Source organism: Phyllostomus discolor, chromosome 9, assembly GCF_004126475.2.
Source record: "Phyllostomus discolor isolate MPI-MPIP mPhyDis1 chromosome 9, mPhyDis1.pri.v3, whole genome shotgun sequence".
NCBI classification, from domain to species: Eukaryota; Metazoa; Chordata; class Mammalia; order Chiroptera; family Phyllostomidae; genus Phyllostomus; species Phyllostomus discolor.
Genome location: NC_040911.2, coordinates 68,889,984 through 68,962,072, shown reverse-complemented (window position 1 = coordinate 68,962,072; position 72,089 = coordinate 68,889,984). Strand labels below are relative to the sequence as shown.

The 72,089-nt window shown below is 38.9% G+C and overlaps 2 protein-coding genes and 1 pseudogene across 3 annotated transcripts; 2 read left to right on the top strand and 1 right to left on the bottom strand.

Moving 5' to 3' along the window:
• Window positions 1-45,709: 45,709 nt before the first annotated feature.
• Window positions 45,710-55,624, top strand: SNRPB2 (small nuclear ribonucleoprotein polypeptide B2). 2 transcript variants are annotated; one of them, XM_028524729.2, is made up of 7 exons: window positions 45,710-45,799; window positions 47,383-47,472; window positions 47,868-48,040; window positions 52,083-52,223; window positions 53,223-53,273; window positions 54,652-54,740; window positions 55,244-55,624. In XM_028524729.2, exons 2-7 carry the CDS (start codon window positions 47,409-47,411, stop codon window positions 55,401-55,403), a joined length of 678 nt encoding a protein of 225 aa, XP_028380530.1. In that variant the 5' UTR covers window positions 45,710-45,799; window positions 47,383-47,408; the 3' UTR covers window positions 55,404-55,624. The 2 variants fall into 2 exon arrangements, with proteins under 2 accessions (XP_028380530.1, XP_028380531.1); XM_028524730.2 differs by lacking the exon at window positions 45,710-45,799 and adding an exon at window positions 45,817-45,890.
• Window positions 55,625-58,073: 2,449 nt separating this feature from the next.
• Window positions 58,074-60,409, bottom strand: LOC114506064 (annotated as a pseudogene).
• A 3,980-nt stretch (window positions 60,410-64,389) lies between these two features.
• Window positions 64,390-67,953, top strand: OTOR (otoraplin). Its single transcript, XM_028525081.2, has 4 exons — window positions 64,390-64,557; window positions 64,946-65,085; window positions 66,000-66,110; window positions 66,910-67,953. Exons 1-4 carry the CDS (start codon window positions 64,443-64,445, stop codon window positions 66,931-66,933), a joined length of 390 nt encoding a protein of 129 aa, XP_028380882.1. The 5' UTR covers window positions 64,390-64,442; the 3' UTR covers window positions 66,934-67,953.
• The last annotated feature ends 4,136 nt before the right edge of the window (window positions 67,954-72,089 follow it).

The window sequence follows — 72,089 nt, the reverse complement described above, 5'->3', positions numbered from 1 at the left end:
GTGTGTAGACCATCATGCTAGGTGGTGGTAGTGGTGGTGGTAGTAGTAGTGGTGGAGATGGACGCAGAGAACAAGGACAGAAGATTAATGGAATAACAGCAACAATACCCCCCACATACAGAATCTTTTACTTATATGCTGAGCATGATTCTAAGAGTTTTATATAGTATTTTAAAAACTTCTTACTGTAAAATAATATATAGATATAGAAAATCAAACAAAGCAAATAAGGCAAGTACCCTTATAAACACCACCTAGATCACTTAACATAACCTCACTGGGGACCCTAGAACCTCCCATGTGTCCTCCTAATCAGAACCTACTTCTTCTTTTCCTGACAAAACAAAACCATTGTTTTAATAATATTTTATTGTGGTAAAATACATAACCACTATTCATACCAAGAACATTTTTATCTTTCCCAGTTGAAACTTTGTACTCATTAAATACCACCTGTCTGCCATACCCCAGCCCTGGCAACATGTTTCTATGAATTTGACTACTCTAGGTACTTTATATAAGTAGAATCATACCATATTTTCCTTTTGTGGCTGGCTTATTTCACTTAGCATAATGTCTTTTAGGTTCGTTCATGTTTTAGCATTTAGAATTTCCTGCATCTATAAGGCTGAATAATATTCCATTCTGTGTATATACCATATTCTGTTTATCCATTCATCAACCCAAGTTGATGAACACTTGGGTTGTATCCACTTTTTGGCTCTTGTGAACAATGCTGCTATGAACATAAGTACACAAATAGATATGCTGATTTTTACAGTAAACAGTTTATCAATAGTTTTATCATCCAATTGTACATTTCTAAACACTTCACTTGGTTTTGAGTATTCCTTATAATTTGATATACTTTTAAAAGTTCTCTTTTACTATACACTTTTAAAATGCTGTTTATTGTCCTGACAAACCCTATGCAATAGGTGTTATTACTATGTCCATTGTGCAGATGTGGACACTGAGGTTTTTCAAGGCCAAACAGCTAGAAGGTGGTGAAATCAGAATTAAAATACAAATATATTAATTCCTACAAGTGTTTTTTTTCCACTGCACTGGCCATTCTTTATAATTTGGGGTTCATTACCTTAACACAGCCATTTGAGACCCTGGATACACATTAGAGTCACCTGGGCAGCTTTAAAAACAGAGTCATTAAAGGGTCCCACCCTAAACCAATTGCATTTCTTGCATCCAGGGTTCTAATTTGTTTGAAAAGCATTCCAAGGGATTCTAATAAGCAGCCAGGGTTGAGAAATACTGTAGGAGCACTTCCTTTAACTGCCTGAGAAAGTCATGTAAATTTCCACTTAGGACCTCCAATTTTAAAAAAATCAGGAAGTACCACTTGCCTATCGTTGGTTAGAATTAAAAATCACCACCAAAGCTTTCCCCTACATTTCATATATGCCTCTGTATATTTGACGGACCAAAGAGCCAGCCTTGGGTTGTCATAGCAACAGGTTAGATGGGAAAAGAATGACCTAATGCACTGTCCTGGAAACCTTCACTCCCCTCTTCTGGCCTGCGGTGAGCCAACCTTTTTTTTACCCATTCAAGCAAGCTATTGAAAACTGAGCCCTGTTAAGGCAGATCCATGGAGACTGCAATCTCACATATTGCTTGCTGTGGTTGTCATGACCCCCAATTTAAAGAGGGCCAGTCAGGGCCACATGGGCAGCACTGGGTTACAGGTGTTCCTAGAGTAGTTACAGTTCCAACTTTCTTCCCATGAAGCAGTAGATTGAAGTGAACTTAGTGAGGCTGAGGTCATGTTTTATGGGACTTTGTGCAAAAACAGGAAACGAAGTTTGGCTTAGTAACCTAACTAACATTTTCTAGTTATCATCTCTTGAAACAGCCACATCTGAAAGAGATGCATTCCACTAACAAACAATTATTGTTGTAAAATGCGTGTAAAAATAGTGACAATAATTTCCTTCGTTGTATCTACATCCCTATGCAATGTGACTTCGTAACTTGTTTGACTATTACCAGGTGGCAGAACTGGCAGTACACTAATTCCAAGCCTGGGCATCAAGGGGCCTTGCACACTTCTTTTTGCTTTTTGGAGATTCTTTCCACCATGACCATAAGAACAAGCCTAGGTTAGTTTCCTGGAAAATGAGAGACAGGAAGCAGAGATGAGCAGTTAACGCACATCTGAACCAATGAACTCTGCAGATGCATAAGTAAGCCCAGCCAAGACCAGAAGAACCAAGCAGCAGAGTCCTGGCCCAGGAAGAACCCACAGAATTATGAACCAAATAAATAGTTACTGTTTTAAGCCACTAACTTTTCGGTGGTGCATTACACAGAAAAAAAAAACATGGTAATATACATTCACTAGTACAGTGTTTATTTTCTGTTAAGTTTATGTGATTTAAAATATTTGCTGAGAGGATGTTTACACTGTAATAAAGAAATAAAGTAAGATATAATCCCTGTCTTTCAGAAATGAATAGATTTTTAAAAATAGTGTGGCACCCAGAGCCTTTTGCCATCTGGACAAACCATTTCAGATTTGCTGTGGAGTTTTAAGAAAGATTCAAATAGGAAAAAAAAATATCTAGCTGTCAATGACCTGATGGTACTAGAGAGGTAAAGTTGGAATTCACCAGTAAAGAAGTGATGGACAAAGCTGTGGGAGTGAATGAGTACTCTGAGAGACAAAGTATAGAAAAAAGGCTATTTGCCATATTCATGCTGGGGGAGTGTCTACACTAGAGGACAGGAAAAGAAGAAAGAATGTTGGAGACTAAGAAGAGATGGACAGTAAGTAGTATATGAGGACCAGAACAGGGTGGCATCATGCACAATACATTGTGTACTTCTATTTTATTTATTTATTTATTTATAGATAGGAAGTAAGGAAGAAAGAGAGGGAGAGAAACACCAATGTGTGGTTGCCTCTCATGCACCCCCTACTGGGGACCTGGCACTGATTGGGAATCCAATAAGTGATCCTTTAGTTCACAGACTCACACTCAATCCACTGAGCCTCACCAGCCGGGGAAAATTGTGTACTTCTTAAGGTTCATCATTTATAGTTTATTTTGCTCATTAGATGCAGTGAGTTAAATTAACCATATTCTCAGTTCAAGGAACACGTGTTTGTGTGAGGCTCTCTTGTTTTATGTCTTTATTCCCTCATATTTCAGCCTCCCCCATTCGTTTCCCCATACTTGCTAGAATTATCTTTAAAAATAGCCAAAACTTTTGGAGGTAAGTCTAGTGACTAAGGTGGATAATTGTTCAAAGCAATGGGGTTTGTTCCAACAGCAGGTAAATTACCTCTTTCAAGAATGGTTGGTTGTCATCTGTAATAATTCTTTCACTCATTCCAACAAATATTTATAGAGCATCCACTTCATGTCATAAATCATTCTAGACACTGAAGTGTTGGCAGGGAGCAAGGAAGACACAATCCATGTTCCAATGGATCTTATGTGGTAATGAAGTTACATGATTAAATTATAAATTATAAATTGTCTACTGTGTATAAATTGGATAATGGTGTGGCAAGAGTGACCACTGGATACAGTTGAGAAACTGTTAGAACAGTGTTAGGGAACATAACAGAGGCTTGGAACAAGAGAAGAGGATGCGTTTAAGTATGGAAAATAGAAACTAGTAAGCGGTGGAGGCACTTGCAGTTTTCAGAACTCAGTGTTGTGAGCCTCTAAATTGAAAGTTGTCCTTAACATAAACTTGCTATAAATAGACAATGAAATAGATGCCTATTAAAGGTGAAATGTTTACCTCATTTTTTAAAATTAAGTGGTGAGAAATGGGAAGTTGATTTAGTTATTCCAACTCTTTAAGTCCTCTGGAGACTATAATGTTTCTGAAGATAATTGGTTATGTTTGATAGTGAAAAGTTTAAAAATTTTTCACTTATGTGACTATAGTGGGGAGTAATCTTCCAAGTAGACTGCTCTCCCCCTTCTTCAGAGAAACTAATGCTGCTCAGTGATGTTATATAAACCAATAAAGAGGTCAGTTGGATATGACCTTGATTAAGAGTTTGTTGCTTTCTATACTGAATATGCAAACAATTGAGAATACTGTCCATAGAGTGACCTTCCTTTTGAGTGTGTTCTCTCTCCAGGAATTGCTTAATGGCTAATTTGGTGTTATTTTGCATTGTACTCCTTGAACTCAAAAAATAGTATACATGACTCAATGAATATCATATAAAAATATTGTGATTAAAACCATTTCACTTGGAAACAACCTCACTTTTGCAGTATGACTGCCATTAATATTGAAAGACTCTCATCATGAGAAAACACCAGACAAACCAAAATCAGAGGGACAACCAACCTGTACTCTTCAAAATGTCAAGGCCATGAAGAACAAAGGCTTTGAAGAACTATTCCCGTTAAAGGAAGCTAAAGAGAAATGTCAACTATGTGCAATGTTTGATCTGAAACTGGATCCTGGATCAGAAAAAAAAAGTGTTATAAAGAACATTATTGAGAGAGCTTGTACAGTTTGAATATGGACTGTACATTAAATAATTATATTGACCCAATATTAAATATCCAGGATTTAATCATCATGTTGTAATTATATTTAAAAATGTCCTTGTTCTTAGGATTTGTGACTGAAGTAATTATACACAGAGGGTTTGATTCTGAAATTCTGAAGTAGTTCATCAAGAAACAAAGAGTAAAAATACTTTGAGACATATGGCAAAACAGATTTCGTAAATCTAGACAAAGGATAATAGGTATTCATTGTTTAATTTTTGAAACTTTTCTTTGAGTTGGAGATACAGTTTAAATAAAATGTTTAAATGTATTTTTGAAAGAAAATGCCATTTTAGTTTGTGAGTCACCTTTTAGACTGTAGCCCATACTTTGAGCAAAGGCCAAAATTAGGTATTTCTCATTGTGACCACTCACATAGGAAGTAACCACACCAGCACAAGGGAAAAACAAGTGCCCTGGAACCACAGCAGAGGGTTCTGGAACCATTTCATCCACAGCTTCTGAGTGATGATACTGAAGCCTCTTCTCTCACATGTCCAGCCCCAGTTCTCTTTTCTGGATCATTTCAGGATCTTGCCTTTCTCTGTCTGATTATAGCAAAGCAGCACCTGGTATTAGACCTCAGTTGAGCAACCTCAGTTGGGCAACCTCAGTACTTGAGTTCTGGTTAGGAAAAATTTCAAAGCCAAGACTCAAACTATAAGAGAAAGTTTATTTAGAAAATCACAGAGATAAAATAAGTGAGCCATAGGAGAAATAGAGTCAGGAAATGAGTTACAGAGGCAAAAGAAGGGCCCTTGGGATGCAGGGAAGGGGAGAGAGGGAGAGAGAGAGAGAGCAAGTGAGAGCGAGGAGAGGAGAGGAGAGGAGAGGAGAGGAGAGGAGAGGAGAGGAGAGGAGAAGAGAAGAGAAGAGAAGAGAAGAGAAGAGAAGAGAAGAGAAGAGAAGAGAAGAGAAAGAGAAGAGAAGAGAAGAGAAGAGAAGAGAAGAGAAGAGAAGAGAGGAGAAAAAGATGTTCCTTGACAGATGAAAGATGGAGGAAAGGCACAGGTGTACTCTGGGAAAAGGGAGAGAGAGCATGTGCAGGGTCCCTGTCTTAAGTTTTAAGGGCTTTTATCTGGAGGTCTCAGAGGAGGATCTTAATAGAATATCCATCAGCTTTCCAGGTGTGTCCCCCCAGGGTCATGGTCTCCACTGATTGGTCAGCACCCAGACAAAGGGTCATTAGTCAATGCAGTTGGTCCTGAGGTCAGCCATGGCATCACTCTGTATGGTTTTGCTGCTTTTCTGGACCTGGAGCTGAAACACAACTGAGACCTAGATGTCATCTGCAGAGGTTAATGCTTAAGGGAGTTCTCATGCAAGGGCATGTAGTTTTGCTTGTTGCTAGGGACCCAGGGATTTCTGCCCTGGTGGCCCTCGGCACCTGGCCTATTGTTGGTATTCTGCTCATGCCTATCTATGTAGCTACTACACATCTCTGATTGCTCTATAGTTTTATCCCCTTAACACCTCTTTTAATGACTGAGGTCCTGCTTTCTGTTCCTGGAATCATCTCTAATTTTAGCTCCTTATTCTGGAAAAGCTGACTGAATTGAGTCCTTACGGCTGTCTTCAAATAACATAACGTGGTGATTGAGGCACCAGTTTCTGAGGCACGGAAGGTACTCCCCAAGGATGGTGCTGCTGAAAATGATGTGGAAAAGAGCATAGAGGGAGAGCTGCTTAGAAGCTCCCGAAGCCTGGTCTTTGACAACACTTTCCACAGCACTGGTTGGAATCCAGAAGAACTGGGTTTCAAACTCTACTGTTTAGGATAGTGCTCTTTGACATTGGACTACTACATTCATTTCTCTGGGCTTCCTTTTCCTCACCTATAAATTGAATGCTGAGGTCCTTCCAGGTCTAAAATAATTATGATGCTTCAAATTTTTCAAGTCTCTCCTTGTGTCATCACAGGATGTTGTAACCTCAGGATTGCCCATGACATGTGAGATCATCAGTTAATTATTAAAATGTGTTGAGTAGGCTCTGTGTGTCCAAACCTGTTCATAAGGGTTAAAATTCAGAATCTTGAGTCAAGCAGATCTACTTTCATTATTCCTGTTCATTGTTTCTATTCTTACATGCTCTAGGAATTTGGACAAGTTATTTAACCTGCCTAAAATCTCAGTGAGCTCATCTGTTAAATGGGATCTATAACGATACTTATTCTAAAAGGTTATTGAGTAGATTAAATGAGATAATGCTTATAGTACTACATACTAAGTATTCATTAAAAATAGTATTTCTAAATACTAATAATAACATTTTACTATGAAACAGAATATAAAAAAAGTCCTTTTCATCCAGAATATTCTAATTGAGGTTACATGACTAAAGTTCATTTAACAACTGGACAACAATGCAGAAAGGCAAGGAATTTAGTGATAAAATACACGTGGCAGAGACAAAATTTTAGTAGATGAAAGAGAATGGCCAGTTTGGTCTGGGATTGCACTCATTCTTGGCTAAATACATAAAAAGACTTTTAAGTATAGAAAAACTTCAAAATGTGCATATATCTAATAGAGAGATATATGCAGATATATGTGTATATATTTATATATATATACACATATATATAGATATATATGTGTATATATTTATATAAACTCTATTTTTTAAATGCACTAAATGAAAAATCTATATATACATGGATACATCTAACATAAAAATAATTTCAAGTAATACAGATTTCATCAAAGTTTTCTTTATTGCCTAATGAAATCTTACTCTACACAATAATCACTATTATTAGCTGGGATGAATTTGTTAAAGTTTTTGTTTTTCTATTCATTTTTTGTCTAAATATTCTCAAGCTGCAAAATATTGTTATCAATATATAAGTAGAAGCCTGGCCACCGAGGGAATAGGACCTTGGTAATGCCAACTGCAGGTTTTCTTAAGTCAGTGGCATTTTCAGAATACCAAAGTGACATTTCCTTATTGTAAGCAAATGTCATAAAATAACAGTTTGTGACTGTTATGCAGGTTAGTTGTTCCTTTTATCAATATAAAATATCTCTTGCCCCTTTAATGTTTTCTGATTCTAATTTGCCTAGAAATATTGCTCAATAGCTCTCTTTTGGTAGAATTTACCTAGTATAGCTTTTATAGGTCCTTATTTTCAATCTTTTGACATTGTTATATTATAGATAAAACTATTGCTAATAACAAAGTGTTGGGCCTCTTCAATCTGAATGCTGTTTTGCTTTAGTTCTGTTATTTCTTTTTCTGTTTGTTTTGAGTCTTCTCCACTCACAATTCTCTCCTAAAATTCTTATTAGATAGATGTTGGCACTTCTGACTTTTCCCTCCAAAACCCTTAATAAACCTTAATTATTTTTCTATACCTTATATATTTTTTATCTTTTGCCCCAGATTCTGGCAGAATTTCTTACCATAGTCTTCTATGCCACTAATTTATTTTACATTAATATCTATTTTGCTGTTTAGCCTATTAGTTAGTTTTTAATTGCAACAATACATTTTAAACATTTTCCTACATCTTTCATTGAATTTTTGTGTCTACAAAATCCTCTTAGATTTGTCTGAGAATAGGGATTATAATCACTCTAAAATCTTCTTTTGCCCTGGCTAGTGTGGCTCCCTGGATTGAGTGCTGGTCCACTAACCAAAGGGTTGCTGGTTCAATTCCCAGTCTAGGGCACATACCTGGGTTTCAGGCCAGGTCCCCAGTACAGGGTGTGAGAGGCAACCACACATTGATGTTTTTCTCCCTCTTTCTACCTCCTTTCCCCTCTCTCTAAAAATAAATAAATAAAATTTTAAAAAAACTTTGGGTTTTATTTTTAAAAAATCTTCTCTTTGCCATATAACTTTGTTTCTTAATTGTTGAGTTTGGTGGCCATGGTGTTAACCCACTCAAGTGTTTGCTCTAATTTTCTATAGACCTGACTCTCAATACTATGTCTGTTGGCCATGGCCCTCCCATTAACAATTATACTGGATGAGGGGGATCTGCTTCTAGGTGGAGTGGACTGCAGTCACTCTATGTCTGAGAGTAGAAAGTAGGCACCAGATGAGTTGTTAGGCAGGGCATGCCACTTCTGGACATGAGTAACTTCCAATAATCCTTTTGGTAATGATCTTCTGAGTATTATCCTGTCTCTCCCATCTAGATGCCAGATTATTTCTTCTGTTTTGAGTAAGACAGTCCTCCTGAGTACTGTCCAGCCCTGCCAAAATGTGGAGGGGGAAGGAGAATCAGCTATTTGGCTGGTCTGTTGGCAGTATTCCAACCAGTGATTCAGAAACTGCCCCGCCCAGTTTCTCACCTCCAATTTTTGCTCCCTCTGGCCTGGGAACATTCCTGATGACCCCCACATTTTATAGAAATCCTTTTCTACATGGATTTTTACTTTTTATGGTAAAATCTCATTTTCTTCTGGTCTACCAAAAACATCTCTCCTTGTTTTCAAATCTGATTATGTATTTGTTTTTAAATATACATTTTCTATAGTTCTAAGATTGTGCAATGAGAAAGAAACGTTACAGAATATTGTTGGGAGCCTATCTCTTTCTGAATAGACTTTAAAACTCTTTTAAGTTTTTTCTCAAAGAGCACAGGAAATAGTGTTGCATTTATTTATTACAAAGAGTTATCTTTATATTCTATCAGGGATATATTTCAACTCCTTGAAAGCATATTGCATTATAGAGATGTTCTTGTTAAAAAAGAAATCTCTGAAGAATGCCAAGGGTTTATCCTGGCAGAAATTCACAGTAAACAGAGGCCTGGCTCAAAGAGATCACAGTATGCATTCTCTCAGACGCATGACCCTGTCAGAGAAGGCATGGTTCTGTGTCTGCCAGCACTAGGTGTGTGTGTGTTTAATAGAAAGGCTTCATTTGCAATTTCATGTTAATTAGTGACCGGTTATTGGTCAAGATTTGAAATTCAATTAGGAAATAAGTATAGTGAGAACTCAAATCTATCCCATGAAGAAGATTCTGTTAGGGAGAAAAGATAAAATATAACTTCAGGCATAACCCTCATAAAATGGCAAATTCAGTATTAAGATTCTGTTATTTTATATATACAATTTAGATTTCAAAAGAAACCTATAACAATTTACTCTGACTAGCAACAGTGTAGTCTTGCCTCTTGAACTTACTTCTTCTATGTTTATTAATTCTTATACTCATTGTATTAACTAATTTTTGTTTTACAATAAGCCACCCCAACTATTAGGGGCTTAAAACAGAAGACATTTATTTAGTTCAGCTCTTGACTGGTGTTCTTTTGTCTGGTCTGGGCTTGGCTGAACTTAGCTCGGCTCATTAATGTACCTGTAGCCAATTGGCCGAGAGCTGCCTGGACTTATTGGCTTAGGTGACAGGGGCTATGTCCCTCCTCACGCTTCACTTGGAAGCTGGGTTCCAACAACAGCAAGAAAGCAAGTACCAAAGCATGTGAACCCTTGAAGTCTCAGCTAGCTTCACTGTCGTTAGTGTCCTGTTGGTTAAAGCTCGTTACAAGATAAAGAATATATTCAAGGGTGAAAGAGTGAAAGAATTTGTGACCATTTTGCAATCTTAAATGTCCCATGTTAATTAAATCTGTTAATATAGTTCACCTGTATACTTAAAGACTTCTCCACAACTTGAAAGTATTAAGAAAAAACATCATGCAGAAGCTACACTGTAAAAATTATATTGTAATTTTTTATTTTAAAGTAACATGTGATTGGGTAGGAAAACTAAATTCCATATCCAGCCCACCATTTTTTAAATCAATGTGATTTTTGGCATTTTATTTAGGTTTGGAGTTAGGTTTTTTTAACATTTAAAATGAAGGAGTTGAATTGATTACCTGAGTTCCCTCTTCTCTCTCCATTATTGAAAAGAAATAAATTTGACATAAGATGTATAAAAGTAAACAGCTTTATTTTAAAGAATTCACACAAAAAAACAAAAACTCTTCAACGTCCAGCAGAAGTACCAGAATTTTTATTCCAAGAATATGAGGTCTTAATTATTCCCAGATTTGAACTTTAGATACTTAATCCCCAAAGAAAAACTTTTATTGTGTTTTCAACTTTCTTCTATCTATCCACTCAGTCTTTGACCAGATTTTCTATGAAGAGGTCAAATCAGCAGATTTGGGCTTCACCTTCTTGCCTGGCCATGCTGCTCTCCCACCCTAGATTAACTTTGACCCCTTTGAGGCAGACTGTGTCTTATATCTTCTTTTTGGTCCAGTAACTAGTAGAGTGTCAGAGACTGATCATCAATAAATATTAGTTGAATGAATAGAATAAAACTGACTTGATTTTCCACACTGAGTAGACAAAGATATTTCTTTGAGGAGTGTAACAGCAGACATTTTGGGAAACTGAAAAGTAGTGGAAGCTGCACCTCTAGCCCATGTTAAAGGTTTTCTAATTTCAATAGGAAAGTGATTTGATTTGCTATGGCTGTGACAGGGGAGGAAGCCTGTGCTCTCCAAGACACAAATCACAGATCCCAATCTGCTTGGAATAAAGAAGGCAGTAAGGAAATGAAAGTTCAGCCACCACCTCGGCATCACTGACCTGGAACAGCAAAGTCTTTTAAGCCACAGCTCTCTGAGGTTGAGTTTAGAATTCGGGCCATCCTTGCCAGCAGCAGGGAGCCCTGTTCATCTACATATGTATACTCCAGCCCATTTCCCATCAACAGGGAAAGCACAGGAGGGAGACAGGGAAGAAAACAGCTCCATCATGTTTACTCTAGAAAACCAGCATTTGGATAATCAGCAGGTGATCAGAGAATATTTTTTAAGTCATTGATTTTAAATCCATTATTCTGTCTTGGGTTTTGGCTAAGATTATCTCTAAAGATAAAAGGTAGAAATAATCAAACTCATATTGGACTGCAGGATTTCTGCCATTTAACTTAAATAAGCAACAACTATTAAAAAAACATTAAATAGCAAAGAAAAAATCCCCATCATTTTCATCAATTACAAATACTAAATTTAATGCAAGATAATTTATTGATTAACCCAGTGAAGCAGGTACTAGAAATCAGTCTAGCAGGGGAAAAAATATCTGATTTGGGAAAAATTATATTTGAGAGATTCATGTTCATTTTAAACCTTAAAATATGACTACTAATGAAAATTTGAGACATTAAACTTCTGATTAAAATTGATTTGGGGACTTATCCAAAGCTAAGGAAATGCAGTTGAAATCCTCATTATCTTTCATGCATGGTTGTTCTCTATTTAATTAATTAACCCTTAATTGGTCTGCACAATACTCCTGTGAGTGAGGAATATAGTGAAGTACTGCCTTCTTAATGAGAAGGAACACAAGACAATGGGATATAAAATGATCTCTTAAGTCACAGAAGGGATCCATATTAGAACTCAGCACAGAATGCATGTCTTCCAAGGTTTTTCTGTGCAGAGGGGCTTTTCCTGAATAAGCAGATGGTTGCTCTTCATTCTTCACCAAAGGCAGCCTTTTTAACTTAAGGCAGGGAGGAGTTAGCCTCTGCACCAAATAACTGCAGCCTTTCAAGACAAGCAGCTATGATGCCATGTAGTATAGCACCTAGATTTACAAATCTGGAATATTTACAAAGGGTTTGAAAAGAAGAGAGAAAAAATTATTGCATAGAAACATGCAATGATCTTTATCGTCTTATGACTACATTTGGACTATTTATTTCTCTGCCTTCTGAATGGACCTAGAAATTCAAAGTTGGGGAAACATTTAAGAGCATTGGGCAGGCAATGCATTTTGATTGCTCAGTCACATTCACATTCTTTTTTATATTTTAAAATGGCTATTCCAAACCATCTTGAGGGATTGATGTAAATGAATGTTTGGGGGATATAATATACTTCTGGGTCCAAAAGCTTTTTATTTCAAGATTAAGAAGACTAAGAGAAATTGTCAGAATAAGTCTGGAAAACTGGAAGGAGTAGGTGCTCTTAATAAGTTGGCAGAAAGTCTGTGAAATCCCATCCAAACAGCAGGAACAACTTGGCTTCACAGCATTACATTCATTCAAATTCATGGCAGAATAAATCACCAGTGTTTGATGCACGAAAGAGCGAGTATGTGCATGACAGGCACAGAAGAAATTACTGAAGGCCCTGATCCAGCTTCATGTGGCAGGGTACTGAAATTCACTTTATTTACTTTTGAACCATTCAGAGGGAGAAAACAAACAAACGAACCATAGTTTAAGCAGATGGTCCTTTTCCAGTGTTTTCAGCAAACACTCTGGACCTTTGGCCATAGTTGCTTCCCTTGGTCCACACAAGCTGTTATTGTATTGCAGTTGGCAGACTGTTGGATAACAAACAATGTGGGGAGATTGCTCCAAGGGCCTTCTGGGTTTAGACCTTTTTGTGAATCCTGATGTTGTCTAGGAAAAGTGGTTTTCCAGGCCCAGTTTAAGGCAAAATGAAGTTAAGTTCCTACAGTTTTCAGCTGTTACAGGCTGAATTGTGTCTACAACCATCCTTTCCATTCATGTGTTGAAACTCTAACCTCCAGTACCTTAAATGTGTACTGTATTTGAAAGTAAGTCCTTTAAAGAGGCAATCAAGTTAAAATGAGGCCCCTAGAGTGGGTCCTAATCCTGTCTGACTGGAATCCTTATAAGAGGAGGTTAGGACACAGAGACATCAGATACACCCGTAAAGAGAAAAGACCAGGTGAGGACATATCCATCTGCAAGCCAAGGAGAGAGACCTTGGGAGAAACCACATCTTCAAGGACTTCCAGCCTCCAGAACTGTGAGAAAATAAAATCCTGCTGTTGAAGGCATCCAGTGTGTGGAACTTTGTTATGGCAGCCTGAGCAGACTAAGGCATCAGGTCTTGATCTTGTCTATTGTTCAGCGTTTACCTGCAATTGAGCAGACTACCTACATCACGGCAAGCAGTAGAAGCTCAAAAATATTTCAGTGAATGAATGAATGAAAAATTAACATTCTTCCCCTTTGATTTCATTATTTCTCCAAAATAGGAATTGTTATAGTAATTCTATAACAGGGTTGTGATTGTAAATACCTGTCAAGTGCTTAGAACCTTGTGGCTGGTAGATGGCAAACCACACAAGTGTTTGTTTGCACTTGTGACATTTACCATTAAGCTTGGTATCAATTTTCATCTTTTGGTGGCTTTACAGACAATGATACTTAAAGTAGGCAGTGAGATACATTCTTGAGCAACATGAGGAATTTTACTTCATGCATTTCCAATAGACCTCAGGTTGTTTTACTCTATTACACCCAATTGCTTTGTGGACCAGAAAATCAAAGAAATTAGAACTGGATGGGCCAGGTCCCATTACATCTGGTTCATTTGTTAATGGTTGAATTAGATTACTTTGTAGCTATTTAGTGTTTTATATCAGGGATGGGAATGGACTGTTGAAAGAACAAACTGATATAAGTCTTTCCTTTTTCCCACTCTCAGGGCCCACCAAATGCCTTGGACCCAAAACAGGAATGGCTTGGGCCTGGACTGTGCATTGCAGGGTGCAGAGAAGAAAGGTCAAGTTCATATAACAATGCTTGAAGTATAATGAGTGATAAAAATTTCATAATTTTTAAGTCTCCCACTATGGATTAGATTTGACTTCTTTGCTGAAAAATTTCCTTAGCTTCATGTGATTACCCTTAGTTATTCCCTTTCTGAGCAATAGTCTCCCACAGTAAAAGCCCCCACATAGAGATAAAAGTTGGCTAACTTTTGTGTTTTTTTCTCTGTATCATGATTATGGAGCCAGGCTGTGGCATACTCCATTAATTGCTCAAACCAGCGTCAGACTTTAGCTGCACTGAAAGTGTTTCTAATTTCAACCTGCCTACCTTCTATGAGGCCTCTGGCCTTTTTTGTCCCTGTGCCATTTCAATTTCATTGCAGCATTAGTATTAATTTATGATTTCTCATTGATGATTACCTATACATTCTCCTACATCTTATAGCCCCTTTAGGTCAGGAGCTTGTGTAGAGTAAGCTGGTGTCATTTTGTTTTCTGTAACCTGTCTCCACATGTGAGCAGAGAGTGCCTAATAACTAAGTGATGGGATGGGAGATATTGATCACACAACCATTTCTACCTTTTCATCCTTCTACCCATGGGTAACACCTCTATTCTTTATTTTCTTCCCTCGCTTATTTCTTTCTGAGCAGTAAGTGTAGTGGAGTTCATTGAAACTGACAAGTGAGGTAAGGCAGAGAGGGAGCGTGTTTTAAATTTTTTATTTTAAAATGCTGTGTGCCTCCAGAAAAAGTAAACAGAACAAGTTCAGCTATTAGGTAGGTGGGGAACACACCACTCAAAGAATGGGTGAGCTCACAGCTGCAGCCATAATGAGAACTGAGATAGATGCCAATGAGGAAGGAGAAAAAGGGGCACGTCTCCCAGCCGACTCCCAGCCCTGAAAGTGAACGGTGCCAGCTGGGAAGCAGCTGACCAAATAAGAGAGAAAACAGGATGATGGAAGAGAAGACAAGGAAGAAATTAAGAAGCACAGCTACAGTGCAGCCTCCTGGCCTCTCACCTCTTCAGAAAAGGAATCTCTGCCCCACTACATACTGACTGTCCTCCAAGACTTGGGAGACAGGGATAGTCAGCTCAGGCACAGAAGGCTGGCCGGCCCCAGGATCTCTTCCCTGGCAAATGGAATTTGCTATTGTGACCTAAAGTCAAATTTTTTTTATCTAGTGTTTTTCCAATGAACTTTTAATGGAATTGTAGAACTACAGGATATTAGAACTACAAGCCAGTGTGGAGATTTTCTTATAAATCCTTAATTTTACAGCACCCAGTAGCACACTGGGGTATTGGAATGAGTGATTACATACTATAAGGCCAACCATAGCTTAACATTGCTGTATTTGTTTTCTAGTACACTTGTTATTGACATATATGTAAATACTCACATAGAAATGCACAAAAATAAGAGTACACCTCAGTTTGTCTTTCACAGACTGAATACCTCATACGCATATAACCAACACTCAGAGGAAGAAATACAACATGGCATCTCAGAAGCCGTCATTATGTCACTTCCTGAGGATAACCCTTCTCACCTCAGGTATCCTTTACCCTGATTTATTTTTTAATTAAATTTATTGAGTTGGTTTGGTTAATAAAGTTATATAGGTTTCAAGTGTACAATTCTATAATACATTATCTGTATGTTTTCATTGTGTGTTCACGATCCAAAGTCTAATCTCCTTCCATTGCCATATATATGACTCCTGTTACCCTTTTATACCTTTTCTCCACCCCTCTTTCCCTCTGGTAACCAACCATAGCTTGTCTGTGTTTAACAGGACAATTAGTTTGCCTGTTTTTGAAATTTATATAAATGAAACCAAACAGTAAGTCCTATTTTTGCATGGCTTCTTTCCCTCAACATTACATTTGTGAGATTTATCCATGTTTTTGCATATAGCAGTAGTTTGTCAATTTTTGTTGCCATATAATGTTCCATTGTGTGAATACATACCTTATTCAATCTATTTATCCATTATACTGAAGAAGAATTTATGGGTAGTTTTTGGCTTGGGCTATTATGAATAGTTCTCTGAATACTATTATGTGCTTATTGTTTTATATATATTTCTGTTGAGTATATAACTCAGAGTGAAATTACTGGGCCACAAAATATGCTTTTTTCAGCTTTAGTAAATATAGTTAAACATATTTTCAAATTGTTGCACAAATTTATATTCCAATCAACAATGCATGAATGGTTCCATTATTCCACAATTGGTACTGTGTGTCTTTTTCATTTTGGCTATTCTGGAATGTGTGTTACAGTTTTCTTTTGAGACTTAGATTTGGAGGGTTTTTTCCCCCATAGTGGGAACATTTAACAACCTATTTAGTACATGCTCCTCTGGGTTCTGATACCTGGTGCCAGAGCAATCTATAGGACTCTATCAACCTGGAAAGATGTAGTGTTTAAAACAAAATGATGCAAAAGAGCATGAGGCACTCAAAAAGCTCACGCTAAACTTGGGAAGATAAGAAATTTACATATGGCACTGGCAGGCTACAGTGAAGTAATGAAGCATTTGAGATCCTTGTTAAATGTTCTCTTGGTGTTTCTTGGGTTTGAATTGCTAATGACAAACAGTAGAATAAGGCCCTGAGCACAGATAGGGGAACCGATGAGAGAACACTGGTGCTGGGAAAAGGAGTGAAAGGGGACTGTAGCTGGGCCTCTAGGTGTAAGATGTTTGCAGGTGAAGAAAACTGTGTGGGTGTGTGTGCACATTTTTTCATATATAACATTGAGCTAATATATTTTTTATCCACAATTACCTAAATTGCTTACACCGTGAGGAGATTCATGATCATGTTGGAAACACAAGGTGCAGGAATCCACTCATTGAATGTTTCAGAGAAATAGTGAGATCCTTTACGTTTCAAATTGTCCTCTTATATCTTACATTAGCTCTGAGTTCAGACATTTAGACCCAGAGCAAATGTACTTTGAAATTAAGGGGAGGTTTAAAACATGATTTCTAGCCCTGGCTGGTATAGCTCAGTGGATTGAACGCGGGCTGGGAACTAAAGTGTCCCAGGTTCGATTCCCAGCCAGGGTACATTCATGGGTTGCAGGCCATAACCCCCAGCAACCACACATTGATGTCTGTCTGTCTATCTCTCTCTCTCTCTCTCTCTCTCTCTCTCTCTCTTGCTCGCTTGCTCGCTTTTCCTTCCCTCTCTAAACATAAATAAATAAAAATAAAATAAAAAAAAGAAAGGCTAAATCAGTTTTAAAAAAAACATGATTTCTATGCTGCCATCAATGTTTAGACTCAGGAATGAATTCTACAAAATCTAGTTCTCACCTCAGATTGCAAAATATTGAAGTAAGTCTCTCATTTCTTATAGCCATTTGAGAAGAAAAACTGTCACCACAATTATATATCACTAGAAATGTCTTTATGATGTGTTTAACTTAGTAAGTATTTTTAATATAATAAATTGGAAATTTGACAGAGAGGGCTTCTCACCTCCAAATACTAATTTTTGCTTTTTGCCTTTAGAAAACAAAAACTTGGGCAACCATATCCAGCTAAGAAATTACATTTCTCAGCCTTGTTTGTAATTTCATGAGTCCATAAAACTAAGTTCTGGCCAAACTGATATAAATAGAAGCACTGTGTGAGACTTCTAAGAAACCTACCTAAAAAAGCAGTAGGATAAACGTCCCTTCCTGCTACCTGGAATGTGGATATAATGGCTGTAACTCCAACATCCACTTTGTCATGAGGTGATCTTTTGAATGGGAACAGAAAATAAAGAAAGAAAATAGAGCATAAAAATTGAGGGAAACTTGATTCATGAATACTTTGTGCAACTGCCCTAACCTGCTGATTTTCAGTTGTCTTTTGTGTAATAAATCTTTGTGAGTTTTGTGAGTGTCTATCTCCACATATGTTTCCAGTTCTGAGCCATGATGCAAGCAGTCCTCTACCCTGAAGTCTCCAGTCCTATAACTGTCTGAGTCTTGAGCCCAGCTCAGATATTAGGAGTGAGGAAGTCTTCAGATAATTATAACCACAGCCACTGTCTGACATAAGATACCTTGAGCAAGAGCTGCCTAGCTGAGCCTAATCAACTCCTAGACTAAAAGGAAAAATAATAAAATAGTTTTTGTAGTATTAAGCCACTAATTTAAAAAATGACTTGCTCACAACAATAGAAAATCAGAACAGCCCAGCAAACTGAATATCAGGACTCTGAGATGCCATTCATTCCTGCTGTACATTTCATGACTAGATACCTTTAGAAGTGCTCCTGGTAAGTGGTCTTTCCCATTTCACCTGAACTCCTCCCATAACAAGGACTCCCTATCCCTGTGACAGCCTGCATAGTTTTCAATCAGCTTTAAAATTTTGTCTTCCTGTAACTTCCACCTAATGATCTTACTTAATTCAGAGCACTGGGACCATTCTGAGCAAGCCAGATTACTCCTCCATAACTGACTTTTAAACTATTCAAAGAAATTTTTTTGCTTTTCCAGCCAATATGGAGCCATAGGTAGATATACTTTGCTTCCTTGTGCAACCAAAAGAAGGACAACAAATTTAAAAACAAAACATAACCAGAACTGCCAGAAAATCAAACTGTATGGAAATCTGACAACCAAGGAGTTAAAGAAGAAACATTTATACAGACAGGTAGAAGAGGTAGAAACAGGCAGTTGGGGTGGAGAAGACTCATGGCAAGGCTGTGGCTGGAGGAGCAGGTGGTCCCACATTTGCATGTGGATAAACTGGGAGAAACAACTGGAGAGTGAGACAAACCACACAACCCAGGGTTTCAGTGTGAGGAAATAAAGCCTCAAAATGTCTGACTGAGAAAACCTGCAGGGGTTGAGGTGGTGGGAGAAACTCTTAGCCTCACAGGATAGTTCATTGGAGAGACTCACAGGGTCCTAGATGGTACACAAAACCACCCACCCAGGAATCAGCACCAGAAGGGCCCAATTTGCTTTTGGGTAGTGGAGGAAGTGACTGAAAGCTGGCAGAGAGCTAAGCAAGTGAAATTGTTCCCTCCTGGACCCCTCTCCCACATACAGTGCCACAACACAGCGATGTTGTTTGGGTATTCACAAGGCCCCACCCTTGTGAACGCTCACCCCCTTACTACATAACAGGAGTGCTGAGACAAATAAATGGCCCAAATGAAAGAACAGATCAAAGCTCCAGAAAAAATATAACTAAGTGATGAAGAGATAGCCAACCTATCAGATACACTTTTCAAAACACTGGTAATGAGGATGCTCACAGAATTGGTTGAGTATGGTCACAAAATAGAGGAAAAAGTGAAGGCTATGAAAAGTGAAATAAAGGAAAGTATATGGGGAACCAACAGTGATGGGAAGGAAACCAGGACTCAAATCAATGGTTTGGACCAGAAGGAAGAAAGAAACATTCAGCCAGAACAGAATGAAGAAACAAGAATTCAAAAAAAAAAAAAAATGAGGAGAGGCTTAGGAACCTCAGGGACAACTTTAAACATTCCAACATCTGAATCATAGGGGTGCCAGAAGGAGAAGAGGAAGAGAAAGAAATTGAAAACTTATTTGAAAACATAATAAAGGAGAACTTCCCTAATCTGGCAAGGGAAATAGACTTCCAGGAAGTCCAGGAAGCTCAGAGAGTCCCAAAGAAGTTGGACCCAAAGAGGAACACAGCACATCATCATTAAGTTACCCAAGATTAAAGACAAAGAGAAAATCCTAAGAGCAGCAAGAGGAAAGAAGACAGTTACCTACAAAGTAGTTCCCATAGGACTATCAGCTGATTTCTCAAAAGAAATCTTGAAGGCATAAAGGGGCTGGAAAGAAGTATTCAAAGTCATGAAAGGCAAGGACCTACATCCAAGATTACTCTATCCAGCAAAGCTATCATTTAGAATGGAAGGGCAGATAAAGTGATTCTCAGAAGAGGTCCAGTTAAAGCAGTTCATCATCACTAAGCCTTTATTATATGAAAGGTTAAAGGAATGTATCTAAGAAAAAGATGATGAAAAATACAAACAGTAAAATCACAACAAACTCACAACTATCAACAAATGAACCTAAAAAAACATAAACAGAATGAATTAAACAAACAACTAGAACAGGAACAGATTCACAGAAATAGAGATCACATGGAGGGTTATCAGCAGGAAAGAAGAGGAGGGAGAAGCGGGGGAAAGGTCCAGGGAATAGGAATCATAAATGGTAGGTACAATACAGACAAGGGGAGGTTAAGAATAGTATGGGAAATGGAGAAGCCACAGAACTTACAAGTATGACCCATTGACATGAACTAAGGTGGGGGAATGCTGGTGGGAATAAAGGGGAGAAAATTGATGCATGGGTCACCGGCCAGCAGTAATCACAGAACGCTGCGGGTGGCTCGTCAAAACGCAAGAAAAAACATGCACAGAGACAGACCAGTTTCTGCAGAGAAGTAGGGATGGAACGGCCACCCCCTCTAGTGGGGAGCACACTGATTTACCGTCCAAACTGGCTTTTATTGGGTTCGTTTTGCATAAGAATTCAGGTAAAGCATGTTACTCATTGTGAGGAAGTAAGGATCAAAAGATAGGTAACAAGGAACTCTGAGGGTCTATTTTGAGTCAGGGTCAAAGAGCTGTGAGACTTTAAGAAACAAACTAACTTCCTCCTTGGACCCTCTCATTCAACTGAGAGCATTCTAAACAAAGAAAGTTTCACAGGAATTTACATGTTCTTTCTTAGGCCTGATCACCCAGGGAATCCACTCTTTCCAGCACAGGGCAGCACCACCCTGTCATTGTTTCAGGCTTAGGTGGAGCAAGGGAAGTAAGGCAGCCAAGAGATTAAGAGATTTTCTTGTAGAGCAGAAGGACTCAGGCTTTGTTAAAGCCAAAGGGCGAGAGTCCATCACCCCCTTTTGCCGTAGCCCCCCAAATCCTTCTTTTGGGGGCCTCCCACGTGATCGTGCCTGTCTTAGATCATTTCCCCCTTGGGGAATCTTACTGTCATTGGCTAACCAATCAAGCATTGGGGTCCAGGCAGAGTGAGGTATGAAGGAGCAGAAGCAGTGCTCCTGTCAGGGAGATAAGCTTGTCTCCTTGCTGGCTTATGGTTCCAAGGGCGTTTCCTTAGCCTTAGCCTAGGTAGGGGTTACAGCTTCTGATACCAGGCAGGGTGGTTCCCAACAGAAAATAATGGGACAAATTTAATAGCCTAATCAAGAAAATATATTATTTAAAGAAGAAATTTTTCTTGCTTCTTGTGAATGTTTGTTTCTCTAAATATAGCTTGTGTGTATTTGTGTGTATGTGTCTTTAATCCCTTATTGGGCTCCACTGAGGAACTAGGACTGATATGATATGTAGCCAGAACTCTGCTGAAAAGAAATCTTCAAAGATCTATAATGTTATGCAAGGTAATACAAAATGTTTACATACAAAATGTAAAATTATGTATTCATTGGAATTATAATTATGCAAAATAAGCATACGAGACAGGTCATAACAAACTATAGAAATGATTTCTACAAATAGTAAAGGGTGATTTTCTGCCAAATTTTCAAAATTTTATATTATCATGTAATTACTTACATGTAATGCACTTGATAACCTCTAAAGAGAATAATGGTGCTGTTTGGTATAAGGAAGGTGGAGACACCAATGAAAGAGACACAGAGGCATTCACTGCCTCTGTGAAGAAAGGACTGGCCAGATGTGTGTGCCACATTGATTTATTAATGGATGTGGTGAAAGCCCTTGAAAATTTAAGTTTTTGCCCAGTTTGTCTCCTCAAGGTCAGATGTCCCATTTGAACTTTTAGCCAGCTGCCAGAAAATCAGTTTAACCAAAATAAGTAAACCAAGATTCTCTGTTCCCAGACCATCTATTGTTTTTTTCTCCTTGTTTTCCTTTCTCTCACAAATCTTGCATTTGCCTTGGTTCATTGACAATGACCCTTACTTTCCCTGTAGGGGTCAATATACATGCAAAAACTAAAAATCTCTGAGTAATTTTTGGACTTTTTTTTAGTATTAAATAAAAGCAAATCTTCAGTTACTCATTTTTCCAGCATCAAAGATAGAAATAAGCTGATTGCCCCCATTTACACCAGTTTATTTCATATGTCTTCTCAACTCTAACATTCTGGCTGGAGTCTAATCATTGTCCCTGAATGTGACCTATTAATGCTTTATTTCTCTCTGTTCATTTTCAGAGCTTCTTTTCTGTGGTTTTCTTTGAGTATCCAAGTTCAAATTCTTCCACTTTTCTGCACTCCACAGAGCCAGGGTATGTACTGTGTTACACATGTCATAAAGGGCCTTTGGATGAGTTATACTTTTAAATTCTTTTTTAATTTTTTATTTTTTATTGTTGTTCTATCACAGTTGTCCCAATTTTTCCCTGTTGCTCTTCCCCACCCTGCTTACTCCCTGCTCCCAAAGTAAATCCCCACCCTGGTGTCCATGTCCATGGGTCATTTATACTTGTTCTTTAACTAGGCCCTTACCCTTCATTCCTCCATTATCCCCTTCCCCACCCCTCTGGTCACTGTCAGTCTTCCTTTTTTCCATGCCTCTGGTTCTATTTTGCTTGTTTGTTTGTTTTCTTAATTAGGTCTCACTTATAGGCAAGATCATATGGTTTTTGTCTTTTGTCTCCTGGCTTATTAACTTAGCATAATACTCTCCAGTTGCCTCCAGGTTGTCATGAAGAGTAGGAGCTCATTCTTTCTTTCTGATGCATAGTATTCCATTGTGTAAATGTACTACAGTTTTTTGATCCACTTGTTCACTGATGGGCACTTAAGCTATTTCCAGCACTTGGCTATTATAAATGATGCTGCTATGAATATAGGGGTACATAGGTTCTTTTTAACTGATTATTAAGGTATAATATCAGCAGTGCAATCAGTAAATCAAAAGCCAGTTCCATTTTTGTTTTTTAAGGAAATTCCATACTGTTTTCCACAGTGATTGCACCAGTCTGCATTACCACCAATAGTGCACTAGGATTCCCTTTTCTTTGCATTCTGCCAGCACTTGTATGTTGATTTGTTAATGATGGCCACTCTGACCAGTGTGAGGTAGTATCGCATTGTGGTTTTAATTTGTGTCTCTCTGATGGCTAATGATATTGAGCATCCTTTCATATGTCTCTGGGCCTTCTGTATGTCCTCATTGGAGAAGTGTCTGCTCAGGTCCTTTGTTCAAATTTTAAATTGTCTATCTTCCTGGCATTGAGTCATATAAGCTTTTTACATATTTTGGAGATTACCCTTGTCTGAGGTATCATTGGCAAATATATTTTCCCATATGGTTGGTTCCCTTTTAATTTTGATGATGTTTTCTTTAGCTGTGAATAAGATTTTTTAATTTGATGTAGTCCCATTTGTTTATTCTTTCCTTTATTTCCCTTGCCCTAGAGGATGTATCAGCAAAAATATTGCTGTCTTCTTTCTTCAGTAAACTTGTAATGCTTATGGAAGCAATGGTGACATAATTATACAAGCCTTGTGTTTCCTACAGTGATGCGGATCCCAGCTCATGGGATCCACCACATTGTGGATGAGATATGAGACAAATTCACATGGACTACTGAGTCAAGTGGAGGAAAAAGGATGACATGGCTTTTCTCTCAAGGGGAGAAAAAAACGTGGCCCTTGCTGTGACCAGCCTTTATTGGGTTTCTTGGCACATTACAAGAAGGTCCTCATTTACTATACACAAGTTTGCTTTAGGTGGTTACTTTTTACAGAAAGCAAAGGAGCCAATGCCGCTCATCACATCATAGAAGAAGGATATTTATAAAGGAAAAGGGAAAAGTAGTTGAACCAGTTACACTCATCCTTGGAAGGTTTAGCATGGATTTTAGGAAGTTACTTTGCAGTAAATGTTTGCTGCCTCAATTCAGGGTGAGGGAGTTTTAGCAAAAGCAAGTCTCAAAGTGGCCTAGGTACATTGTAGGCCAGATTCCCCATGGGAGAACCTATCCATGGGCGTGGGTCCTGTGCATCTCCGAGTGGGAGCTGGGCCCATGCCACACAGAACAGTCTTCTACACTACAGTATATAGTACTTGATTTATATATACTCCTATAGAAAGAACTCCTTTTAGACAAATTCAGCTGTGGAAAGAAATGGAGACCACCATTTTTAGCATGTACTATATGTCAAGCACATAGTAGCTTTTTTCCCACTAGTTTACTTCATATAATCCATATAATAGCCATGTATTTTGATAGAATCATCCTCAGACAACAGGGGCAAGAGTAGTTCCTCCCAGTTCATGAGGCCAAGTGGTTCCACCAAAAAACCTGCATCTCTTCCCTTCGTAGATATGTTCTGCATCCAGAATTCCTAGAAACCTCTAAGTGGTACCAAGTAATCTTTCAGGGTCTTCAAGAACTTCTTTATTCCCAAGGACAGACCTTGTCCAAGGGGTAGCCATTAAATAACTTCCTGGGGCTGAGGTGAGTTGAGGGGAGGGTGAATAGAGCTTGGACTTGCCATCTGGGTTTTTTATTTACTTTTTTGTGAAGTTCCTGGGACTTTGGAATACAGCAGAAGGGAAAAGGGCAAGATTAGTGAGGGAAGGAGCAATAGTTTCCCTTTGTGCTCTTTCCCTGGGACTGCAGATGTTAGTGGCGGCCCTCAGTTTGCTATTTATTACCACATTTCACAGAATAGGAAAATGAGTCTTAGAGGGGTTAAATATCTTGTATAAACTCTCATATCTAGTAAGTGGCAAAGACAAGAGTTAGCTATTTTCCACCCCTAGTATGGCAAAAGACAAAATAATTGATGATGACATGAAATGTATAATGCAGAAAACTTTCAGTTAAACTTGACTTTTAAAATGACCAACCTATCTTATAGCTGTTTGGCTGAAAAACAGGATGAATGCCAGCAATGTCTTTAAAAAAGAGTGAGAGGATGTCTTCATTATAGATCCCAGAGAGTGGGTCTTTTCTAGTCTTTCTCCTTCGTGTGTGTGTATATAAATATGTATACCTGAAAATGATGGCCAGTGAATAGAAATGTCACTACCCATACTTTACTTTACCTGTTGAACTGTTTAGTTGTAAAACAAAACACATATACTCTAGGCTATAGACCATTTTGTGTAGTGTTGGAAATGTAGCCCAGCTCCCACTCGGAAAGGCCAGTGGAAAGTGAGGCCTGGCACACTGGACCCATGCCCACGGATAGGTTCTCCTGCAGGGAATCAGGCCTGCATTGTACCTAGGCCACTTTGAAACTTGTGGGGTTTTTGGGGTTTTTTTTTGTTTTGTTTTGTTTTTTTGCTAAAACTCCCTCACCCTGAATTGAGGCAGCAAATGTTTACTGCATATCTCTGAAGTAACTTCCTAAAATCTATGATAAATTTCCCAAGGATGAGTGTAACCAGTTCAACCACTTTTCCCTTTACCTTTGCAAATACCCTTCTTTTTTGATGTAATTAGCAACATCCTCTCCTTTGTTATCTATAAAAGGTAACCACCTAAAGTGAACTTATGCATAGTAAATGAGGACCATCCCCAATGCGATTTGTCCAGAAAAAACAAAAAAAGCCTGTCCAGGCAAGGGACGGGGATGGCCCTCTCTTTCACTAAGAGAGCGGCCATGTCATCCCTTTTTCTCCATGGGATTTTTGTCGTCTTTGTGAATTTGTCTCATCTCATCCATAACACCATCGACACAGAGGGCCAGTGTCTGCATCACTAGGCAAAGGATCACCCCTTTTTTTGTATAAGAACAGAACCAAAGTTTTGCTGTTGCAACTTATACTAAGTGAGAGCAGAAGGGACCTTGAAGACACTGTTAAGAGCAACCATTCTTTTCATAAAGACACCAAAGCCCAGAGAGGGTAAGTTAATTGTTTGGCTGACACACCCAGGAGAATGAAACTGGGCCTGACTGCAGAGGTATGCTGTGGCCAACTTGTACCAGCTTGGAAGAATCAGCTTTTAAATTTTCAGGAATTATCGAACCTATAATCATGGTGGGAGTATTTACACCATGGAACTGACAAACTCTATAAGTCTGGGCTTTCCTCTTCTCCCCTTCCCCTGGAGAGCTAGTTGTTAAATAGCAGCACACCATTGGCCTTGATTTTTTTTCCATATGTCTTGAGAAATTGAATGGAGGTCCCCTGGGCTTTAGGCTTTTCTCTCTGCTCTCACGAGCTGGTTATCCTGCATTCTCTCGTTTGTCACTCATCAGAATACAGTCCCTACAACATAAAACTCTCACCCATATTTCTCCTCCTAAATCTCTAGATTTGTCTGTTCAACTGCCTCTTCAACATCCTTAACTGGACATCTCACAGTGAACTAAAGTTTAATCTTTTCAAAATAAACAGCCAATTTCCCAGCTGCCTCTCCCAGCCTGCTCTCACCTCTACTCCATTCACCTTTATTATCCCAAGTATTTGCCCTGGAAACCTGGAAGGCTTGCTGGATTATTCCTTTATTTTCCTGATATTGTGGGTTGAATTGTATCCCCCAAAAGATATGATGAAGCCCTAAGCTCTGGTACCTGCAAATGTGACCTTACTAGAAATAAAATCTTTGCCAATATAATCAAGATGTCAGTTAGGATGAGAACACACTAAAGTAGGGTGGGCCCTAAATCCTATATGACTGTGTCCTTCTAAGAAAAGGATAGAGACACAGAAACAGTGAGGGAAAATATGATGGGAGGACTCGGGCAGAGTGATGTATCTACCTATGAAGCAACACCAATGACTGCCAGCAACATCAGAAACCAAGAGAAAGGCTGGGGACAGATTCTTCCCAAAGTATTTAGAGACAGCATAGCCCTGCAGACACCTTAATTTCTGACATCTAGCTTCCAGACCTGTGAAAAAATAAATTTCTGTTATTTTAAACCACCTAATTTGTGTTATTTGTTACAGTAGCCCCAGAAAACTAATACCTTGCCCAACCCTTCTACACATCTAATCCACTAGCAAAATCTGTCAACTATGTCTCCAAATAGAACTCAATTCTGTCTACTTCTCTGCTGTCACATTAAGTCAGGCCACCCTCATAATCAGTTTGCACACTGAAACCATTTTCTAACTGCCCAGACCTGATTCTTCCAATTCATTAAGAAAAATTCACAGAAAGCCTCACATTACGTCATTCCTCTGCTTAAATATCTAATTTCCATTGCTTTTAGCATAGCACTACAATGTCTTAACCTGGCTTAGACAATGCTACCAGCTATAGATGTCTCTCTTTTTTCATTTTTTTAGTTTCTGAAATTTAGCAAGTCTTTCAACTCAGAGTCTTTGCATGAAGTATTTACTCTGTCTGGGGAACTTATCATTGCCTTCCTACTACTTACTACCTTTCTAACTGCCTACTTCTTCTACCTTTAGGCCTATAAAGCTTTCCCCTCTACCTCTGTTTTTTAATCTTCATTTCTCTGGCTGATTTCATTTTCAAAGAAAATCATAAAGAAGATCCAGATATCACTGAATACCCAAGCCACTGTGACTCCAAAGGCAGTCTAAATATCCCTGGAAGAGCATCCCCAGGAGAAATAAGCTTGAACACTATGCCAACATCAAGTTCCCCCTGACCACTGAGTTAGCCATGAAGAAGACAGAAGACAACAACACACTTATGCTCATTGTGGATGCTAAGGCCAGCAAGTATCAGCTCACACAAGCTGTCAAGAAGCTCTATCACATAGATGTTGCAAAGGTCAATCTCTTGATTCAGCCTAGTGGAGAGAAAATTACATATATTCAACTGGCCCCTGACTATGTATGATGCTGTGAATGTTGCCAACAAAACTGGGATCATCTAAACTGAGTGTAGCTGGCTAATTCTAAATATAAACTTTTCACCACAAAAAAGAAAAAAATGGTCATAATAGCACCTCCTTTATCTTTGCTTTCTATAGTGTGAATTTGCCATTCTCATATCAGGAAAATGGAATCCAATTTCCTTCCCTTTAAATCTAGGCTAGCCTTATGACTCACTTGTAAACAAGACATTGCTAAAAGTTTTGTTGTGTTACTTTCCAGTCTGGGTTCAAAAAGGTCATGAAACTTCCACTTAATTTTCTGGGGACACTTGGTGTGAGGGAACCTAACATCTATGTGACAAAACCAACTACTCAGAGACCATTAGGCTAAAAACACCATGCATCGATGTTCCAGCTGATAGTCCCATATGAGGTTGTTACAGAACACAGGCCAGGGTGGTACGATATACTATTAGCGAAAGGACCCCCCACTAGGTTTGTCTGTCCACTGCCTGAGAAAAGACATTTCTCAATGCCAGAGACTTGTGAAAAGGAAAGAAAATGTTTATTTAAAGCTATACAGACTTAAAGTACTGCCCTAATGTCCTCATTAAAATATCAAAGTCCTTTAGGATACCCACAAATGCACACAGTCCTTCCTTCTCTCTCTGCCCTAATTTGGGGTACCATATTTCAGGAAAAGAAGTAGAGTCAGGCTCCCAACACCATCAGCTATGTCATTGGCCAGGATCAAGACATGTGGTTCTCCTCTGCAAAGCTGTGAGGGGGTCTCCACTATGCCAAGACCACGTGATTCTCTCTGCAATGGCTGCGAGGAGGAGGGTTGCCACTCTGCCAAAGCCAAGTGGCGGTTCTCTGCTAAAGCCACATGGTGATTCTCCCTTACATGACTGTGGGAGTACCCACTCTGGCCAAAGCCATGTGGTTCTCTCTTCTATTGCCACAGCCGCATGGTTCTCTCCCTTCACAAGGCTGCCACATCTCGGTTTAAATCCCAGCGCCAATCTTCCTCTGCAGCCCCATTTCTGACTCCTCCTACAATGGGCTACACTTGCCAGAACTCCCATATCCTTCCAGCTTTACTGGATTGCCATAGTGGGTCCAGGCAGGCATGGCTTCATAGCGTGAAGCCAGTCATCTCTAAGCTCTCACGCAGGCTCTGTAACCAGGAGGACCTGCCCCCCAGTTACATCTTGGGTGGAAGTCCCTCCCTTCTCCCTGGCTCAAAGCATGGTCATAGCTGTTTAGCATATCTATGAAACTGGTTAAAGGTTATAGATCTGTTAAATGACCATGCCAGAGGTTAGCTGCAAAGCTGTTGCTGTACAAAACAGCTCTGCATGTTCCTGTTCCATGTGTCCCTTCTCCCAACTCACACCTGATGGGGAAAGGGTGAGGACATCTTATATATCTTTCTAATATTTCCTGGACACCTTGAGTTCTGGACCCCCTTCCAAATCCTTATTTGGGGACCCCTCTTGGCTGCACCCTGCTACAAGTTCAGTCTTTTAGCTACTCCTAACTACTGAACATGTGAGTACAGCTGTTTGGATCTTCTAGACCAATCCTTCCACCAGTTGAGCCCCTCTGAGTGAAGAATCACTCAGCCACACTCTGACTAAATTCCTGACCCACAAAATCCATGAGACATAATCAGTTATTATGTTAAACCATTAAGTTTTGAGGTCATTTGTTTTACAATAGAAATGGGAACACCTCCATGGTACTTATTCACAGACATTTGCTTATCAGTCTAGTACCTCCAAGAAACCAACAGCTCCATGAGAGCAGGTAGCCTGCCTGTGCTGCTCACTATTATGTCTTCAGTAGCTAGCACAAGATTCCCTACATTGTAGGTGTTCCATGAACATAAGAGTGTCCGAAAGTCTTAAGCTATTTAAAACTCAGCACTGCACAAAGACTTCTGGGATACCCTATATTGAATGAACAAGGAATGGGCTCTTCCAGTCTTAGCCACTTGTAATGGAATCTGACTTTTTCAATTTCAGCCACAAAGAAATAACTTAGAACTAATTTTTTTCAGGCTTCTAAACTGACCAGTCTTATCCAGAATCTTCTACTGAAATGACAAAATGTATTATGTTATATTAATATCTTTCAGGAGCTGAAGTAATTTAGTAAAATTAAATGTCAGAAAGTAGCTTCATATTAAAACTGAAAAAAATACTGATTAAAGGAAGACTGTTCAATATCAATAAGAGATAAACACTATTTCTTACTTTCACCATTCTTTTTAATAAACTCATTAACCCATGTGATGATATTTTCACCAGTGGATATTAGAGAAATTTATAATAGTTGAACTGACTGACCCACATTCACCTTAAACAAAATAGTATAGGAAGTATCAGCCTCATTTACATAATTGTTTTGGATTCCTTAGACAGAAATGACTTTCAGGGTTGTCTTGTACAAGCAAATTTGCAATTCAGACTAGAATGTTTCTTTTTTTCTTTCAACTTCTTTGTGATAAGAATTCAAACTGTCTCATGATATTAAATCTTGCCTGGAATGTTTTATACATATCCTGATCTTTTGTTGTGAGATGATTCTGACCATTTTAAAATTAAAGTGTGAACAAGATATCTTTTTATTCCTTCAGGACCCTTCTCTGATGGTATGCGAAAATGCTACCAACCATCAATTCTCTCAGCTAGGTCTCAAGATAATTTCTTATATAGTCATCTTATGAAGGTTCTCAATAAATCTGGGAGTAAATTACTCAATAAGGGTCACTCAAAAGATGGATCATATTGATTTTCCTTTCAAGAGGCAAGAGTCACCTCAGATACATAACTTCTAATGGACTCAAAAAACATCTGCAATTGGGAAACTGCTCACATGAAACTCTTTTGAACTTTCTAAGAATTATTTCTCAGAGGTGGTTTCAATTAGTGTATAAAGTCAGGATGGCGTGCTGCATTAACAAATACCCCTAAATCTCCTGCTTATGTTATATGACCAGTTTGAACTGCTGTATAGGAGATGGTGTTCTCTAATTATTGTAGTCACTCAGGGACCTAAGCTTGACAGAGGTTCCATCTAGGAATATGTTTCTAAGATCATAAGACAGAAGAAAGGGCACTTGGCTAATTGTGCACTGACTCTTGATGCTTCTGCTTGAAGTGATGCCTATCTAATATCCTCACACTTCATTAGCCAAAGCACATTGCCTGACCACGTCAATTTTCAGAGAGTGTGGATAAGTGCAAGCCCTCCATGAGTCTGGCAGGAGACAAGAACCAGAATAGTTGTATACAGCTTAACGACAACCACAAATTAGAGGGCGACCCAGGGCCTCACAAATAATTAAGCAATCTCTCATCAAGAGAGAACAAACATTTCAGACTTTCTCACTCTCATTTAAGATTGATTTCCAAATGCCTAGTAGAAGGCAGTTAAAATAAACTTTTATACAACTCCTTAGATAGAAATAGTTGGTGTGTGTCTGCAATAAGAAGATAGTATTCTGTATCTGTATTCTGTAGGAACTCTGTGACTCCACAGCTAACTCTATACAATACTGATAACCTACCAGGCATCTTAAACACAAAATGTTTAGGGTCTTGCTACTCAAAATATGATGGGGGACCAGCAACATCAGCATTACCTGGGCACTTGCTAGAAATGCCAATTTTCAGGCCCTATCCAAGCTCTCCCAAATCAAAATCTAATTTTAACAAAATCCCTTGGTGACCTGCATGGACATGAACATCTGAGAAATACTGGATTAGGATATATGGTATATGCTCATGAAATCAGTGATATATAATGCTTGAAATTACATGACTGAAGGCCAACATTGTTAAAAAGTTTCCTTTATTTTAATTTGGATTTTCAAATTGTCATAGAGTTTAAGACTCCAAAAAATTTATAGCATTGAATCATAGAGGCAAAACCTATTGTACTTAAGAATTTAATCTGTATAATTTCATCTGCTGTACTTAATAATTTTTGTTGAGGTCCGCCCTGCCTGGTCTCAGGAAGCTGTAACCCCCCGTGGCTAAGGCTGGGTAAGAGGCCTCCAAACTAGGAGACACTAAGGAGACAAAACCTATTTCCCTGGCAAGAACGCTCCCTGTTCTGTGTTGGTCCCCAGTGCTTGATCAGTTAGCCAATGATGGGTAAGATTTCCCACAGCAGGGAATCATCTCAGACAGGCATGATCACGTGGAGGCCTCAGGGAAGGACTTAGGGGGCTGTGGAAATGAAGGGGTGATGGACATCAACCCCTGCCCCCTCGGCTTTGTCAAAGCCTGAGTCCTTGTTCTCAGTTGTGAGAAACCCAAGTCTCCCAGCTGCCTTTGTCTCCTTTGCCCGACTCAGGCCTGCAGAAATAATAGGGGTGGTGCAGTCCAGACCAGAGTCAGTGGACCCCCAGAGTAATCAGACCTGGGACATAGAATATGAAAGATCCTGTAAGATTTGCTTGCTGGAGGATGCTGTTTAATTAGAATATGAAGGCACAGGCAGGAAACAAAACTAAGTTATAATCTTTTAAAATGATAAAACCCCAAAATCTCAGCCCAGAATCCCAGCGGGAAATCTGCCAGCCCCTTTGAAAGCTAACTACTTGTTTTATCTTCCCGGTTAGACTGTAATTCACAAACTGTATCTGTATTCTTAATAAAAGCCTGCTTGGGCAGGAGAACAAGGTGCTCTCCTCTGGAGAGAGTGGCCATTTTGTCCCTATTTCTTCACAGGACTTCGTTGTCTGTGTGTATGTTTTTCTTGTGTTTTGATGAGCATCTGCAGCAGCAATGGATACTGCTGGTAAGTATCCGCCACAAATTTTATCTGCTGTTTACTTGGGCCTCATACCACTAGCACATTATTTTTCCTGTTTTGAAGAGAGTGTCAGTAACATGATATTACTCTAGTGGACTTTAGGAGAGGTCAGTGGGACAGTGGGCCAAGCACAACTTACTTATGCATATCATAATATTGAACAGTAAAAAGTTCAGGTTTTCCCCCACAGATTTTTAGATTAGTTATCAGGTAACTTCCAAGTAGTTGCCTTCCAAGGCAGACTACCACTTCCAAACAGTTATTCCACAGCTATGGAATACATACATTATGATACTATCTCTGACTCCATCTATTTTGGGGAGAGGATGGTGTTCTTGAATAGAGTGGAACCTTGGTTCTTGAACTTAAGTCATTCTAGAAGGTTGTTTGAGGAGTGATTTGTTCAAAAACTGAATAATTTTCCCATTAGAAATAATGTAAATTGAATTAATCTGTGCCAGACCCCCAAATGATTCCCTGTTTTAACCTTTATTATATGTAACATATGTCTAATATATTGTTTATCTATAAATACTTTAAAAAGAAAAAAGGAGGGGGGGCTAAGATGGCGTTGGAGTAGGAAGGAGCAGATTCCGCTTTCCTCTGCTCAGGGGAGAAAATCCTGACCGATCTATGGAGTAGAGAGGCAAGCAACCAACATACTTCAGCATTTTTGAAAACAGGGGACCAAGGATTGTGGCAGAACCGAAAGAACAAAGAACAGACCCTAAGAAGAGTGCGGCAACAAGGTAGGGTCCCAGGACCAGCGTGTGGTCCCGGGGCTGCAGGCCCAGGCCCGGGGCCCTGCTGGGTTTGCCATAGGGTCCTTGGGAGAGAGCCAGGTCAACTGCTCCCTCCCCAGCCAAACAAGGTCTGAGCAGCTCTGGGAGGAATCCAGGTGGTGGCAAACACACGGGGGTGGTGAGCACCTTTGGAGGCGGTGGACACTGGAGGAGCTGAGTCACACAGCGGACCCGGACCCCCACAATCATCGGTCTGGCTGGAGCGTTTGGAGGTGAGAGAAGCCAGGCCACTGTGGGGAGTGGCAGGCTTGAATGGGAGGAATTTCTTAAGAGGAAGGAGTGAATAGACACAGACACTGTTTGGGGAATTCTCCTAAAGTGATCAGTGGCTCCAGCCTGTCTGCTACCCAGCTGTGGGCGTGATGGCACGCGGTGCACCTGCAGGAAGAGCATCCCTGCACCCCAGTCCACAGCAGTAACCCTGGGGAAAGACCTGATTCCCACACCCAGGGCCCAAGGCTGAGGAGCCAGTGCGAACTCCGCTGGCCAAGGAAGAAAAGCCAAACAAATCATCCTTCAGCCTGCCTCAGCCAGCAAGAGCAGAAAAACCGGTTTGGCCACGTTGAAACCAAGAGACTTTTTAATTTGATTCTATTTTTTTAACAATTTTTAATTTTTTAATTTTTGTTGTTTTTATTCTCTTTTGATTTCTTTTTCCTCTCTTACCTGATTTCTTGTTTTATTCCTTCCTCCTTCCTGTCCTCCAATTTTATCTCTTCTTCCTTCCTTCATCTGTCTTTTCTATTTTTTACTTTTTAAAATTTTTTTCTAAATACCTACAAGTGAGACAAAATCCTGGACTGTGAAAAGACCAAAGTTGAACCCAAAGAAGGGGCATCACAAGAGCTGGGACAGTGAGATAAATGTCACTCTGCTATTACAGAGAACCTGTAAGTTATTGCATATTTGTATTGTTATTATTTTTCCAGTATTCCTACATCTTTTTTTAATAGTATTTTTATATCCCTCTTCTTTTTGTATAGTCTGCTTTGCTAGGCTGGATATATTGTATGACCTGACAGCTTTCCCCTGATATCTCTTTCTATACTGTATTACTAATCTACTGTCCTTTAACTCACCTGTGTCCCATCAGCACACGACTCGATGTTCTGTACTCCCTATTCTTGTTACCTAGATCTCATAGACTCTGTCATATGAATGTTGCCATAATATTATTGTAAATAACTGCTGTTCCATGCAATTGTAATTACTTCACAACACCCCCCCCCTCAGGTCTTAGCCCATTTCAAAGTTTCCTGAACTCTATTACTGTAGTGGTTAACTCAATTCTCTCACACACTACACCTATTTACAATCCTTTACTCTCACCTTACCCCAGAATCTGACCGCCCACAACCTCCCTGCTTTATAGATCAAACTCACAATCCTTCCTCCCCCAACAAGAGTCTTATCTTCTTTCCATCCTTTCTAAAAATCAGCTAGCTGGGTGGAAGATCACGGTTAACACTATACATAGTCAAAGGATCTCCTATCTCTTCCCTTCTTGCTACTACTGTAAATAGCATAGAATTCTCTGTTGCTGTCTTAAACCATTTTGCCTTCCCCCTCCAACTGATGACAAAAAAGAATAGGTGGAGGAGGTGAACACCAGGATACCCACTGGAAGAGGAAACCCAACAACAAAGGAACCACTAACAGATAACAACAGAAGAAGGTGAAGGAGGGAGTAGTAACCACACAAACCTCAATCCAGGACCTATCTGGAAATAAACTAAACATTAGAGACAGTACCCAAAACAAACAATTGAACAAGATTTCTTTAAACCTTATACACACAGAAGAACCAGATTCAACACAACCTGCCCTCACTAGCACAACAAAATACAGGAGGTGGTGGACAGAGTTACTCTCATTTAACCAGCTGGTGGGAAGGAACCACCAAGGAAGGACTCAACAACAATTAAAACACAAAGGCAAATACAAAGCCAACTTAAACGACAGCCCAAGACCACTGAGCTCGGGAGATGAAGGAAACAGCACCACTGAAACTCACTGCTATTCTACTAAAGAAGTTCACAACATAAACCCAGGGAGCCAGAACAGATCAATATAAGAAGCTGAGGCGAACAAGAAGAGTCTCACAAACAATGGGAAGACAAAGAAACAATCCCCAAATGAAAGGAATGGAGGAAGCCTCAGAAAGAATGCTAAATGAAATAGAGGCAATTCAACTATCAGATATTGAGTTCAAAGAAATGATTGTCAGGAAGCTCAATGAGCTCACAATGAGCTACCAGAAACTACAGGGAAGCTACAATGAACTCACTGAAAACTACATCAGCATAAAAAAGGAAAAAGAAACTCTCAACAAGGGCCAAGGGGAAATGAAGAATACAATTTCTGAACTGAAGAACACAGTAGAAGGAATGAAAAGCAGGATCAATGAAGCAGAAGATCGGATCAGCAAGCTAGAGGACAAAGTAGAAGAAAACACCCAGAAAGAGCAAGAAAAGGAAAAGAGGCTGAGAAAAAATGAAGAGGGATTAAGAGAAATGCAAGACAATATGAAATGTAGTAATATCCATATAATAGGGATACCAGAAGGAGAAGAAGAAGAACAAGGGATCAAAAACCTAATTGAAAAAGTAATGATGGAAACCTTCCCTAATTTGATGAGAGAAAAAGGTCACACAAATCCAGGAAACACAGACAGTCCCAATCAAGAGGAACCCAAAGAGGCCCACCTGAAGACACATCATAATTAAAATGGCAAAATTTCAAGACAAAGAGAGAATCTTAAAGGCAGCAAGGGAGAAACAGGAAGTAACATACAAGGGAGCCCCAATAAGGCTAACAGCTGACTTCTCAATGGAAAAACTCCAAGCCAGAAGAGAATGGCAAGAAATAATCCAAGTAATGAGAACCAGAGGCCTGCAACCACGACTATTTTACCGAGCAAGGCTCTCAATCAAGATAGAAGGCCAAATAAGAAGCTTTTCAGACAAAAGAAGTCTAAAAGAATACACCTCCACTAAACCAGCTCTGCAAGAGATGCTAAAGGGACTGCTTTAAGGAAAGAAAGGGATAGAGAGAGTGAGAGAGGAACACACGTACATAAAAGGCAATGAATAAGTACCTATCAATAATAACCTTAAACGTAAATGGATTAAATGCTCCAATCAAAAGACATAGAATAGCTGATTGGATAAGAAAACATGACCCACACATATGCTACCTACAAGAGACCCACCTCAGGATAAAAGATCTGCACAGGCTGAAAGTGAAGGTCTGGAAATAAATTTTCCAAGCAAATGGACAGGAAAAAAAAGTCGGGATAGCAATACTCATATCTAACAAAATAGACTTCCAAAGAAGGACCATAAAGAGAGACCCAGAAGGTCATTTCATAATACTCAAGGGAAGAATTTACCAAGAAGGCATAAATATTGTAAATATATATGCACCCAACATAGGAGCACCCAGATACATAAAGAAAATCTTAGAGGACTTCAAGAAAGATATTAACAGCAACACAACTATTGTGGGGGATTTTAACACCCCACTATCAAAAATGGACAGATCTTCCAAACAAAATATCAACAAAGATATTGTGGCATTGAACAATACCCTTGATGAAATGGGCTTTACTGATATATATAGAACCCTCCATCCCAAAGAAGCTAAATACACATTTTTTTCAAATGTACATGGAACATTTTCAAAGATTGACCACATGATAGGACACAAAACAAGCCTCAACAATTTCAAAAAAATTGAAATCATACCAAGCATTTCCTTGGATCACAAGGGACTGAAACTAGAAACCAACCCCAAGGAAAAAAAAGCCAAAACACTCAAATTCATGGAGATTAAATAGCATGCTATTAAACAATGAATGGGTCAAGAACGATATTAGGGAAGAAATCAAAAGGTTTCTGGAAACAAATGAAAACGAACTCACAACAACCCAAAACTTATGGGACACAGCCAAGGCAGTCCTGAGAGGGAAGTTCATAATGATACAGGCCCACCTAAAAAGTTAGAAACATTTCAAACAAACAACCTAACCCTACATCTACAAGAACTACGAGGAACAACAACAAAGGCAGCCCAGAGCAAGCAGAAGGAAGGAAATAACTAAGATCAGAGCAGAATTAAATGACACAGAGACTAAAAGCACAATTCTAAAGATCAATGGATCCAAGAGTTGGTTCTTTGAAAAGATAAACAAAATCGACAAGCCTTTAAGCAGACTCATCAAGATAAAAAGGAAGAAGACCCAAATCAACACAATCAGAAATGAAAGAGGAGAGATTACAACAGATACCACAGAAATACAAAGGATTGTAAGAAATTACTACGAAGAACTGTATGCCAAGAAATTTGAAAACCTAGATGAAATGGACAAATACCTAGAAAAGTATAATCTTCCAAAAGTCAATGAAAAAGAATCAGAAAGCTTGAACAGACCAATAACAGCAAAAGAAATTGAAGCAGTAATAAAAAAACTCCAACACACAAAAGCCCGGGACCAGATGGTTTCACAGGAGAATTCTACAAAGCATTTAAGGAAGAGCTAACACCTATCCTTCACAGACTATTTCAAAAAATCCAAAAAATGAAAGACTCCCAAACTCTTTTTATGAGGCTAACATCATCTTAATTCCAAAACCAGATAAAGACACAACAAAGAAGGAAAACTTTAGGATAATATCGCTGATGAACATTGATGCTAAAATCCTCAACAAGATACTGGCAACCCACATCCAACAGTACATTAAGAAGGTCATACACCATGACCCAGTGGGATTCATTCCAGGTATGCAAGGATGGTACAATATTCGCAAATCAGTAAATGTAATACATCACATAAACAAAAGCAAAGACAAAAACCACATGATCATATCAATAGATGCAGAAAAAGCATTTGAAAAGGTACAGCACCCATTCATGATAAAAACACTCAGCAAAGTGGGAATAGAGGGAGCATTCCTCAACATAATAAAGGCCATATATGAGAAACCTACAGCCAACATTATACTCAATGGGCAAAAATTAAAATCTTCTCCACTAAGATCAGGAACAAGACAAGGATGTGCACTTTCACCACTTCTATTCAATATAGTACTGGAAGTTTTAGCCACAGCAATCAGACAAGAAAAAGAAATAAAAGGGATCCAAATCAGAAAGGAGGAAACAAAACTGTCACTGTTTGCAGATGACATGATAGTGTACATAGAAAATTCTATAGACTCTACCCAAAAACTGCTTGACCTAAGAAATGAATTTGGCAAAACAGCAGGATACAAAGTCAATATCCAGAAATCAAAGGCATTTCTGTACACCAACAATGAAACAGCAGAAGCAGAAATCAAGAAAAAAATCCCATTTGAAATATCAAAAAGAAAAATAAAATACCTAGGAATAAACCTAACCAAAGAGGTAAAAGACCTGTATTCAGAAAACTACATAACACTGAGGAGAGAAATCAAGAAAGACACAAACAAATGGAAACATATACCGCGTTCATGGATTGGAAGAATTAATATCATCAAAATGTCCATACTACCAAAAGCAATTTACACATTCAATGCAATGCCTATTAAAGTACCAATGGCTTATTTCACAGACATAGAACAAACACTTCAAAAATTTATATGGAACCATAAACGACCCTGAATAGCTGCTGCAATTTTGAGAAAGAAGAGTAAAGTAGGAGTGATCATAATACCTGACACTAAACTATACTGCAAGGCCACTGTAATCAAAACTGCCTGGTACTGGCATAAAAACAGGCACATGGACCAATGGAACAGAACAGAGAGCTCAGAAATAAACCCAAGTCTCTATGGTCAGTTAATGTTTGACAAAGGAAGCAGCAACATAAAATGGAATAAAAATAGCCTCTTCAACAAATGGTGTTGGGAGAACTGGACAGCTACGTGCAAAATAATGAATCTCGAGCACCAACTTACACCTTATACAAAAATAGATTCAAGGTGGATAAAAGACTTAAATATAAACTGTGACACCATTAAAGTTCTAGAAGAGAACGTAGGTAGAAAGATCTCAGATATTTCACACAGAAACTTTTTTACTGACTTGTCTCCTAGAGCAAGGGACATAAAGGAAAGAATAAACAAATGGGACCTCATCAAAATAAAAAAGCTTTTGCACAGCTAAAGAAAACAGTATCAAAATAAAAAGAGAACCAACTGTATGGGAAAACATATTTGCCAATGATACCTCATACAAGGATTTAATCTCCAAAATATATAAAGAATTTACACGACTCCATTCTAAGAAGACAAGTAACCCAATTAAAAAATGGGCAAAGGACTTGAACAGACACTTCTCCAAGGAGGACATACAGAAAATCCAAAGACACATGAAACGATGCTCAATATCGCTAGCTATCAGAGAGATGCAAATTAAAACTGCAATGAGATACCACTTCACACCAATCAGAACGGCCATCATAAACAAAGCAACAAACAACAAGTGTTGGAGAGTTTGTGGGGAAAAGGGATCCCTAGTGCACTGTTGGTGGGACTGCAGACTGGTACAACCACTATGTAAAGCAGTATGGAACTTCCTCAGAAAACTAAAAATGGATCTGCCTTTTGACCCTACGATTCCACTGCTGGGACTCTATCCTAAGAACACTGAAACACCAATACAGAAGAACCTTTGCACCTCGATGTTCATAGCAGCGCAATTTACAATAGCTAGGTGCTGGAAGCAACCTAGATGCCCATCAGTAAATGAATGGATCAAAAAACTATGGTACATGTACACAATGGAATTCTATGCAGCAGAAAGAAAGAAGGAGCTCCTACCCTTTGCAACAGCATGGATGGAGCTGGAAAACATTATGCTAAGCGAAACAAGCCAGGTAGTGAAAGACAAATGCCACATGATCTCACCTTTAACAGGAACCTAAACAACAAAACAAAGAAACAAGCAAAATATAACCAAAGACACTGAAATAGGGGACAGACTGAAAGTGACCAGAGGGGAGAGAAGAGGGAATTTCAGGGGGGAATGGGTAGGGTTTACAGGAACAAATTTGGAGGACACATGGACAAAAACTAGGGGTGGGGGGTAATGGGGGGGAAGAGGGGAGGGTTGGGTGGGTGGGCTGGAATGGGAGTAAGTGGAGAAAACTGTACCTGAATAATGATTAAAATAAAATTTAAAAAAAAGAAAAAAGGAGATGAAATGTAAATGAAAATTTAACACAAAAAATGAAATGCACAGTAAAAAATGGAAATTTACATACATACTAGAACTTTCCTTTAATGTTGAGAGCTATTGATAACTGAATATGGAGAGGAAGTTTGGAGGGATGGAGGGATGTTATTGTTTGGAAGAGAAGTCCCCTTCCATAAAAATGTCAGGTAGCTGGTCTTCTGGGATTCTTTCTCTCTTTTGTCTCTTTGTTCCATGAGAACTAGCTTACTGGGCCTGCGTTTCACTAAAAACCTATTCAATGATGTTTGGTTTCACCTTCATTTTAACACTTGCCTGAAGTGAAACATTGTATTGTCATTGAACAAGTTTATCACACAGTTTTATACTTCTTCATCAGGGTGATATTTCTCAATAAAACTTTGCATTTCTCCCCCTTTCCCAAGCATTTCCTTTACTAGTGAAGTAGGAATATTCCCCTTTTCTTTTTCTCTTCTGAAGAGGGCTCCTCAGCTGTGGCCTATTGCTACTCCCTCTAAAGGTCTTGGAGTTCCTAGGTGGTCATCTTAGTGTGGTGGTCCTCTACCAACTCCTCCATATCATCATCATCCACCTCCAAGCCCATGGGCTTGCCCAGAGACACAACATCTTCCACAACAGACACAGGCTCATCCTAAAAACCTTCAAATTATCTCAGCAACACACTCAGACCACAGTTTCTTCCAGGCTGAATGTATGGTCCTAGAAGACTCTTACCCCCATGATTTGTCTATGAGCCTTAAGCAGCTGATGATATTAAAATGTTCCTTCCAGAGCTCCCCAAGGGTTAGATTAGTTTCAGAGGTCAACTCAAAACATCTTTGAAATAGTGCCTTTGTGTAAAGCTTCTTAAAATTAGAAATGACCTGCTGGACCCATGGGCTGGATGGGAGGAGTTGATGGGTAGCAAAAAATCTAACAGTGATGAACCTGTCTGTACACCTCCACCAACTTGGCCTCCAAGCCTGGAGGGTGGGCAGGAGCTTAGCCCATTATGATAAGTGCCCTGAGTAGCAATTATTTTTCCCAGAGGTATTTCTTCACACTTGGGGAAAACACTTCATGAATCTACTGAATAAAATATTGCTTCGTTACCCAAGCTTTGCTATTAGCCATCCACATCACATTCAAGTTATTTTTCATGACATTGTGCTTCTTGAAAACTTGCAGATTTTCAGAATAGTAGGAGTAGAGACTTCAATTTCAAGTCCCCACTCACATTCCCACACCAATAAATGTCAGCCTGTCCTTCACCGGCTTGTGTCCTGGCAATGACTTCTCCTCCTGTGTGATGTAAGTCATCCTTGACATTTTCTTCTAGAAGAGACCCGTCTCATCACAACTGAATACTTGTTGGAGAACAGATCTCTCGGCCTCTATGTATTCTTGAAATTCTGTCACAAAATTATCAGCAGCTACTTTGGTAGGATTGGCAACCTCCCCATGTCTCACTACATTATGAATGCCACTTCTTTTCCTAAATTTATGAAACCACCCCTACTGGCCTTAAATGAATCGCTTTCAGTACTTGTTCTAGGGGTGTCTTTTGGTAGGTCAGCATGCAGCATCTTCAGTTTTTCATGTATCATTAGATCTGAAATGCTATCACTGGCTAACTGATTTTCGTTTATCCAAATCAACAATTTTCTACTTCAATTGCCTGTGATCATTGTTTTGTGAGCACTCTCATATCCTTAGCAACATCAGCACTTTTGATGGCCTTTTATGTTTTAAAATCGTGCTAATTGTCAATTTTTCCATGCCACCCATACTCAGTTTCCAGATCAGACACACGAATGCCTCTATCATACTTTGCAACTATTTTTTTAAAGCTCTATTATTGTTCTTATGACTTTCCTTTTCACTTTTCTGCTATCACTAGCCTTCTTAGGACCCATGTTGACTTACTGTACATATTTAATAATAATAAGCAGCAACAAAAGCAAAAAATATTCACAGCACAATTTCCTGAAATGTTAACAACACAAGATTCAGTGGTAAACTGACATGCCCTGGCACATTCTCTCTTTTGTTGCCTGAGAGATGTGTGACTGATCATACAGGTATCAGCATGAAAGGGTTGTCAAGTTGAGAACTGAAGTTTTTCTCAACAACCAAGACATTTTTTCCATTAACAACTTGTGTTAGAACCGAATTGTATGAGATGGGAGATGTTTGAAAACCAAGATTTGACTGGATGTGCAAGACACCCCACTATTAACATTAACACAATAGTAAATATCAGAGGTTAATAGCTGGTTCCCCCTTAAAACAAAAATATTTCCAAAAAGAATAAAGTAGGAGGACTGGAGTAAAATGAAAACAAATAATTGAATGAAATGCTTTTCTTCCTGAGTTGTGGCTGTGGGGGTGGTTTTCAGGAAGTTTCAGCCAACATAATTGCAACCAGCTAGGAAAAGTAAACCTGATTTGGTGCTCAACAATAACACCTAGGTTTGTTTAGTGATTGTTGTGAAAATAATTTTACTCTACATACATTTTTTAATGGAGTCACCACCGGGAGAGAGAGAAAGAGAGAGAGAGAGAGAGAGAGAGAGAGAGAGAGAGAGAGAGGGAGGGAGGGAGAGAGAGAGGGAGAGGAGAGGAAAGAGAGAGAGAAATACAAATTGTTGTACATTCTGTGGCTCTAACATAAATAAGCCAAAATTTATCCACCAGTTTTATGAAGCACTTTACTTTAAACATGGCCCTGTCTCCAAAATACTGCAGCAAGGTGCTGAAAACATTTAATGAGAAACATAAAACGCGTGCAGATAAGGTAAGAAAATATATGTGTATTTGGACTCACTAAGAGCTGTCTCAGTTATCATGCTTATACAGTAATTTAGATGTCTTGACACAGTTTTACTCCCAAATGTTTGTAGTTATTTTTCTACTACCTCTACAAATAAGTGAGTTTAATCATCAGTAGCTACAGAAAGCTTGGCTAGAGTGTTACAGTGCTGCCTCTGGACTTACCAGTTCAATAAAAACTCCTGTTTCACAGGAAAGTAAATCACATTACCTAACTGAAATATAAGAGAATGGATTGAGCAAAACAAGCAAACCCATTTGTTTTTCTCTTCTTTTTAAAAACAGGTGAGTTTTGGAAACATCTGACCCTCAGGAGGTGAATTTAATTATAAAGGAATGATGGTTGTTTTACAGTCCATCTAACCAACGTTTAGATGTTATAATGCTCTTAATATAGTTATTTAACCAGGGCATTCAAGGAATCTCACAAAGCCAGAAAAGCTCCTCTCTCCCTTTCATTCCTTTCCCAGTCCTGCTTTTAATTACTGGCCTCTCAAAAGCATTCAGCAAAACATCCAGGACAAGTAATCAGACATTGGAAAGCCCAGACCAACTGCCCAAGGACAGGAATATGAACTGGTTCTATTTAGAAAACCTGGGGAATAGCATGTAGATGATTGCCACTGAGTTGGCATTCGATGAGTCCCTTCTCACAGTGCAATGTTTACTAGCCATTTCTTAGTGGTTAATATAATACAATGCGTAGTCTGTGTTTAAGTCTGTTTTTTTTTTCTTTCCAGGTAGAGTGTCTTGGCAAAGTCCCATCTTATCCTCTCTTAATAGTTATGATGTAATCTTGACCAGAATAACTTACATAACATAGTAAGGTTGTAGCTTATTTTCAGAAAAACAATTTAGCCATCTTCATATCATCAAATAGAAATAATTGGTCAGATACCCATATTAATGTGCAGGGCAGCTTGTCCATTATTATTTAGAAATTGCTTTTTATTTAGTTTATATTTCTTTCAATGTACTAAAGATTTTTTCATAATTCCTTAACTGAGACTGAAGTATTTACATTACTTCTAATTTTTATATCTACATAATAAAATGATAATTTTCTGTGATTGTTTAACATTATTTCCTAGATTTACATGCATCTTCATGTGACGCCACATTTGTTTGGTGTTGTCTAATTTTTCCCTGAGGTTTCAGCCATTCAATACATATTTATTATTAGCTACTTTTGTAGTTACTGAGGGTACCTGAGTGAACAAAGCAGACAAAAATCCCCACCCTCAAGAAGTTTACATTATTTTCAAGATGTTGCAACTTTAGGTAATTTTTTCAAAACAAAAATCTCATTTTTATCAGACCAACCTATTTGGTCCCTTCATCCATATGTCTAAGTCATAGCCAGCATTTAGAAATAACTTTTATGAGCCACTTACTTTGTGACTAATTGCTCGCTTTACTAATTGAGTGCACTTAATACGCACAATAACTCTAGAAGAAGGTACTATTATGATCCATAATTTACATGTGAGGAAATTGAGGCTCAGAGAGATTTGTTAAATAACAAGATTACAGTCCCCTTGGCTCAAAACAACCATTTCAGATGACTCTTTACCTATATTTGACCAATAGATGTGTGTACTTTTTAGAATTCCCATTCAGCTTTGCCTAAACATCATCTTGTATTACTCTAGAACGATCCAGCATTCTGTAGGGAGATGGGAAGGTGGGAAGAATGATAGACAATTAGTGGGCTTTGAGGGAGTTTAGGCCGATGATCTCACAGGTGTTTGGTTATTAGTCCGGTGTGGTTGCCTCATAAGGTGAGAGAGCAGGTCAGAGACATCAACTCCCTCCACCTGTGGCCTCAAACTGAGCTGCCTCGGGGATTCAAGTTCATCTGTAGTGTTGGAGAGCGCCCTCAGAGTTACCCGAGACTTGTGGGAGTATTGGCTACCCTGAATGTGATGTTAAACTGGGCATAACCAGAGCCCAGAGCTCTGGGCGAAACAAGATTACCTGCCCTGGTAGTGGCCTTCGGGGCCTGTGCCTGTAAATCTGTACAGAATTTGGTAAGATGGAAAGCCGCGAAAAGTCATGGTGGGGTAAAGCTTCTCTATCCTCCCACTCCACAGTCCCCAAATCTGTTTCATCCCACAGGGTTCCCACAAATCCCCTCCCTTCCCCCCATCCCCCCTCCGTACATTTTCTGCGGGCCCGCCAGGGTACGCATGCGTGGAGAGATTCCCAGGTTCAGTAGCTGGGCATCGATCGATTCTGTGCTCAGCTTCTCGACCTATCGGCGCTCGATTGAGGGGACTGATACAGTTACTTCCGGTTTCTGCTCTGTTTCCGGTTTCGGTTTCTTAAGGGACACCGCGCGGTGCTGAGGTCAGTTTGAGTGCATTCTTCCTCGCTGTTTCGGTTGTGGGAGCTGCAGGTTGACGCTTGCCTCAGCGCTACCCTGTGGGAGCGGGGAATGGTGCGTCCGGCCCGGGGTTTGCGGAAGGCTCGACTAGTGGGCGAGGGAGGAATGGTGACTGCTGCGCTGGTCTGGCTAGACACCCGAACTTGAGAGCTTTTTCTGTAGGTGTGGACCCGGTCACGTGGCTCCTTCCTTAGGCTTCAGATTGGAACCTTGGGCGAGTGTGTCTGTGTCAGGAAAGGAGGGATACGGAGTGCGCAGTGAAGGATAGTTGAAGTTCCTTTGCTCGTGTGAATTTACAGCTCGCTCTGAGCTTTCATGTGCCATCCAGAGACTCCCTTTTGGTTTGGGAGGCGACTCCAGGTGCCCCCGCACTAGTCCAAAAGTCACCATCAAACATCGAATGAGCGCCTCCCCCTCCCCCCGCCCCCCCCCCCCCCCCCCCCGATCTGTGCCTTCGGTTTGACCACTGTTTTTTCTTTTTTCCCCTCTTGTTGTATGGGCGACTCAGCCCTCCAGGTTTCAGTTTAGGGGGTGGCAAGGCTCTGAGAAACATTACTTTTCATGTATTACCCCAACGAGTACATACAGCCCCTTTTCAGTCATCCTGTGCCGTTCACATGCAGTGGAAGAAGTGGTATTATTTGTGAAGTTAAAGAATCTGTAGGATATCCTAGGATAAAAACAAAGTCAGAATTTGCAACTAAAGACAATATATACAATGAAATAGTGAGGTGAGTGTGAAAGTGCGAGAGACCGTAAGACAAGAACAGAATTCCTAGGCCTTCCGCTTACTACCTATGTGACCTTACGCAAGTTTCTTAATATTTATAACAGTTACTTTAAGCACTTACTGCCCAGGCAAGAGCTGTGCTAGAACTTCTTAGTTCTACTGGGTAAATGCTGTTCCACCATCCCCACTTGACAGATGTGAACCCGAGGAATTAAGGAACTTGACCCCAGTCAAACAAGTAGAAGCATAGACTGGGTTTGAATTCAGACCTAGCTGGTACTAGAACCTGAACTCTTAACCATCATGCAATACTGCTCTAAGCTCCATTCCTTCAAGTTGGCTAGAGATCATTTTGAAATTAGGACAGTTAGTGATGGTGTTTATAAGTTAATAGATAAGAAAGTGCTTTGTAAGTGTACACATGAGATAGTTCTTGGCAAATAGTTTTGTCTTAATGATTTTTACTAGATGTACACTTGCTAGTTTTTTCATTTTTCAAATCTCAGATTTTAAATTCTAAATAAATTGTAAATAATTCTAAATAACTTTAAATAAGTTATTAGGCAGATTGAAAAACAGTGTCACTTGTCATAGTGAAATGTATTAATTAAAATGTATTGAATAAAATAATGTTGTTAATCTGGCTAGGTTCTAGTGCTCCATAAAGTTTTGTTCTTTTGTTTTAAAAAGAGGGCTAGCAAGAGTAGGAGAGGCTGAAAGAGAATTAAAAAGTTAATAACTCTTGTGTTCTAATGTCACATTACAGAATGAGTTAAATCTTCCCTGTTTATAACAGAATATTTACTGTCTCTTTAGGGTATTTGAACAGTTTAACCCAAAAGATGGATATCAGACCAAACCATACAATTTATATCAACAATATGAATGACAAAATTAAAAAAGAAGGTAAGTGCCCTTCAAAAATGTTTGTAAACACCAAAGTGTGTTTAATTAGTACCGTCTTAAAAATTATACTGCTTCAACACTTCTTACCCAGTCATCGTTCTCAGTGCCTGAAATAATGGTTTATCCCTATTAGGGTAAGGATTTTAAGGCTTCTGAAAAATACAAATAGAAGATGTGTTGAATACGTTTTCTATTTTATCACACAGATAAAATGCTTTCAGATAACTTTATACATCAGAAAGCCAGTGAAAATAGTGTGGCATTTTTAAAACGTGAAATTTTGTATAAATGAACAAGTGAATGGTGAGGATGGCATTTAATGCAGTATCATTTAATGAAGAACTTAGTCATTGTTTTATTCACAAATAAGTCCCCCCCCCTCTAATTTTACACAGAATTGAAGAGATCCCTGTATGCCCTGTTTTCTCAGTTTGGGCATGTGGTAGATATTGTGGCTTTAAAGACCATGAAGATGAGGGGTCAAGCCTTTGTTATATTTAAAGAACTGGGCTCGTCCACAAATGCCCTAAGACAGTTACAAGGATTTCCATTTTATGGTAAACCAATGGTAAGTTGATCTTAGTATTTTGGTTTTAATCTCTATTAATGGTATAACAGACTTGTAAATATACACCTGAAACTATAGTTATGCTTTCAATTATGTGTTAGAGGGAGTTTGGTTTTATTTTACTTATTTTTATAGAAACAGTCATAAGAGTTTATAATTTACTCCTGAATTTATGACAGTTCATGTGGGCAAAAATAAAATAGATTGAGATGTAGACTATTTTTTAAAATAATTGTAGCATGGGCAGTATTCTTATCTCAAAAAATTCAAAATTAATAGTAAATTAGATTAAAAGGAAAGTTCTATTGATAAACTTGTAAAGCAACACAAGATAAAAACTGTGAGTCAAAGAGGAAATCTAGTATTTTAGATTTAGAAAGGTTCAGAAACCACCACAGTGAAATACTACATGTCAGAAGCCATGCAGTCTAGATAAAGCAATGATCTAAGGATAATTCATAGACTTATATTCATAGGTTTTATTGATAAATGAAATACTTATGTAAAGTTTGAAGCTCTGGAGTGATATAATGAGATTCATATTTGGCTACTAGATAAAGATTGGATTGTGGGAGGGCCTGAGGGAAAGCAGGGAACTCAGTAGTCCTTTGGTGTAAGTCAGAGATGGTAGAGGACTGGATCAGAGTGGAAACATAGTGTAAAGCAAGGGGTTCTGCTTGTGTGAATGAGTGTCCAGCACCTTGGGTGTGGATTCCAAAGCTTTTCTTCTGGAACTGGAATGTAATGGGAAGGTAGCTGGGGAAAGAGCCAAGGCTGAGCATTTCAAGGGCACAGGTCCTCACTCTGGTCTGTCATTAACTGGTTCTGTGCCCGTGTTCAGTTTCAACACCAGTAAAATGTAAGCAGATTGGATATTTGTTGGTCTAATTCAGAGTTCAGCAAAAACTCTGTAAAGACCAGGTAATAATTATTTTATGTTTTGTGGGTCACATACGGTTTCTGTTGCATACTTTTATGTGTGCGTAGTTTATTTTTAACAACCCTTTAAAATTGTTCTAAAAAAAGTGCTAAGTCCTTTATTCATAGGCCATACAAAAAAAAAAAAAAAAAAAAAAAAAAACAGGCTAAAGGCTGGAGTAGGCCCATAGTCTGTAGTGCAGACCACTGGTCTAATTCCTTTATTTTACAGATGAAGAGTCAGGCACAGAAAGGGTAGTCACTTATCTAGGTTATTCTTAATGTAACCAGTACAGCATCAGGACTTGACAGCTAATCTCTAAACGCTCAGTATTGGAATTGTTCTTCTCCTAAATCAGGAGTCAGCATACTGGCCAGCATACTGGAGTCTGGCCCCTGTAAAGGGCCAGATAATAAATACTTTAGGCTTTATGACCCAGCTGATCTTTTAACTGCTTTTGTAGCAGGAAAAGCAGCCCTAGATGATATGCAGATGAATGGGTGTGATTTTGTTCCCTAAAGACTTAATTTACTGAATCAGGCAGCCTGATTCAGTAAACTAGTCGTTTGCCTAGGTCCATAGCTTGTGGATCTATACCATACTGTTTAGGAATGAGCACTTTTTGTGTGTTATTAGAGCAAGTTTTCTTCTCATCCTCTATCCAGCCACTTTTCCCATCGCTTCCCACCTGGGAAGGCCCATCCCAGAAAACTGTGGGATTGTGCCCACATACCCTCATTTTCAGTAAATTGGCACTTCCTGAAACCAGCTTATTTTAGTAGTATGGAGAAATAGTATAATTGAGATCTGAATTGGCAGGAGTATAAGACTAGGTTTTAGTTTAGATCTAAAATTACATTAATATAAGGAGTAATTTCTTCCTTCAGGAATGTTTTTAGGAATTTTTTGCTGAGTTGAAATGACAGGCTTGCATGTGCCTGTTAATCAGATACAGGAAAGCTGGAAGTTATTTGCTGTGTTTGGCATCACTTCACCTTGTCAAATAATTTAGTTTAAATTAATGGGGAAAGTTCATAGACCGATCTTATATTAAAGGTATTTTAGGATGTCTCTGCCTTCAGGAAGGTAGCACATATCTGCCAGATCTTCAGCATCCTGGAAGAGGGAGAAGAACGTTCTTTGAGCCATCCTGTTTGTATTTATTTAAGTGGTTATAGTTTCTCTTCTGTTGTAACTCCAGCATACCAATCAGAAGTGAACAAAATTTGCTATAACTTAGAACTCAGCACAAAATTATTTTTTGTGATTCAAGGACATTTTAGCATTTAATGCCAAAAATACCTAAAAGTAAAGTAGAATCATTCTAAGGGCCGCTGTCATGAAACTTTTGGCTTAAATGTAAATCTTGCCCCTTCTTGGAGCTGCAGATGGGCTTTTATTTTTTTGCCCATATTAAGTCTAGACTAGGGTTTTTCAGCACTGGCACTTTGACATTTTGAACTGAATAGTTTTGTTGTTGTTGTTGTGGAGGGCTGTCATGTTCATCGTAGAGTGTTTGACAGCATCGCTGACCTCAGGCCACTACATGCCAGTTTCACGGCAACCAACAATGTCTCCAGTTAACAGTGCCAGCCGTCCCCTAGTGGGCAAAATTGCCTCTGGGTGAGCACTCCTGGTCTAGACCAGCCAGCTAAGGGTGATGGGTGGAATCAGAGATTGTCGCAGGTGATTGTCAAAAGGACAGACAAGAGAGAGATCTACCCAGAGGAAGATGATATAAGAGCCAGGGAGTGGGAGTTGGGAGGGAATCCTTGGAACGAAGTTGTCAGAGTAAGTGTGCGCTGTCAGCCTACCTTTGGTTAGATGATTGCTGAGACTAGCAGAGTTGCTTGCAGGGATAAGTGCACTCAGAGCTACTCTAGCACAGCAACCCAGGCCAACCAGAGAATGCCTTGTGTACTCAGGCTTAGTGGTGTAGGCTTGGTCCCCTCCTGTTTCTCCAGCACTTTCATCTCTAGCTGCAGTGAAAAAAAAAAGAAATGCTCTTGGTTTTGACAGATTTCTTGCTTTCAAATCCACACTACTTTAAAATGTCACGTGTTCCCTTCAGATTGAGATTGAGTTCTTGCTGTACAAGGCAGTTTTAAATAACAATTTATGCGTTTTGATTGTTGTATTTCTATATGCTCTTTTGAGACAGAGTTCAGCTCTTTTGACTCCAGGGAAGAAATGTTTCCCTTGAAGGGATGGTTGTGGTTTTGTATACCGTAGATAACTGCTTAACTCATAGCAAACATTTTAGAATGGTTGTGTCGACTTCTGCTCTGTGATAATGTTTTTGGTTAGGGCCTAAATACTCAAAGTGTAGTCCCATTCTAGTAGTATTACCGTCCCTTTTGTCCTTGTTAGAAGTGTAGAATCTCAGGCCTCACCCAGACCTACTGCATTGGAACCTGCACTTTCATAAGCTCTCCTGGTAATTGCAGTGCACATTTCTATAATAGTTTATGAAAATGCTGTTCTAGACTGGTGGTTTTCAATGCTTACCTGCTTCTTACTTGTACATACTGTTCCTGCTGACTGTGGCCTAGTAAGAATGAGCAGGTGGCCTGATTGCAGACTTGGGATGCCATGCTTTTGTTACGTTTCAAAGCATTTTAAATTTAAGCTGATGCCACTAGTAGTCATTTTATTTAAGAATAATAGATCAGATTGAAAAGAAAGTCATTCCCAATCTTGTGCTTTAACTTTGGAAGTAACAAATTCCAGATGACACATTTCACAGCTAATTGCCCATCTGCTGAGAGACCCTGTTAAGGATAGGCAACTTTCTAATGCATTTTTCTCTATTCTTTGATTAAGTGGATAGCAGTGGTACAAGTATTTCACAGTTCTATTTTTCTTATAAAAATCTATGGTTTTTCTTCTTATAAACACAGTTGATTCTAACTTTGTGTAAGTTGTGAACCAGAGGCTACGATTTATTTTCATTTGGCACTCAGTATATTTGACAGTTTCATAGTGAAGGGTATAAAATTATACCCATAGTGTATTTGGGTATTCTTGTAGTATATTTGGATAATGAAATTTGAAATATTAATGACTAGTGTAAACAACCTTCAACATAATGAAAAGTAATTTATTTTCAAATAATTAAAATAGCGAATCCAGTATGCAAAAACAGATTCTGATATAATATCTAAAATGCGTGGCACCTTTGCTGACAAAGAGAAGAAAAAAGAAAAGAAAAAAGCCAAAACTGTGGAGCAGACAGCAATTACTGCTAATAAAAAGCCTGGTCAGGTAAGACAGACAAAAATTCCTTTTTTTTTTTTTTTTTGGTGTTAAAAGTTTGATAGGGATGTCTGCCTTCCACCTGAGGGATGATCTTTGAGGTATTCATGTGCACTTGTGCGTTTATGTGTTTAAAAGGTGGATTTTTAAGAAACTAGACTGGTTGAGTTTTAAAGTTCCAATATTTAAACAAATTAAAAGATAAGCCTTGACATATGCAGATTTATATTTGACAGTTTATTTGAATTTGTATGACATTTGTTCATCATTCATAGAATATATTAATATCTTTTGGCTTGTTTCTGAGGTTCTGCTGCCTGTAAATGGTACTGTAGATATTACCTATAATCATGATTACTCCACTTAAATCTGCTTTCTTTGAACAATTTAGGAATTCAAAATTTAATTTAAAATAACAGATAAAAGTGAAATTATTATCCAAAAGAAGTTACTTTCAGAATTTCACTAAGTGTAATGTGTGACTTTTGTCTAATTCTTTTTTTTAAAAAGGAAACTTCTTTATTAAAAGGAAAAAAACTCCCTGTTTTTTTTCTTGTGCATTTCTTCATAATTTTAAGGCATTGAGGTTAAATTTTATGACATAGTCTTTCAAATTTATAGGTAGACCTTTCAGAAATACTTAACAAGCTAAATATATGAATGTTTAAGTTTCAGCTAAGATGTAAGTTCTTTTTTTAATTAAAGAGTTTATTTATTTTTAGAGAGGGTGAGAAACATCAGTGTGTGATTGCCCCTCCCATACTCCCACTGAGGGACTGGTCTGCAACCCAGGCATGTGCCCTGACTGGGAATCGAACCAGCAATATTTCAGTTCACAGGCCGGCATTCAATGCACTGAGCCACACCAGACAGAGCAGATATAAATCCTTAAAATTAAATGGAATAAGAAGTCTGTTTAATGTTACTTGTATGCAGTAATATAAACACATGCTGCCTTTTCTTAGAGGGATTGAATATTTTAACTGTTTCTCTGTTTCTTTTGTTTAGGGAGCACCAAATTCAGCTAATACTCAAGGAAATGCAACACCAAATCCTCAGGTAGTATTTTTTCCCCCTTGTGTAGTGCTTTAAAATAAAACTTTATAGAAAGCAATAGCAATAATATACAACAATCTGATGTCTCCAAAAACTGAAAATAAGTCTATTGGTAAGATAGAACATTGAATTACACTCTAATGTAAAAACTTAGAACATACTAATTTCCTTTAGGAGGGAAAAAGTCAAACCTGACTTTATTCCTTACTTACCTAATGAGTCAATGAGGAAATCAGAATGACAAGTTTGAAGCTGTGAGGGGGAAGCAAATGTTTTTGTTTTCCCCACAGTATGTAGCCCAGGGCCCTATAGACACGCGGCCTGAGGAAATTGGCCAGGTGATGGGCTGTTTCCATTCCAGTTAGCTGAAGGTACTAACTAAACCATCTTTTCTAACAGACTCACACAAAGCTGTTTCCATTTACCCTTGCTTGCTCTTCCTCAGCGCAGATGTATTTGTCTCCTTGTATAGACGTGTTATAAGCTCCTTTCCAGATCTTGCTAAAGGCCTCAGAGAGAAAACCTCAGTTATATACTCATGGTTTCCTTCTTGCTTCTTAGTTTCTAGGGTCTTCTTGCATCACTGAAGTTTTGCTGCTCTGATTTCAAGTTATTTGTATTTTCTTATATTACCTACTTTCCATCTTTGAACTTTTTAAATTATTGTAATCCAGTTCAGAAATGCCAGGACTGAATTCTATAAGTCTTAAGTTGTTCGCTTAAGTTATTCTTTACACTTCATCTTTATTTTTCCATGAAGATAAAGAAGCTTTTTCTTATGTACAAGATGATCTCACTGTTGTTCCCGTAAACTCAGGGTGGGGTATCAAATCGTTAAAGCCTAAATAACAGTGCTTGTTTTCTACCTAATTTCTGTGTAACTGGATGCTAAGTATATTTCATTTACTTGCAAAAAAATGGTAAAAGTCAACAGTTAGTGGTTCTAAATCTTCTTAAGTGCCCGGAGGCGGTAAACAATAATACAGGGAATTGAGTGTCTGTGTTACTGCTTGGTGACCAGCTGAGGGGGCAGTGGCATTGCTGCCTTCTCTAGTTTTGTTGCGATCTTCCAGTTATGTAACCCAGATGACAGACTCCTCTGGTTATGACTGATTTCCAGATACTTAAATGTTGTTAAATACGTAAAAACTGGTAAGATTGATAATTTGCCATATTTGTGTTAAGTGATTTGAATGTCCGCTTTGCTTAGTTACTTACTGTTAGGTTTATGTTTTTTCTCTGGTGTCATTGGTTTTCAGCCTCAGTGTTTGATGCAGTAAGATTTCATAAACCTTAATAAACTGCAATGTAGCTCTCCCAAGGTTAGTTTATAGTACTTTGTAAGCTTACATGCTAACTTCATCTTTATTCTTTTTAATAGGTCCCTGATTACCCTCCAAACTATATTTTATTCCTTAATAATTTACCAGAAGAAACTAATGAGATGATGTTGTCCATGCTGTTTAATCAGTAAGTTTTTTTTTTTTTTTTTTTTTTTAAGTCTGTGTTCCAAGAGCCTTCTGTTGGGAGAAATAGCACTTCCATGGATTGACTCTACTTGTGTACCATACAGCAGTAATTTCTTAGAGATTCATTAATTTGGTCTGGGATTAATCATGAATTAAAGTCAATCTGCCAGTTTTTAGTAAATAAAAAGCTAAATTGTCTCTAATTTTTAAATTATTAATTCTGATTTAAATGATTATTAATTGATGTGTAAAACAAAACAAAGCTTTGATATAGTGACAAGAATATTGTTAGCTTACATTATTCCTATAATTCTTTCATGGTGTTAATTATATTTTAATTATAAAGGTATTAATTATGTTGTATGTTTTTTTTTATCATCAGGATTCTTGGTAGGATATGATACTTCTCAGGAAGTTACTGAATAAATTTAAATACAGAATAGATATTTATGTATTTGATGTCATTTATATATTCACATACATATAAATTATTTTTCTTCAAAGGTTCCCTGGTTTCAAGGAAGTACGTTTGGTACCTGGGAGGCATGACATTGCATTTGTTGAATTTGAAAATGATGGGCAGGCTGGAGCTGCCAGGGATGCTTTACAAGGATTTAAGATCACACCGTCCCATGCCATGAAGATTACCTATGCCAAGAAATAACATTTGAGATAGTTGTCTTTAAAGGACTTGGTGTTATTTATAGTGTTTGTTTTGATAACATTTGGTCAGACCATTTTAATAGTTGGGGGTGGGAGGAAGTGAAAGTGAAATTTTTGTGTAGGTTTTTAAAAATTACCTAGTCTTTCTTTAGCCTACTAGTGAAATATGAAATGTGAAGGCCTTAATTTTGTACAATAAACTTTTGTTTGTATTCTATATATCATACTTCATTTATTGACCCACTGTGTGTCATCAAATAACTTATGCTAGTCTAGAACACATGTTATGGTAAATAAAACTAATAGGATGCTTTCCTGGTATTATTTTGGAGCAGTCAATGTAGAGAAACAGTGAACCATTTTAATAAAAGCAAAAAATTAGAACAAGACTTTGATTAGATGATCTATAATGTTATTTTTTAGGTCCATGAAATGCCATGCTGCAGTTTCCTTTTTTAAAGAAAAAATATATTAATAGTAAATAGAATCATCCTGGGTGTTAGAAGAAAATGAGACCTGGGCAGGAGCTAAATGTAACCTTCATTTTCTTCAAATAAATGAGCCTAGTATCTTACTGGTAGTAGGCATTTGACAAATCTTTCTGTTCAGTGTTTAATTGAGTAAAGACCATTTAGGAGTAACTAACTACTTACCGTGTTGTGGGAAAACAGAAGGCAAAGGAACACTGTCTTTAAACTCCACATCATATGCTCTTACCCTCTTGAGGCAGCATTGTTCCTAAGGAATACCTGGGTGGCCAATACTAAAGGTCTTTATTGAAGTACTTCCAAGGGGATGATTTTACAATCTACAATCTTTTTAAAGACAAATAAACTGAGTTTAAAGGGTTGCCAATCCTAATCTTGGTATCTTTTTGTAATTCTTCAACACCAATGTTCTAAGTTCTAATATTTTCAAAGCTTATTTTTGGCATTTGATTTATACCTAAGGCTATTGATTTAGGCCCATGCTAGTAAAAACAGTATCTTTTTAGAAGTGAGACATTTTTTGGAATGGATAGTACATATTAAAATGACATTATTGATTATTTTTTCATATCCCTGTTTCAGTGTTTCCTTGAATAAGACTTCCATACCACATAGAATTTTTATTGTATACTCATGGAAAGACTTAGGTTTATGTAGATTATCACATTACTCTTGTGCATACATATGGAATAAAAAGCAAAGTAATTCATATTCCTAAAACTTGGGCACATTTGGAGTCTGACCTAACGAATAACATTTTTAACCTAGCTGTCAAGTTTATGTACTTTTGTAGAATTTAACTGAATTACTAGTAAAAGGACATGCTCTTGAATGTTACAGCAACTCCAATTGCTGGCTGCATTTTCTAACTGCTTACTCAGTGGCTGTCCTTAGTTTGTCTCAGAAAGTGTTTCACAGACTGGCCCCACTTCGAGTGGCTGGATGAGAGGAAATAGAAAAGTGTGGTGTGACCAGTGGTGTAAGAGGAAGAGTTGGGGAGGACCAAAGAATGGGATTTCGCAGGACTTTTAAGGACTTGGCTTGCATTCTGTGTGCAATTGGGGAGCTATTAGGTGACTTTAAATTGAGTTATTTCCATATAAAATTCACTCACTGTTCAAACTGATGACTTTTGACAATAATGTATAGTTGTGTAATGATGATAAGATGTAGAGTGTTCTATCACCCTTCAAAGCTCTCTTACATAGTCTTTCTACTAGCCCCCAACTGTAGGGAACTACTAATAGGCTTTCTATTGCTGTAGCTGTGCCCTGTCTACAGTGTTTCTGAGGTTCATCTCTAGTGCACATACCAGCAGTTTGTTCTGCCAGTGGATGGGGATTTGGGTTTTTTCAAAATGAAGTGGCTATGAACATGCACATGCCTATGTGGACCTATTTTAGAAGATTTTGAATAGAAGAGTGACATCTGATTTACTTTGGTAAGCTTTTTATTTTGAATAATTTCTAATAGGTAAGAAAGATACAGAAATAGTACACAGAGCTCTCATAAATGTTTCAGAGCCACTTGGGAGCACATTGACCTGGTTCCTCATTACCCTTGAAACACTTAAGTGTGTACTTCCCACATAACTAAAATTTGACCTGTAAAGTCAGGAAATAATACAGTATTATTTAATTAAATTCAAATTTTGCTGATATCCCAGTAATAGCTCAAGAAACCAATTCAGGTGCATGTGTGGCATACAATTGTCATTTCTCTTTAGTCTCTTGTCATTTCCTAAGCCTGTCCTTATCTTTCATGATCTTTCCCCTGCCTAGTCCCAGGTTCAGCTTTATTACCTAACCAGAATCCAGTCTCTGGAACATTAAAGCCAATTGTTCCAAAGTTTAATTAAAAATACAGCTTACAGCTCTGGCTGGTGTGGCTCAGTAGATTGAATGCCAGCCTGTGAACCAAAGGATTACCAGTTCAATTCCCAGTCAGGGTGCAAGCCTGGATTGCAGGCCAGATCCTCAGTAGGGGGCGCATGAGAGGCCACCACATTGATTCTCTCCCTCTCTTCCTTCTCTCTCTATAAAATCTTAAGAAAAAATGTCTTTACAAAAAATACAGTTTACAAATATTTAACTTCTGAAAAGCATTTCTAAGTTAAGAGTGAAAAAAATATGTACATGATATATTATCAAATACAAGTTAGCTCCAAATCTCATCAGGTCATGCAAGTTCTTTAAGATTACTCAGCAAGATGCATTTGTATGGCAACAGATCATGTTGGGAGGGGATCTGGTGCTCAGTTGCTTGTTCTGGGTTCTCTGGAGCTCACTGAGCAATTTGGTGGTTTCTCCAAGTTTCCTCTGGACACTTCAGCTTCTTCAAAGTCAAAAACTTCAACTGGAGCACTAAGTTTGCAAATGCTTCCAGTGCTGTGTGCCTGTCCTGACTAACAGAGTCTGACCACCTCCCGGGCTCTATTTCTGTAATCTCTGTTTCTTTGGCCATGTCGAGTGTCCTAATTTGGCCTTCATCTTGAGATGAAGCTCTTGCAAGATTCTAGAATGCCCCCCTTTCATTAAAAACATGCAGTAAACTATCTGCCATGACATAGGGGTAATCTTGGCATTGGCCAAAACTTCACAGACACTTAAATTGCTGGGGAGGTCAGGATCTTTCTCATAGGTTGAATCGATTAAATCAGAATTTTCCTTGCTGATATTGGCAAATGTGGAGTCATTAATGTGACATGTAAGAACGCAGGGCCTGTAATTCAAGCATGGCACCAGAGTTACTTTCTTCCTTTAATCTTCTTCAAAATGTTCCAGAGTATTCACTCCAGACTGAAGCCTTCCAGTGGTCATGCCCAGTCTCACAGGACAGTAGCGAGGTTCTCCTACAATGTGGTCCACAGGGTGCAGAAGTCCCAGCATCCTTGTTCCATCTGGTTTTCTTCTTTCAAATTCACACTATTAACAAGCTGCTGGGCCAGCTTCACTCAAGATTCCTTAATGATGCAGCCATTCTCTCTTTCTAAATTATTGCTTCTACTTTAATCTTCAAGCATGCCTTTCTTTTTTTGTTTTCCTTGTTGGGACTTTAAGACATGTTTCTGACTGGTGTTGCTAGAGAGCTCCCTTTCTGGAGGCCAGCAGCTGTCATCGTCCCTGCTCAGCAAGGTATCTGTTCTGTCTTTCTGCTTTTGACTCTTCGGCAAGTCTACCGTGAAGTCTATGTGCTGAATTTTCTCCTGACAGAATTTTCATCCCTGAGCACTATAGCTTCTTTGCAGCTTTATAATAAATGGTCTCTGGTTTGTTGTAAAGCATAGCATTAGTACACAGAAATTGGAAGCTATCCTTTAGTTCTTCCACCCACTGGTAGTCATTGTTCTTGATCTTTTCTTTCATGGTACCAAAATCCATTGGGTGTTTAAAGATCACGGAGTAGCCAGGAGCAATAAAATCAGTTACAGGAAATAAAAAGAAAGCACTTCGGTCTTTTCTCTCCAACTGTCTCATTAGTTGATTCAAATCTTACTGAAGAGGTGTCTGCTCTAGTTCTTGTTTGGCTAAAGAACTCACAGAGACTTTTCAAGACAGAAGCCTAATCCTGCAGAGGCCTGGCACTGGTAGTCTTTCTGCCTCAATCTCAACAAGGTCCGTTCCCACCTCTTTTTGTCTTCCTTCACGTGTCAGCGTTTTCTCCCCTTCCTCTGGAAACTGCTTCTCACGTTTCTTTCTCTTTTCTAATTTCTGTCCTTGTGTTTGTCATGATCATTCTTGTCTTGGAAGAGGCTTGAGTCCTGGAGCTGCAGGTGGAGAGCTCGGTGACTGTTCCCTCCCACTTGGATCAGCTTCTAGGGGCTTCTCTACATACTCCTTGTAGAGGCAGGTGCTTTTCGACTTGTGCTTCTTGCCCACATCTGACCAGTCCTGGTGCTGCCCTGTGTGCCAGGCCCAGGCCTTGCAGCACAGCTTTGGGTCAGGACCAGGTGAATGGAGGGTAACAGCCGGATGTGCAAGACACGCCACCCCCACAAGATGCAGCTGGAGCCCCTCTTGATCGTAATTTTATATAGAGATATCTATCATATCTGGGCATTTCTATACAATCATATTTAAACAATGAATTTACAACTGTACCTCTAGTTGCAATCCAACAAGTTTATTCTAGTCTTCCTCATTTGCAACTTCACCAGTCCCATTAACCTTGATGCATATACTACCTACTTGCTCAAATCCCCCTGTATGTAATCCAACTTTAGAAAGCAAGTCTTTAGCCCTGGCTGGCATAACTCAGTGGATTGAGTGCAGGCTGCGAACCAAAGTGTCGCAGGTTTGATTCCCAGTCAGGGTACATGCCTGGATTGCAGGCCATGACCCCCAGCAACTGCACATTGACGTTTCTATCTCCCTCCCTTCCCTCTCTAAAAAAATAAATAAATAAAATATATAAAAAAAGAAAGCAAGTCTTTAAGAGGGAGGAAGGGGAAGGAAAAAGGAGCTAACTATACTTTCAAGAAGACTTGATCAGGCTAGACTCTTCAGACCTCCTTACTCATCTCTGGAACGGGAGCGTATGGAGGGAGTGGATGTTGGTGCCCATCTAAAACAGTGATTTTAACCTGTATGCCCTGGTACACTGGTTTGCCACAGGACTTTTTAAACATGCAACACCTGACTAGTCAGGAGCATTGACCTCTCTTTGCTTATTGTCAAATTAAAAAAAAAAAAAAGGCCCTGGCTGGTGTTGCTCAGTGGATTGAGCATCAGCCTGCAAACCAAAATGTCTCTGGTTTGATTCCCAGCCAGGGCATATGTCTGGGTTGTGGGCCAGAACCCAAGTTGGGGGCCTGCAAGAGGCAGCCAATCAATACATCTCTCACACATCAATGTTTCTCTCCCTCTGTTTCCCCCTCCTTCCCCTCTCTCTAAAAATAAATTTTAAAAAGTGAAAACAGCCAACATAGAATAGAATCAAAATTATGACCTATTTTTTGTCAGATTGGCAAAAAATATATATTTTGTTGTGCCACAGAATTTTAGTAATTAGTTTATGTGTTCCATGAGAAGAAAAGAGTTGAAAATTGCCAATAGAATGTAATGGTTCTCAACTTTGAATTTAACTTTCAACTTTAGCTTCCTATTAGAATCATCTGGGAAACACTTTCAAACATTTTCTAATCTACACTCCATATCAGTTAAATCCCACTCTAGGGGTGAAACCCAGTCATCAATATTTAATATTTTTAAGCTTCTGGGTGGTTTCAATGTGAGTCAAGGTTAAGAAAGAAACAACAAAGCAGTTTCTACCTTACAAACTATGTTATAATGATCAGATCATTATTTCAAACTGTTTTTCAAAGACAGTTTATTAATAAATAGACGATAGTGTAAAAATGGAAATTTGTGAGAGGCTCACATCTCTACTTCAAACTTTAAGGCTTAAAGTATTTACTGTTTGGGTATTTAACAAGCATTGTCTTAGAAAATGTATCTGACAAAGACCTAATAAAGAATGTGCAGCTCTGGCCAAAAATTTTTGTTTTATTTGATTTACCCTTGAGCAATACTTCTCAAACTCTAATGTTCATACAAACCCATTGCATATCTTATAACAGTGTAGATTCAGATTTAGCAGGTATGGAGTGGGATATGAGAGAATTTGTAAAGTGACTCCGAAGTTATTGATCTGAGGACCATGCTTTGGTGGCAAGACTCCTGAATCTCTACCCTAATAATTTAGTCAGTGGCATTAATTTGGAGGGAATAGGCCGCTTTATAAATATGAAAAAAAAACAGGACTTTCACCCCCCAAAAATGGATATGTGCACATATACACCTAAGCATACTATTTCAGGGAAATCATGCATTTAGTCAATGAATACCAAGTATTTATTTATTCATACCAAGTATTTTTTGGATGCTAATTACAGAGTGATGGACAAGATAGACAAGATGCCCACCTCATGGAGCATTGACTGTAGTGTTGGGGGACAAAATACCACCAAGTGAATAAACAAGGCATGTCCCGTAGTGATAAATGCCATAGGACAGCATCCACAGTCATGTGATGGATAGATTGGGATGGTAGAGTGCAGGAAGCAGTCTGGTAAAACGGTCTGTCTGTGGAGACATTTTGGCCAAGACCTGAATGCCAGTGTCTGGAGTGAAAGCATCCCAGGCAATAAACTCAGAGAGTCTGAATTGGGAATGAGCTCAGCATTTTCAAAAGACAGAGAGCAGCTGGTACAGCAGGTACAGAGCAGGTGAGGGAGACAATGACAGATGGTGACTTCAGAGGGGCAGAGCCAGATCACTCAGAGCCTTGTAGGTGACAAGGAGCGTGCTTCCACCCCACCCACTGGCCCAAACCTATTTTTAGACCCCAAGGGAGCCAAAGTCTCCATTTTAACAACTCCAGATGGAGATGCTAATTTAAAAACAAGAAAAAAATGTCTTTTGGCAATGAGAGGCTCAGAGAACATATCTGAAAACCCAGAGGAAGGAAGGTAAGCATGCTCAGAACAGAGCCATTTTCTGGACCCCCAGATAGCTGTCAGGCACAACTGCTTGCTGAATGATTGCAAGTTTAAGTTCCTGTTTGTGAGCAAAATTTTACAAACAGTCTTCTAGTTGTCATCCTGACTTTGTCCATTACAGAATGCTAGGACATCCCAGATCTGCCAAGCATGCACTCAGAAAGCTTGACATCTCTCTTCTTCACTTCTTCACCACCAAATGGCCAATAATGGCTTTGTGCTCCCATCAGCCTTACTTTGCTGAGTTGTGAGAGCTTGAGAGTGGCTTTGTTCAACATTTCACCTGCTTTAGGAAGTACCATGAGACAATCTGACTTTACACAGTCTTTTCTTAAATTGCCTCTTAAATGACAATTGTCTTTTAACTCTCCTGTGTTGGTGGCTGGCTTGAAACTATAGCAGTTTGTAAAACAGCTGTGTCATCAGGATTAAGATTTAATTAGTACTTTACTTTTTCCAGAGATCCTCTTAGATCCCTAGATTATAGGAAGGAAAATACATTAGCATTTTGAGTTCTAATTTATTCTTTTCTTGAAGTGAAGCTGAAAATAAAGGATTTAAAATCCTAATTCTAATTTAATAGCAGATGAATGGAAACAGCACTGAACTGCAATCCCATTGGGCAACCTTTAGATTAGGTGGTTGAGAAAGGTGGCTCTGGCCTTTGCTGGGCCTCGGTTTCTTCACCCACAATAAAGATGTTTAAATTAAATAAGGTTCCAAACCAGGGCCAGCAGTATAAAGATCCTCCCTTGAAAATAACACCCTCATGCCCATGCACAAACAAAGCGTAAAACTTTATTACACACACACACACACACCCCAATCAGCTTTTAAAGTTTTTCTGTAAGTATATTTTGCTTTACCAGTGTCTCCCTTGGAAACTGTTTTGTACAATACAAAATTATTTTGTAAGTTGAATACTTGGCCCTCATTTTGTGAGGTGACTGCATGCAGGGGGCAGGAGGGAAAGGCACTGCTTTGAAACCTCACTGTTCTCCAAATGGATGGGGTATCTGACAGGGTCTTCTATTCTAGAAGACTATGGGGGCACCTTATGAAAGAGATGCCAGCCTCAAACACTCTATAAAAAGTAGCATCTTATTGTATGTCATTTTTAATAGAAAGTAAATCTGTGAGACTAGGGCCTTTTTCACTGCTATGTCTCTAGTGCCTACAATAGTGCCTGACACAAAGTAGATGTTCAGTAAGTATTTGTCAAATAGATGGAGCCAAGTGAATAGATGAAACACTAATGTGCTTCGACTTTGGTGGCTCCTAGCAGTGCCACACATTCCATGAGAAAGATGCCCAGGAGCAGAGAAGGAGTAGAGTTGGTATCACAAACCTCCAGCTTTATTCCCTTCTCGAGGATTTATTATCCTTGAACATTTTGAGACTGAATTTCAGATAAAGTAGATGGAGAAAAGATTGTTCCATTTTTTCCCCAGCCCACCTATTCCTTCCTTTCCCATTAGTAGGGTCTGAATATGAGTCAAATGTTACAACCCATGTCTGCTCCAAGACAGAAGTGATTTCTAAGAATCCTATTATGAATGAGTTGTAAACTTAAGGACCCTTTGTTTATCTGTTATATAAATCCAGATATTTAAATGGATTTGCTTAAATCAAAATCATTTGTACTAAAGATACAGATCTCACATTTCAACAGATTCCTGCAGTTAGCACATTTTTGCTCATAAGTTGAAAGAACATGAGAGTTGAACTAAAACTTATTTTTTAAAGATTTAAAAATTCTTATAGTTCTTTCAACAATGCTATGCTCATGCAATAAATCACAGCTAAAGTGGCTTCAACAATGGTGGACCATTTGGAAATCATTTGTGTAAAAAAATACATAGAATTTGAGTGTCTTTGGAAAATCAGATGCTAAATAGCCCTTGGAGCCCAGTAGCTGCTATGAAAGCAGAGGCACCTTCCCATTGGCTGTGGGATTTACCCAGATGTCTGGCTTTTACATAAAAGACAGAAATCACTGAAGTCAGCTTCCACTTCCACTCAAAGGGTGATAGTATAAACAGCAGAAAAGAATATGGCAAGACTATTGTTACTTTTCCTTCCAGGTCTTGTGGTCACAGGCACCGTGCATGGAATATTTATGGACAGGCTCGCTTCCAAGAAACTCTGTGCAGATGACGAGTGTGTCTGTAAGGACTTTGAAAATGCCTTTTATTATCTTTATATTAAATAATTTAAAAACTATCCACTAACAGCATAAAATCTAATTGTTCTTTGAAGCAAAACTTCTCTAATGTGTATGTGATTGGCATTGTTTCCTCTGGTCTGTACCTTTACAGTGCTACCAAAGAAGATTCACTTGGCTAAAATTCTGTTGGATGCAGTTTTCATGCTTTGGATTTCTTACTCTGTTTGAACTGAACAGGAGCTGTGAATGGGATGGTATTAGTCACTCTAATTTCCTAGTTTTCTGATCTGCTCTGCCTTTTTACTGTTTTAAAATCCAAGCACCCTAAATAAGGTAACCAATATTAACAAATAATATTAACCAATAATTCAATGTATTTTTTCTTTCAGATACTATTTCTCTGGCCAGAGCTCAAGAAGATTATAATGCCCCAGACTGTAGATTCATTAATTTTAAAAAAGGGCAACAGATCTATGTTTACTCAAAGCTGGTAAAAGAAAATGAAGCTGGAGAATTTTGGGCTGGCAGTGTAAGATGAGACTATTAAAAATATACACACATTTTGATATATGTTGCTCATAATTTTTTCCTATTACCTATTATCTTCAGTGCATTTTAATGTTTAAAACTAGCTGTTATGAACAATGTAAAGATTGCATATTCAAGTACAAAATTCATATATATTTGCCTTTATTGCATTTTGAAGAAACGAGGAAATTTTTAGAACTCAAATATAGGTTTATGTGATGTTTTGGCAAAAATAAAACTAGTGAAGTTCATGGGAACTTTAACATCCCAAAGAGTATGAAACTTAAAACTATTTGATCGGATTTGCCAAGTAAAGGCATGTATGTTGGCAGTCAGTCAATGTTTCAATATTTTAAATGGAACTTTAGCCCTCCTCTTTAATTCCAAAGAGTCTGGGTTTTTGTCTGTTTTTGTTTTAAGCTAAAATGTGTAGGGTGGGCCTTGGAGAGGAATGAAACAAGACTCATTTACTGTCCTCCTCTGAAGGGCCACAGTTAGAATCTCAAGTAATGAAAAGATAATCTTAAATTCACTCAACTATTTATTCATTTAAATTTTTAAAAACTGAAAAATATGAGTCCTTTAAAATCAAAGAGCTGATTTACTTTTAAAGTTTACTGTCTATTTACTTCTGGTCCCAGAAAGATTTCAGGCAGCTCACAAGATTGCATAAAATAAGGGGCCGCTGGAGCAGTGAAAGCAGTAAGACAGGAGAATGGACACAGAGTTTCAGCGGGTTGGCTAAGCTGCTGTTAAGTGAACTTCAAATTTCGGTGTGAGCCTCCCAAATCCAGAGTGAAAAGCGAGACTTTGGCAGTTACGTTATTCTTATTAACAGCAAAGCGGGTGCCTGGGTGTTTCTCAAAGAGGACTCACATCAGCCTTCCCCTGACTGTTGTGCTTCTGGATACTCAGGTGTACAGCGATCGCCAGGAGGACGAGATGGGAACAGTGGGTTATTTCCCCAGAAACCTGGTTGAGGAGCAGCATGTGTACCAGGAAGCCACCAAGGAAGTCCCAACCACAGTAAGTGTCCCAGAGGTGGCCAGAGAAATATTCAGTTCTTGAGGTGATGTAGGCTGGTTTTAAAATGTGTCATGTAATTTAGTAGATAGAAGATATATGAGGCAAAGCCCCTAACTTTCAGTGGTGGCTTCTGAGACAGTGAAGTTTGGGAGAGCATTCATACCTACTATCAATGTTGAAAGAGAACTGAACTTTCTCCATTGACTCCCCCTGCTTTTAGATGAAAGTTATTTATGTCAAAGAAAGAAAGCAAAATAGTATTATCTCACACTTACTGATGGTTACACACTTGTTTGCTAAAGACTTGGGCTGGGAAAAAAATAGCAATTGCATTTAACAAAATCCAAGCCTGTGGAAAAATCTTTGAATGCCGTATTTTTGTGGTAGATAAGACTCCACTTATGTATGAAAAATATTACACTCTTTCCAATGCCCTTGGGATCATGTACACCAAGGACAGAAATAAAAGATCTCCTTTGAGCTACTGTGTAAGGTGGTCGGTCATTTTGAAGCTGTTCTCCTGGAGCTAATTTGCCCAACCTCCACAAATGGGACTCACTTATCACTTCTTAACATTGCGCTTGAATGTGTCAAATAACCATAAATTAAAAGTGTATTTGAGAGCCTTCATTTTAAATAACTTTTATTTAAAGTGATAATTATGTTATAATTGTTGGGTTTTACTTATTTTAAATCCAAATTAACCTTTGATTACATATGATTTTAAATAAAGAACCTACATCTGTTTTCTGACCCTGCCTGTTCAGTTCAATCTCTTTTTCCTTTTTTTCTCTCCCAGGATATTGACTTTTTCTGCGAGTAAGAAGTAAGACAAATCTGCAGATAGAAAATACCAAGATCAAGAACAAAGCAGAAAAAAAAACACCCAAATATGTATCCCTTATTTCTGACTTTTGTCTCCAGGGTTTATTACCTTACAGGAGGGCTGGGGTTTGGGGCCGGAGGTAACAGAGAAGGAAGGAAGGTCTTCATTTCAGTCTCCTTTTCTGCTAGCCTGGTCGTCAGTGCATCATTTGACTCAAAAGGGTGATGGAAAGCTGAGAATTCTTTTTCAGCCTTCTCTTACAGGGGGATGCATATAGAAGATGGTTTATTTGTAGCTATTTCTAAATAGTAATTCCTCCCAGCTCTTTGGCTTTCTGTATAAACTTGGTGAATCATATAGTTCTTCCTTTTGACATGATGTTTTCTACTTATTTGTCTCTCTGGAAAATTGGAGTGTCATCATGTACCTGAAGGGACTGTATCATCAAAGAGTATTCTAGGATTGTTGTTACTTTTAATATTTGATGACTTTGGGATGTGAAGCTGTTGGTGGGGCAATACTATTTGGAAACACAGATGTTTGGGCTATGCTTTTAAATTTCTCTTTTAAAAAAGTCTCAGAAATTGTTTCAGTTGAATAATTTTACCCTTTAAATGATCAATTTACCTCTCTCCAAATTTTAAATAAGTATGTGTATATATAGTGGAGATGATACAGTATATTAAATATTTTTAATGAAATAGTTTCCACTTAATATGTGCTATCACTTCAAGTGAAAAGACACAAAAAAGTCAGTGGGTTGTTTTCTCTACTTCCATTTCAACTTTGATTTTCCTCTTCCTGTGCAAATTCCCCCAGTCAAGGATGATGTATCAAGAATTTCCAGTGAGGGATGTAGGTTTGGTGGTTCCAATGGACCCTAAGTTTTTCTATATTTAACTGGAAATCTTCTTTGATTTTGTATTACTAATGTAATTCTCTTGATGTAGTACTGAGTTTTGTTTGTTTATTTACAAGTAATTAAAATGCCTGTACTAGACTAAAAAAAGTTAACAATTTCTGAGTTCATTTTTTTAAACTATTTTACCTTGGGAGGGGGTGCTTGGGATTGGGTTTGTTCCTCAATTTTTTGTGGTCTGGTCATCCCACAAGCCTGAAGAAGAGGCCATTTAAGGCAAGTTGGAGACTTGGACCCCAGGTCATTTTTATCTATGTATATTGTGACGTTGGGTGAGTATGTTTTTGCCAGATTCTTAAATTCAGTCAAGTAAATGATACAAAAAAGAAAGGCCTTAAAAAACCCCCTCAAACTCACTAGTTTATTTGTTTCTATGTCACTTTATTCCATTAAAAGTCTCAGGCAGTATGTAGGGCTTGCAATACACTTTTAAGGTAAGAGGTGTTTATTCTACCTCTGTTTCTGTCTCTCACTCCTAGCTCCCCACATTCCAGATTCCCCACCACACCTTGAGACACCCAGGAGCCCCATTGTGTTCTCAATCTGCCCAGCAGCCCCCATCTGTCTGGCTTTGTGCATCCAGCCTCACTCCTTAAGCATAGGCCTTCCAATGGTTCCTTCCTTGTCCCAGTCAGCTCCTACCCATCAGAACTGATATCTAACTAGAGAAAAGAGTGCTGAGTGGTGGAGGGTGAGGGTTTGGTGGAGGGCAATGAGTCCTCTGAGACCCATTCCTACTTGGGGAATTTTCCTTCCTTTCTTCCCACTAAGACCAAGGACATGTTAACAACTCTAAGAGACTGGGAACCACTGACATTGTTGGTTCACAACCCCAGGAGTTCCCCGGGTTAACCTGAAACTGGCTCCTGTACCTAGAGGGCAAGGAGAGCAGGAAGAAAGAGGCAGGTCACTCCACATTGGTAGATGGCAGTTTAAGAAGCAAGGGAACTTGCCTACAAGTGACTGAGTTCAGCAGCAGTTTTTGTGCAGGAAAACTTTATAAAACCCTAGCATATTTCATACGCTGAGGAGAAAGGGAAGTTGAAGGTGTCAGTGCCTTTAGCATCGCTCACCCTTGACCCAAGGTAAATGTAGCTATTTATTGCTTTGCATGTTTTTGGTTGAGAAGACACTTGTGTCCTCATGGATCTGATTCAGTACAGGAAAATATTAAGCTCATTTGTGTAATATTTAAGCAAACCTCTGGAGGGAGTGAGTATTTCAGCTCTGAGTGGAGAGAAGAAATAGTAGCTAGCTCTGGGAAGAAAATCTCATTTCTTCAACCTTCAGCTTGCATCTATCTGAAATGGTAAAAAAGGACAGAGAGAGAGAGAGAGAGAGAGAGAGAGAAATTACACAAGCTAATAGTATTTCACATTCAACCCTTGAAATGCAATTTTCGTGACATAATGTCTTCGTAGTTGTGTCCCCTACAAATACCAGGGTATATCAGTAATTCAATCAGCAAATGTCATATTGATCCACATGCTTTATATAACTACCCTCTAACCCATCATTAACAGAGACAGAGAATGCTCCCCAACCCATGATTTAAATATTTTTCTAGTGGAAATGACTTTTCTGTCACACATGAGCAATTGTTTTAATCATTTTTTCAAGCAAATGCTGTGCTAAAGCCAGTGTGTTTGGGAGGTAAAAAATGACTAACATCTTACCCTCCTTTCCCACAGCTCATCTCTTGTTGAGCTCCCTCTTCCCTTTTCCTATTTGCTTCAACATGTGAATTTATTCTGGATAAATGAACCAGTGGAGATGGGCATGTTAATTTGTTTGAGCAATCCTATGTCAAGGTGGAAAAAAAAACCCTCAAAGCTTTTCTCCCTGCTCTTTCTCCTCTCCTCTGCCCTTCTGACCCTAAAATGATTTAAGTGCCTTTTCATCTGCTTCTAGATTTTTTGAGTCTTAAGGTACTACTTTTAACTCCACCACCAATGGAGTTACAGACAAAGCTCGAGATTTGACTCCCAAGGACCACAGGCAGACACATTGGTTCCTGGGAATCAGTTACCTCAGAGGGTCGGTAGACAGAATGGGTCAGCTGTATAGACTCACAATGCTAGTCTGCCTGACAGAAAAGGCAGGAGCTCTTGGGCTATGCTAGGTAACTTGTGTGCCCAAATCCCACTAGTGTCTGAAGCAGACATGTAGATAGATGATCGTGGGGAAAAGGAACCAATGATTTCTGAGCATGAACTGTAAACCAGTATCTTAGATGAGGTTCACCAGAAGCAGATCTTGAGATGAAGATTTAGGGCACAGAGATTTATAGAATGATTCCCAGGGAAAACAGGGAGGGTGAGAAGAGCGGCAGAACAGGTCAATAAGGGTACAACCCTGCAGTGCTGGTTTCTGTCTGATCCCACCAGGGCCTCAGGGTTGCAGTAAGTTACACCTCAGAAACTGCCTGGCCAGAGTCAAAAAAGCTGAGCTTCTTCTGGCCTGTTGGGTATTGATTAAGGGTAGTCATGGGGGAACATCATCTCCAGACAATTCTGGCCTGCTCTGCATATGGGCAAAGTGGATTTGAGTTGGCTGTAAGTACTGAGGGTGCATGACAACACTGAAAGGGCATTCAAGGGCACTTGTGGGGAACATTGCACAAAGTGTTTTTCATTTCATCTCTTCCCAGAATTCTGTGATTATGCATGATCCCCTACCATAACCTTCATAGGACAAGTGGAGGCTAATCTGGTCTTAGTTTTTCTCCTATGTTGGCTTCCAGGGGCCCTGAAACTGGGATGTGAAAGTCAGCTGTAGTGAGAAACTTTGGTAGGACCAGGGTGACATCCAGTGGTGAGCTTGCAAACCGACACACAGAAAGACATTTCTAAACTTGAGTCAGTCAGCAGCCCAGGGTGTGGGCATCTTTCACAGCATTTAGAATCATCAACATCAGGGCCACCCACTCAGATGGACTCTACATACTTCACTCCTCCCCTACAGCACACACAGTCCTAACATGTGCTTGTCCCATGGCATAGAGAGGGAAGTTAATGTGCCTTCATTGCTGACTTTAAAATAAATTCAAATGATTTGAAAATTTGCACATTAGGGGAAAGCTAACATTTCACTTTCAGATCTGTTATGCATATTTGCCTTGGATATGGAGCCTGAAGAATTCGTAGATTATTTTAGATGATTTCATCCATTTAGAGAAAAGCAGCAATAGCACCTTGAGCTCAGAGAATTGAACGTTCTCTAGAGAACAATTAGTATGACCTCCAGCCCTCTCCAGGGGTGTCATGGGGTAGCTGAAAGGCACAGGACTCAGTGTCCCAGATCACTTACTTGTAAAGTGTGGGAGCAGGGATCTGCAGCTAAACAAGCTGGCTTTAAGATCACAAGCTCTTCATGACACTGTGCTGGGATGGGATTAAAGAAAAGCAAGTCTGGGTTTCTACTTCATCCATCCAACAGCCTATTGCTATATGGCAGGCGTCCCCAATCTCCAGGCCATGGACCAGTACTAGTCAGGGCCTGTTAGGAACCAGGCTGCACAGCAAGAGGTGAGCTTGAATGTAATGTGCTTGAATCATCCTCAAACCATCCCACCACCCCCAGTCTGTAGAAAAATTGTCTTCCATGAAATCTGTCCCTGGTGCCAAAAAGGTTGGGGACTGCTTGTTTATGGGGGCAATTTTGACCACATTAGCCGCCTCCTTCTGAGGACATTTGGACATGTCTGTAGACAGATTTGATTGTCACAATGGAGAGGGACAGTACTGGTAGATGCCCTATGGCACACAAGAGAACCCCTGACCAAGAATGATCCAGACCCCAATGTCAGTACTGTCCAGGTTGGGAAAGCCTATTCTCTAAAGGGTGATATTAATTAGTGGGTAAACTTTGAAAGAATGATAAATGATAGAAAGGTCAAAGCAATTACATGGCTGTGTGTTTGTTCTCAAGTCCAATCTGGAGTGTATTTTTTAAAAATGAACCATTAGGTAGAGCTGGACACCTGAAAAATATGTTTGTGCAGGTTTATCTCTTTTTTTTTTTAGATTTTTATTTGTTAATTTTTAGAGGGGAAGGGGAGGAGAAAAAAAGAGAAAGAAACATCAATGTGTGGTTGCCTCTCACATGGCCCTCACTGGGGACCTGGCCTACAACTGAGGAATGTACCCTGACTGGGAATCAAACCGGCGAACCTTTGGTTTGCAGGTCCATTCTCAGTCCGCTAAGCTATACCAGCCAGAGCAATTTCATCTTG

Coding starts and splice junctions, on each gene's coding strand:
- SNRPB2 (XM_028524729.2), top strand. CDS start 47,409: ATGGATATCAGACCAAACCATACAATTTATATCAACAATATGAATGAC. Junction 47,473..47,867: donor TGACAAAATTAAAAAAGAAG/GTAAGTGCCCTT, acceptor AATTTTACACAG/AATTGAAGAGATCCCTGTAT. Junction 52,224..53,222: donor CTAATAAAAAGCCTGGTCAG/GTAAGACAGACA, acceptor TCTTTTGTTTAG/GGAGCACCAAATTCAGCTAA.
- OTOR (XM_028525081.2), top strand. CDS start 64,443: ATGGCAAGACTATTGTTACTTTTCCTTCCAGGTCTTGTGGTCACAGGC. Junction 65,086..65,999: donor GAGAATTTTGGGCTGGCAGT/GTAAGATGAGAC, acceptor CTGGATACTCAG/GTGTACAGCGATCGCCAGGA. Junction 66,111..66,909: donor CCAAGGAAGTCCCAACCACA/GTAAGTGTCCCA, acceptor TTTCTCTCCCAG/GATATTGACTTTTTCTGCGA.